The sequence below is a fragment of the Engystomops pustulosus genome, chromosome 7 (genome assembly GCF_040894005.1).
Source record: "Engystomops pustulosus chromosome 7, aEngPut4.maternal, whole genome shotgun sequence".
Taxonomy (NCBI): domain Eukaryota; kingdom Metazoa; phylum Chordata; class Amphibia; order Anura; family Leptodactylidae; genus Engystomops; species Engystomops pustulosus.
In genome coordinates, this window is record NC_092417.1 from 11,209,489 (window position 1) to 11,264,729 (window position 55,241).

At 44.2% G+C, this 55,241-nt stretch overlaps 3 protein-coding genes, 1 long non-coding RNA gene and 1 pseudogene across 8 annotated transcripts in view; 3 read left to right on the top strand and 2 right to left on the bottom strand.

Annotated features, from left to right (window-relative positions):
* Positions 1-4,439, top strand: part of LOC140069247 (low affinity immunoglobulin gamma Fc region receptor III-A-like) — a 10,584-nt gene extending 6,145 nt beyond the window's left edge. Inside the window, exon 6 of the mRNA XM_072114712.1 lies at positions 3,387-4,439. Within this exon, the coding sequence (XP_071970813.1) occupies positions 3,387-3,479 (93 nt within the window). The 3' untranslated portion in view covers positions 3,480-4,439. The remainder of the gene's footprint in view (positions 1-3,386) is intronic.
* Positions 4,440-9,613: 5,174 nt separating this feature from the next.
* Positions 9,614-14,307, bottom strand: LOC140069236 (SLAM family member 8-like). Its single transcript, XM_072114696.1, has 5 exons — positions 13,691-14,307; positions 12,571-12,897; positions 12,202-12,495; positions 10,890-11,000; positions 9,614-9,916 (listed from the first exon to the last, which is right to left on the bottom strand). The coding sequence occupies exons 1-5, from the start codon at positions 13,899-13,901 to the stop codon at positions 9,777-9,779; spliced, it is 1,083 nt and encodes a 360-aa protein (XP_071970797.1). The 5' UTR covers positions 13,902-14,307; the 3' UTR covers positions 9,614-9,776.
* LOC140069211 (NACHT, LRR and PYD domains-containing protein 3-like) lies at positions 14,063-28,128 on the top strand. 5 transcript variants are annotated; one of them, XM_072114651.1, is made up of 12 exons: positions 14,170-14,213; positions 14,300-14,457; positions 15,420-15,547; positions 16,883-16,968; positions 17,296-17,456; positions 18,324-18,501; positions 19,022-19,084; positions 20,681-22,373; positions 24,489-24,575; positions 24,722-24,892; positions 27,195-27,359; positions 27,834-28,128. In XM_072114651.1, exons 4-12 carry the CDS (start codon positions 16,935-16,937, stop codon positions 27,919-27,921), a joined length of 2,640 nt encoding a protein of 879 aa, XP_071970752.1. In that variant the 5' UTR covers positions 14,170-14,213; positions 14,300-14,457; positions 15,420-15,547; positions 16,883-16,934; the 3' UTR covers positions 27,922-28,128. The 5 variants fall into 5 exon arrangements, with proteins under 5 accessions (XP_071970751.1, XP_071970753.1, XP_071970752.1 ...); XM_072114650.1 differs by having other exon boundaries at positions 14,063-14,457; XM_072114652.1 differs by lacking the exon at positions 15,420-15,547 and having other exon boundaries at positions 14,063-14,457.
* Positions 27,158-46,439, bottom strand: LOC140069261 (uncharacterized). Its single transcript, XR_011848766.1, has 3 exons — positions 46,246-46,439; positions 27,424-27,853; positions 27,158-27,345 (listed from the first exon to the last, which is right to left on the bottom strand). It is a non-coding gene; the product is annotated as an uncharacterized lncRNA (long non-coding RNA).
* Positions 31,256-46,033, top strand: LOC140068808 (NACHT, LRR and PYD domains-containing protein 12-like; annotated as a pseudogene).
* Positions 46,440-55,241: the final 8,802 nt, after the last annotated feature.

The following is a 55,241-nucleotide window of genomic DNA, read 5'->3' on the forward strand; positions in this document are numbered from 1 at the left end:
GATCCTGGCACTTTCCGTCGCTAGTCTTGACACCGCGGGATCACATAGAAAAGAAATGTATAATTGCAGCACGAAGTGCAGGGACAAGATGTCCGGTGCTCCAGGCTGCTAATTATGCACGCCCCGGCACCTTCCCTTCCCATGCTGGGAGTATGAAAGATGACGTCATGTGAGAGGCAGGGGAAAGGAAGGTGCCGGGGCGTGCATAATTAGCAGCCTGGAGCACCGGACATCTTGTCCCTGCACTTCGTGCTGCAATTATAAGTTTCTTTTCGAGGTGATCCCGCCGTGGCAAGACTAGAGACGGACAGCGCCGGGATCAAGATGAAGAGGAGCAGAGGTGAGTATTTGTAGGCTATTTTTTGGTTTTCGAGTGGTTTAATTTCCTTTAAAATTCTAATTAGGCTCCTTACAGGTGGTTGGTGCAGAGCTTACAAATATTCACTTTCCTGGATCTGCGAATCAGGGGATCCCTCGGGCAGTAAAAGAAAGAAGCAGACACGGGGGCGCAGACCCTCGTGTAATAACATAGGTGAAATTCTTATATCCAAAATGATAGTTAGACTCTCACCTTTTCCACATATGTATCAGGCATCAAACATTGCAGCAGTCCATTGCTGCCACTGTCCCCGTTCCAAGGTCCGGAGAAGTTACAATAGCAAATCCCAAATGTTGATGGAGATGGCGGCGCTCGCAATAAGGATCTTCAGTCCTCAGTCATAATGTCCATCTGACGGGGTCCAAAGTCCATCTGACGGGGATGTAATGGATTGTATATGCAAAAGGACATGATGGGTGAGGACTGAAGATCCTTATCGCGAGCGCCACCATCTCCATCAACATTTGGGATTTGCTATGGTCCAGAGCTTAGGTAGACACCCTTGTACCAGCACATGACAGTTGAAGGCCTAGTTGGCATATTGGGGCTTATTTACTTAGGGTCCGCGGATCGCCGGGTTTTCCAAGGTTTTTGGGATTTGTGCTGCTTTCACAGGTATTTAACCGGTTTTCATGCGACAGAAATCGGCGGTTGTGCCGTCAGACGATCTGGCTGATTCGGACTGAGCGCGGGATTTAAGATTCAAATTGTCTCGCAGTCCAATGCACTTACATGCACCAGGAAGAAGAAGGTGAACTTTGTCGGACCTGAGCGGGGAAGTGACACATGCACGATATCGGGCGCACGATCTTAGTGACTCCCCGCACAGCGCATTATACACGGACAATGCACTTACATGCACCAGGAAGAAGAAGGTGAACTCCAGGGACCTGAGCGGGGAAGTGACACATGCACGATATCGGGCGCACGATCTTAGTGACTCCCCGCACAGCGCATTATACACGGACAATGCACTTACATGCACCAGGAAGAAGAAGGTGAACTCCGGGGACCTGAGCGGGGAAGTGACACATGCAGGATATCGGGCGCAGGATCTTAGTGACTCCCCGCACAGCGCATTATACACGGACAATGCACTTACATGCACCAGGGAGAAGAAGGTGAACTCCGGGGACCTGAGCGGGGAGCGACACATGCAGGATATCGGGCGCAGGATCTTAGTGACTCCCCGCACAGCGCATTATACACGGACAATGCACTTACACCAGGGAGAAGAAGGTGAACTCCGGGGACCTGAACGGGGAAGCGACACATGCAGGATATCGGGCGCGCGATCTTAGTGACTCCCCGCACAGCGCATTATACACGGACAATGCACTTACATGCACCAGGAAGAAGAAGGTGAACTCCGGGGACCTGAGCGGGGAAGTGACACATGCAGGATATCGGGCGCAGGATCTTAGTGACTCCCCGCACAGCGCATTATACACGGACAATGCACTTACATGCACCAGGGAGAAGAAGGTGAACTCCGGGGACCTGAACGGGGAAGCGACACATGCAGGATATCGGGCGCGCGATCTTAGTGACTCCCCGCACAGCGCATTATACACGGACAATGCACTTACATGCACCAGGAAGAAGAAGGTGAACTCCGGGGACCTGAGCGGGGAAGCGACACATGCAGGATATCAGGAGCAGGATCTTAGTGACTACCCGCACAGCGCATTATACACGGACAATGCACTTACATGCACCAGGAAGAAGAAGGTGAACTCCGGGGACCTGAGCGGGGAAGTGACACATGCAGGATATCGGGCGCAGGATCTTAGTGACTACCCGCACAGCGCATTATACACGGACAATGCACTTACATGCACCAGGAAGAAGAAGGTGAACTCCGGGGACCTGAACGGGGAAGCGACACATGCAGGATATCGGGCGCGCGATCTTAGTGACTCCCCGCACAGCGCATTATACACAGACAATGCACTTACATGCACCAGGAAGAAGAAGGTGAACTCCGGGGACCTGAGCGGGGAAGCGACACATGCAGGATATCAGGAGCACGATCTTAGTGACTCCCCACACAGCGCATTATACACGGACAATGCACTTACATGCACCAGGAAGAAGGAGAACTCTGGGGACCTGAGCGGGGAAGCGACACATGCAGGATAGGGGCGCACGATCTTAGTGAATCGTCGGACAATGCACATGGGGGAACGCGCCAGGGACAGGTAAGTAAATGTGCCCCATTGGGTGCTAAAATAGTGAAAATCATTGCTCAGGATGGTGGGAGCTAGACAGGGTCGGCTCCAGGTTTCAGTGGGCCCCTTGGGCGACAGAGCATCAGTGGGCCCCTTTGCAGTGAACTCATGTGGCAGCATTAAAAATTCAGGAACTAAAACCGTCTCCTGTTCCCTAAAATATTCCTCAGTTTAACATAACAAACAGCAGCCTTAAGTTTATTTTATAGAAACCCCCCCCTCACCTCCGATGGAAGGGAAGAAGAAACAACTAGGATGAGACTTTCTTAGAAGATGAGACCTTTCAGCAAAACTTAATGGGCCACATTTATCAGAACTAGATGTACTAGGTGCAGTTACCTGTGGAGTGTGCAGGGGGCGCCAGATTCATCAAAACTGGTGTACGGTCTACATGTATCTGGTGCCCCCCGCACTGCTCGGGAAGTGGGCACCATTATTCTTTGGTGCACTTTGTTAAAGATGCAGAATTGTGGCTTAGACACTTGATAAATACATGTACAAGAAGTGCAACGTCAGACAGAAAACTGGAGCATTTCCTCACGAGACAAGGCTTCAGCAGAAGTAGAGACTTTTCAGAAGAGGAGAAGACGCCTTGTGAAGAAACAAATTGTCGAAAGTGAAGGCTCCATCAGAAGAAAAAAAACTCTTAGAAGACTATGCTGCTTAGATGCCCCTTAGGATGAAGAATTTCCTTTGTTGTACCTTGTGAATATGAGACATGTTGTGTATGGGGGGGGGGGGGCAATCGATTTAACATCATCTGTTCTGATTTCCAGCATGACTACTCCATTATATATTCCCTGGTGACCGAAGCTCCATCAGCAGTCAGCGAGGTGGAAGGAAGACGCATCACATTCACCACTCTATAGAGATGTTCTTCAACGAGCTTCACCGTTCTTCAACGAACTTCATCGTTCTTCACAGAGCTTCACCGTTTTTCAACGAGCTTCACCGTTCTTCACGGAGCTTCACCGTGTTTCAACGAGCTTCACCGTTCTTCACGGAGCTTCACCATTCTTCAACGAGCTTCATCGTTCTTCACAGAGCTTCACCGTTCTTCACAGAGCTTCACCGTTCTTCACAGAGCTTCACCGTTCTTCAACAAGCTTCATCGTTCTTCACAGAGCTTCACCGTTCTTCAACGAGCTTCACCATTCTTCACGGAGCTTCACCATTCTTCAACGAGCTTCATCGTTCTTCACGGAGCTTCACCGTTCTTCAACGAGCTTCATCGTTCTTCACGGAGCTTCACCATTCTTCAACGAGCTTCACCGTTCTTCATGGAGCTTCACCATTCTTCAACGAGCTTCATCGTTCTTCACGGAGCTTCACCATTCTTCAATGAGCTTCACCGTTCTTCATGGAGTTTCATTGTTCTTCACGGAGCTTCACCGTTCTTCACGGAGCTTCCAACCTGATGGAGTTGGATGAGTAGATGACACCAAACATGGCTAGAACATCTACTACAGCTGGTTTCAATTGCTTCTTGACTGTGGAGGACATGAGGACAATGTTCTACGGTCCAGAGGTGGCCTCTTTGTTAAGATTGTTGTGTTGTAAAAGGTTTCTATGGAATTTAGGATTTAGAAGTTTGTAGAGCATCACTTTGGAGAATCAGGTGTGTAGAAACACTACATTTAGGTGATTGTGCCCCTTATGCTGCCCCATATATTGCTGTAGGTGGTGCTGCCTGAGGCAAGAGGCTCAACTCGCCATTCTCCTAGATATATTCAGCCATGCTACAGACCTATGAAGTGGATTGATCTGTCAATGACGAGTTCATTCACCAAAGATCTCCTACGATGAGACAATCAGGATTAGACCCTAAGGTCTCGAGGTCTTAGGAATCTATAGGATATGCTCTCCGGACCTCACCACCAAATGTTTTCTTTTAATGTCATTTTCTTTTCCTGTAAATATAAAATTTTCTAAATAAAAATTCCAGTTTTTGAACATAGTTCACATTTCTCCACCAGAGGGCACCTTGTCCTCAGATGACATGAGGCGCAGTGTGGATTTTGGCCACTCCCTTTAAATTCCCCTCCTTGACAGTGTCGTAACCCTAAGGATTTTACTGGTGACATTAGAAGAACCGTTCTGTAGATTTATAATCAGAAGAAAATAACAATAGAAGTAGAAAAATAAAGATTTACTTAATAATATAAAAAACACAAACAAGAACATCATCATCTAAACTGCAATATAGAAGGAGGATTGTACTGATGTGTAGTTCCCTGGATTAGATACACAGCTCAGCAGACAGTATCACACAGGATAGGATTAGATACACGGCTCAGCAGACAGTATCACACAGGATAGGATTAGATACACAGCTCTGCAGTCAGTATCACACTGGATAGGATTAGATACACAGCTCAGCAGACAGTATCACACATGTTAGGATTAGATACACAGCTCAGCAGGCAGTATCACACAGGATAGGATTAGATACACAGCTCAGCAGACAGTACCACACAGGATAGGATTAGATACACAGCTCAGCAGACAGTATCACACAGGATAGGATTAGATACACAGCTCAGCAGACAGTATCACACAGGATAGGATTAGATACACAGCTCAGCAGACAGTATCACACAGGATAGGATTAGATACACAGCTCAGCAGACAGTATCACACAGGATAGGATTAGATACACAGCTCAGCACATAGTATCACACATAATAAGATTAGATACACAGCTCAGCAGGCAGTATCACACAGGATAGGATTAGATACACAGCTCAGCAGACAGTATCACACAGGGTAGGATTAGATACACAGCCCAGCAGGCAGTATCACACAGGATAGGATTAGATACACAGCTCAGCAGACAGTATCACACATGATGGGATTAGATACACAGCTCAGCAGACTGTATCACACAGGATGGGATTAGATACACAGCTCAGCAGGCAGTATCACACAGGATAGGATTAGATACACAGCTCAGCAGACAGTATCACACATGTTAGGATTAGATACACAGCTCAGCAGTCAGTATCACACAGGATAGGATTAGATACACAGCTCAGCAGACAGTATCACACATGTTAGGATTAGATACACTGGCTCAGTGGGCAGTATCACACAGGATAGGATTAGATACACTGGCTCAGTGGGCAGTATCACACATGATAGGATTAGATACACAGCTCAGCAGACAGTATCACACATGTTAGGATTAGATACACTGGCTCAGTGGGCAGTATCACACATGAGTGCATTAGAATCAGAATCTAAGTAGACAAAATCCCGCACAACAGACCCGTGGATAGGCCTAAGGAGTCCGCATCACATATCGTAGCAGTGTAGGCCGGGGCAGATACGACCTCCAGGGATCCTGCGCTGTAGGAATATAATGGCTCCTACAAGCCATGTGTCCCTTCTGCTGCTCTCAATCTGTGGTTTCAGGACCTAAGGAGGACCTTCAAAGGTCCTGAAATGGGCTTCTGTCCAAACCGCCTCTGTTATAATCCACTATAGAGTGTAGGACTGAGGTTTCTTGGGTCCACTAGATAAAATAATTCTGGGCTCCCCCCTTCATCATCCCCCAGGAAATAGATCCCATCATCCTCCATATTGGTTTATCTTCTTCTGAATCTCTGGTGTCCGGTACCAGGATAAAGCCCGAGAGCAGGGGGGCATCTATTCACACTCCGGTGGTCCGGTCTGTACAGTAGGGTCTGTATCACACATAAGTCGCTTAGATACACCGGCTGAAGAACCTGTATCACACATAGGTCGCTTAGATACACCGGCTGAAGAACCTGTATCACACATAGGTCGCTTAGATACACCTGCTGAAGAACCTGTATCACACATAGGTCACTTAGATACACCGGCTGAAGAACCTGTATCACACATAGGTCGCTTAGATACACCTGCTGAAGAACCTGTATCACACATAGGTCGCTTAGATACACCTGCTGAAGAACCTGTATCACACATAGGTCACTTAGATACACCGGCTGAAGAACCTGTATCACACATAGGTCGCTTAGATACACCTGCTGAAGAACCTGTATCACACATAGGTCACTTAGATACACCGGCTGAAGAACCTGTATCACACATAGGTCGCTTAGATACATCTGGTGTAGAGTCTGTATCACACATAGGTCGCATAGATACATTTGGTGAAGAGCCTGTATCACACATAGGTCGCTTAGATACATCTGGTGAAGAGCCTGTATCACACATAGGTCACTTAGATACACCGGCTGAAGAACCTGTATCACACATAGGTCACTTAGATACACCGGCTGAAGAACCTGTATCACACATAGGTCACTTAGATACACCGGCTGAAGAACCTGTATCACACATAGGTCACTTAGATACACCAGCTCAAGAGTCTATCACACATGGTAGGCTTGTAAACAACATGGAGAGTCTGTATCACATATTAGAGACTTGGATACTCATACTCAGTGGTCTGTATCACACATGGTAGGCTTGTAAACACCAGATGGAGAGTCTGTATCACATATGAGAGACTCGGATACACATGCTTAGGAGACTGTATCACACACGGTAGGCTTGGATACACATGCTTAGGAGACTGTATCACACACGGTAGGCTTGGATACACATGCTTAGGAGTCTGTATCACACACGGTAGGCTTGGATACACATGCTTAGGAGTCTGTATCACACACGGCTGGCTTGGATACACGGGCTCAGGGGTCTGTATCACACACGGTAGGCTTGGATACACATGCTTAGGAGTCTGTATCACACACGGCTGGCTTGGATACACGGGCTCAGGGGTCTGTATCACACACGGTAGGCTTGGATACACGGGCTCCGGGGTATGTATCACACACGGCTGGCTTGGATACACATGCTCCGGGGTCTGTATCACACATGGCTGGCTTGGATACACGGGCTTAGGAGTCTGTATCACACACGGTAGGCTTGGATACACATGCTTAGGAGTCTGTATCACACACGGCTGGCTTGGATACACATGCTCAGGGGTCTGTATCACACACGGCTGGCTTGGATACACATGCTTAGGAGTCTGTATCACACACGGCTGGCTTGGATACACATGCTCAGGGGTCTGTATCACACGCGGCTGGCTTGGATACACATGCTCAGGGGTCTGTATCACACACGGCTGGCTTGGATACACATGCTCAGGGGTGTGTATCACACGCGGCTGGCTTGGATACACATGCTCAGGGGTCTGTATCACACACGGCTGGCTTGGATACACATGCTTAGGAGTCTGTATCACACACGGCTGGCTTGGATACACATGCTCAGGGGTCTGTATCACACGCGGCTGGCTTGGATACACGGGCTCAGGGGTCTGTATCACACGCGGCTGGCTTGGATACACATGCTCAGGGGTCTGTATCACACACGGCTGGCTTGGATACACATGCTCAGGGGTCTGTATCACACGCGGCTGGCTTGGATACACATGCTCAGGGGTCTGTATCACACACGGCTGGCTTGGATACACGGGCTCAGGGGTCTGTATCACACACGGCTGGCTTGGATACACATGCTCAGGGGTCTGTATCACACACGGCTGGCTTGGATACACATGCTCAGGGGTCTGTATCACACACGGCTGGCTTGGATACACATGCTCAGGGGTCTGTATCACACACGGCTGGCTTGGATACACGGGCTCAGGGGTCTGTATCACACACGGCTGGCTTGGATACACGGGCTCAGGGGTCTGTATCACACGCGGCTGGCTTGGATACACATGCTCAGGGGTCTGTATCACACACGGCTGGCTTGGATACACATGCTCAGGGGTCTGTATCACACACGGCTGGCTTGGATACACATGCTCAGGGGTCTGTATCACACATGGCTGGCTTGGATACACGGGCTCAGGGGTCTGTATCACACACGGTAGGCTTGGATACACGGGCTCAGGGGTCTGTATCACACGCGGCTGGCTTGGATACACGGGCTCAGGGGTCTGTATCACACACGGCTGGCTTGGATACACATGCTCAGGAGTCTGTATCACACACGGCTGGCTTAGATACACATGCTCAGGAGTCTGTATCACACACGGCTGGCTTGGATACACGGGCTCAGGGGTCTGTATCACACACGACTGGCTTGGATACACGGGCTCAGGGGTCTGTATCACACGCGGCTGGCTTGGATACACGGGCTCAGGGGTCTGTATCACACGCGGCTGGCTTGGATACACGGGCTCAGGGGTCTGTATCACACACGGCTGGCTTGGATACACATGCTCAGGGGTCTGTATCACACGCGGCTGGCTTGGATACACGGGCTCAGGGGTCTGTATCACACACGGCTGGCTTGGATACACATGCTCAGGGGTCTGGATCACACGCGGCTGGCTTGGATACACGGGCTCAGGGGTCTGTATCACACACGGCTGGCTTGGATACACCAGATGGAGAGTCTGTATCACATATTAGAGACTTGGATACACATGCTCAGGGGTCTGTATCACACACGGCTGGCTTGGATACACATGCTCAGGGGTCTGGATCACACGCGGCTGGCTTGGATACACCAGATGGAGAGTCTGTATCACATATTAGAGACTTGGATACACATGCTCAGGGGTCTGTATCACACACGGCTGGCTTGGATACACATGCTCAGGGGTCTGTATCACACACGGCTGGCTTGGATACACGGGCTCAGGGGTCTGTATCACACACGGCTGGCTTGGATACACGGGCTCAGGGGTCTGTATCACACACGGCTGGCTTGGATACACATGCTTAGGAGTCTGTATCACACACGGCTGGCTTGGATACACGGGCTCCGGGGTCTGTATCACACACGGCTGGCTTGGATACACATGCTCAGGGGTCTGTATCACACACGGCTGGCTTGGATACACATGCTCAGTGGTCTATCACACACGGCTGGCTTGGATACATATGCTCAGGGGTCTGTATTACACACGGCTGGCTTGGATACACATGCTCAGGGGTCTGTATCACACACTGCTGGCTTGGATACACATGCTCAGGGGTCTGTATCACACACGGCTGGCTTGGATACACGGGCTCAGGGGTCTGTATCACACGCGGCTGGCTTGGATACACATGCTCAGGGGTCTGTATCACACGCGGCTGGCTTGGATACACGGGTAGGATGATATGATGACTTGTATAATGGTCTTGTCCCTTGTCTCCTCCATGCTACACGGTCGTCTCTCTCTGTAGTAGGGCCTCCATATTATCCTGCGCTCTCTCACGTTCCTCCGCTCCTGCGGTCTCATCGTTGTCTCGTGCAGTCTCTTTATCCGTCTTTTCTCTCCTGTTTTTAACATTATTTTTCCCTGAGAGCAAAGAAAGAAGAGTTTTATGTCACCATTGAAAGAAAACTATTGTGTTCCTAAAGTAGACGTCCAGTGGTAGCGAGACTCCTCCCCGCTCCCCCACCGGACTGTACAGCGCCCCCTGCCCCTCATTACTACACACATCACTTACACTTTCACATTGTTTCCCCATAATTGGACAATTTTTGGTTGTTGAGGTTGAGTTTCTTGAGCCAAAACCAGGAGTGGATGTTGTGTGATACTTCTCCTCTATGTTCTTCTCTTAGTTTCAGCTTCTCAAAACTGGAACCTTATCATCCTTGACACTTTGATACGTGGAGTAGCTCAACCCCAACTCTGCTTTACCTTCTGGTTATGGACACAGATATAAAAAGTCTGCCACAAAATAGTGAGAAGGTAGCTCCTTGCCACCTGTGATTGGGTTACCAGGAATCTTCAAGAATTTCCATTGTGTCGAGAGGAAAGTCCTAACCAGCAGGAAAGTGATGGACCTGGAGTGGTGGGGTATGGTTAGACTTACATTTTCATTATCTTTGGACTCCTTGGTTTTTTTTTTTAAATCTTTGTGTTTTCCTATGTAGCAGAGGAACTTTTAAGGCTGCTCAGGATTCCGGGTATAACAACTAACTCTCCATACCTATAGCTTTACCACTATAAGAACCAAACAATCATATAAACATAACAACAGGGAGTAGGGACGGTGTTGAAATGCCGGGTTCCTCAGCCTTGATCCAATGACCTTGGGTTGCCTTTAATAGTGGAAAGTTAAATGGTGCATCCATTTAACTTTCCATGAAGCCACCAAATGGTCACCCAACTAAAGCCTGAGGGTTAACAAAATCCACCATTGACTCATCGGACACTTCTACGCGGAGAAGTAACATTAATTGTCACATTTTTGAGGACACTAAGGCTGAAAGTTCCAAGTACCGTCTTATCTGAAGATAGAATCGCCACTGATTGGTTTTCTTACCTGAGTTTCTGCTCAACAAGAAGACTAAGAACATCATGACAGTAAATGCTACCGCAAGGAAGATCCCAATAACCAAGAAGATTTTACCACTGGAGAAACAAGTGTCCTTCCCTGTAAGAAGAAAGTGCTCCACATGAGTCAATTACACAAAAATAAACTTCTGCTCGGAAATGGTTTTTTGAGGTCTTTGTAATGGAGATGGTATAATGAATGGTAACTTCTAAAGATTGCCACTTACTCCAAAGCTAGAAAGACAATCAGGAAGACAATTTTGGCAGATTATTGGAGTTCCCATCTACTGTATTCAAGGGTCTCAGTTATGAGCAAACCCAATGGTCGGGTTCGGGTGCAGATGCCTGACCCAGACATATTGTAACATTTTTGGATGAACTCCTTTTGGCCAGTCAAAGCCATGGTTATTTGGGCTATAGGGGTCTCAATTTGCCAGATTGATTGTTCGACTAATGTCCAATTAGGCAGCCAAATCCGAATGCCGTATTCAAACCTGACCATCGGGGAACTCTGGCTGTGGTCATTGACATGGGGCCAAAAATGAAAGCAAAATGGACTGATCTCCGTTAAAGCAAATCCAACATGTTCAGTTCTGACCCCTTACTCCTTGTAATATATCACTTTACCCCAAAATATATCACTCTTACTCCAAAGCTAGAAAGACAATCAAGAAGTCATCTTGGAAGGTTTTTGGAGTTCCCATCTACTGTATTCAAGGGTCTCAGTGATGAGCAAACGTGATGGTCGGGTTCGGGTGCGGACGCCTCACCCTGACCCAGACATATTGTTGCATTTTTGGTTTAACTCCTTTTGGCCAGTCAAAACCATGGTTATTTGGGCTATAGGGGTCTCAATTTGCTGGATTGGCAGTTCGACTAATGTCCAATCAGGCTGCCAAACCTGAATGCTGAACACGAACCCGACCATCGGGTCTGCACATCTCTAGTCTCAGGTTATATGGTTATTGCTATACATATTAACATAAAGCTTTCCTTGTAAGTCACCCTTTGACCTCATCTCGTGAATATGAGTAGCATGGTGCCACCTTGGGTTAACACATAAATAATTTTAGACAAGAAATGTATAAATGCCACAGTATGTTGGATTTGATAACCCTCTAATCCCATTATTGGACCCTGTATGTTCTTTCCACCAATCCCTGTCTATGACCACCATCTTGGCTTATTGGCCACATAAACTACCGTGAGATCCTTGTGCTCATGGAATTAGAGGAAAGAGTAATATTTAAGCACCAATGTTTGTACGTAATGACTCATGGTTCATCTCAAAGACTACTTACCCAGTTTATCAAAGCAATGGGACCATGGTACAATGGTTGTGTTCTCTTGGCTGACCAGGTTCGTGACTGAACATGTGAAGGAAACCTTCTTATCATTTGGGGTGAGAAGAGCCTTCAGATGGTGACTGTCATTGTGTAATACGTAGGTTCTATTTAGAGGACCGCCTTGTCCAGTGTCTGTCGTCCAGCTGTAGGACACGTTGCTTCCTGTGGAAGTATTGCAGGCCAAAAACACAGAACAAACCGCGTTTCCTCCGGACGTGTACACCTGGACCTCCGGCTTCACCACCAATTCTACGACAAAATAAATGGATTTTAAAGCGGATATCAATATACAAAAACGTAAGTTCTTCTAACTTGACCACTTACCATATACTGTGAGGTGAAACTGATGAAGCCTCATGTGACCATTGGTGTCCACCATCTGACAGGTGAATATTCCATTGTCCTTCAGGGTTACATTTAGGATAACCAAAGTAAAGTTCTTAAGAATCTGGACTCTACCATAAAAACATGAGTGATACACGGTGTCGAATGAGCCCCGGGAAAAGGAGGCCACTAAGTGATCTGTCGGGGACAAGTGTCTCCAAAACACATCCCTGGTTCTAAATTCAGGTGGTACAAGGACCGGAAGATGTACAGAGGCTCCTTTTCTTCCTACAATCTTGGTAACTTTTTCCATGGAACAAATGGCACCTGTACAAAGGAGCAAGACAACAAATTTATAGTCATCTCATTTACATCACAAATGAGAGAAGAACATAATAGAAGATAACATCTCTGCAGATGACACCATCATGACATCACTACGGACACCTCCTGTACAATGATCTCCAATAACGATAGACCTCTGGTCCCTCCGTAGGCACTGGGGCTAATTTACTAAGGGTCGTTGGACGCATTTTCGTTGGGTTTCCCGACGATTTCCATTTTGCACTGAATTTCCCCCTGGATTTTGGTGCACCCGATCAGATTTTGGCGCATCTGCGCCGGCTTTCATGCGACAGAAATAGGGGGGGCGTGGCTGTCAGATAACCCGACGGATTCGGACAAACCACAGAACCGCAAGATCAGCACTTACATGCACCGGGAAGAAGAAGGTGAACTCCGGGGACCTCGGCACAGAAGTGACGGATGCAGGAACTCGGGCACACGGACCTTAGTGAATCGTGCCGGACCCGAATCCTCATCGGGCAACGCACCGCGGGATCGTGACGGGACCGGATAAGTAAATCTGCCCCATAGAGTTTACTCCAGTCTATAGTAGAGTGTTATTTCTCTACATCAAGATTTGGTCAGAGGAGGTACTACAAGGCATAACTAACCCATAGTAGTAGTCACAGATGTCCTACACAGAAGACAAGAGGTTTCCAATCCGGTGACCATACATTACTAGAAGTAGAGGTTTCCGACCTCATGAAATTCTGTTGTTCCCTGTTTTCAGCCATCTGAGCTTACACATAGAGTATGAGGACCCCATATGACTCACCTGTTTGCAGTATGAATATCAGTATCATCAATGTCCGGTCCAGACTCATGGTCAAAGATCTTCTCCTTGTGACCAGGAGAACACATCTGAAGTGTCTTGGTTCTTGGACTTTCTGTCTTGATCTTCCAAAACTTCCACAGAAATTCCCACAGAAATCCCCTGAGATTACACAGCAGCAGGAGAAATGTGATGAAGGAAACGTCAGTCTCATGACCGTATCATAGGTCACCACTCAATAGGGGAACTCCGGCTGTGGTCATTGACATGGGGCCAAAAATGAAAGCAAAATGGACTGATCTTCGTTAAAGCAAATCCAACACATTCAGTACTGACCCCTTACTCCTTGTAATATATCACTTCACCCCACACTCATTACGCTGCATTACCAGACACAGCCACACAGACAAGAGAGGCGCTATGTCTGGCACATTATACCTCTGTAGTAGGCTGCTGCTTCTTCAGATTTTTCGGCATTCACCCATTTCCAGCATATGTACAGGAGGTTACTACCTGCACATAACAGGTTTGGCCGGCTCGGTGTGTGCAATGGTCTGACAAAGGTAATGTGAGAGGAGCCAGAAATCATTAACCCGCACATCATTTGTACAGTAGGAAGAAGGTAATGTCACCTGTTATATAAACCTAAAAAGGCCATGGAGACAGTCACCACGAAACATACGTCTGAATACAGCTCCAACACTTCCCAGGGTGACACCTACATGATGGTTCTCCTGCCGGGTGCCCTCACAGACTGTATACATAGAAAGGTAAGTAGCCGGTGTGTACATAAGAGTTTGTATGAGCTTTATGTGAGTGTAATGCTGTGTGTGCTCTTCAAAATGATGTACATATATGTAAGGATGATTGTATGTAATGTTTGTGTGTGTGTATGTAAGAGCATGTGTATTCATGTAATGTTTGTGTATGTAGTGTGTATATGTAAGAGCATGTGTATTCATGTAATGTGTGTGTATGTAGTGTGTATATGTAAGAGCATGTGTATTCATGTAATGTGTGTGTATGTAGTGTGTATATGTAAGAGCATGTGTATTCATGTAATGTGTTTGTATGTAGTGTGTATATGTAAGAGCATGTGTATTCATGTAATGTGTGTATATGAAAGGGTGTATGCTATGTCTATATGTCAGAGTGCATGTGTGTATGTAAGGTCATGTGTGTATTCAGGCTGTGTACCTCAAGTATGTAAGGGGCTATTGGTGATTATGTAGGGTAATTGTATGCCTGACTTGTGTGTGTATAGTATGTACTGCTATGTGTGTGTATGTAAGGTCATGTGTGTATTCAGACTGTACTGTGTAGACCGGTCGGAACTGACGGAGTATTTTGCTCTAGTCATAGAGACCTGAAAACTGGCTGGGACGGGGCGATTTATATGGTTTCTCCACCAGTTTCCAATATAAATCTCGACCCATGTCTCAGCTTGCATCTATACAGTATGTACAAGCCGGTTTGTTTGTCTTTATGCTATGTTTTATGTATAAGCGCCTATTTCCATCACCTATATGAGTGTACGAGTGCCTCACACAGAATCCAGACTGTAAGTAGTTAAGCAGAAGTAGTTATGTCTTCTCCGCATTGTTTCTGGGAGGGACTGGAAAAAAATTACTTTCACTTTCAAGACAGGAAGTCCCGACACAGCAAAAATCTATCATTGTATATAAAGTAACACAAGACTGAAACTATTCTAATGTCATTGGATATTTCCCAGTACAAAGCACGAATGAAGAACCACACGGCAGCCCAGGCGTGAGAAGACGCAATCTGGATGGGCTCCAATACAAAGAGGACAGTGTTACCGGGAAAAGGCATAGATACAAAGAAATCGGGATATTCCTGGCAGGATCAAGGTTCTTATAGGGATTTCCAGGGAGCATTTGACTCCTGACACCAGCACACAACATCTATGTCAATAAGGTCTAGGTCCTCTCACAGGTTCTTGGCTCTGAAGGTCTCAGCATCTGAGAGGATACAACCCTTTGTAGGGTCTCATGAGCCAGGACAATTTGGAAAAGGTCACATTTCCCATAAATGGTCCTTGGCATGGGCTGCCTCTATGGTGGGCACTCCCATGGTGGTCAGGGACATTCTTCTAGGTGTTGAGGTAATGACTAGGACAGTGAGTAGTTTTGGCATGAGCCAGTTCAATACCACCAGCGCTTGGGGCTCTAAATGGGTTTTTCGGTTAACGAAGCTTAACAGATCATAAATAAAGGGGAGTCGTTGGTTGATGGCCTACCCCTAGATATAGGTCTGACATTTGGAAACCTTGGAAGCCTCCAGGTGCTTGGATAACAACAGAATATGGATCTGGAAGTAACAGGAGATCAGTAAAGGTTCTCAGCTCCGGACCTTACTGTTACTGTTATTATTCCAGCACCTAGAGCTGAATAATGGGCGGCCCAAGTATCAGACTCCACCCATACATGAATATCCTGGAAAACCCCTTGAAGTATTTAATGCCCTCAATTTCTTCTTCTTTTGACCCTTATTTATCTTTCTGAATTTCCTTTGTCCTTCTCCACGTCTTCGGTCACACTGCTTTCTTCTCGAATCCTTACCTGCACGTTCCCGACCATGTCTTGGTAACTGTGATATATCATCGATGAATATTTTAACAAATGTTGTGGGACCTGTTTTCCTGTTGTTCTGCTGTGATGTCTAAAACGTAATAAGAAATTTTGGGGTATTTCACAACACTATGAGCAGGGGCGTAACTAGGAGATGAAGGGCCCTTTAGCAGACTTAAGAACTTAAAAATGTACAAATTACACTCATATATACACACACATTCATATTCCCATATACATAAACATACAGTTCTTCACTCATACACACACATTTACACACATCACATATACACACATATAGAGTGCCATATACAGGCATAGAGGCATATACATACATACAGAATATACACATCACATACACACACACACACATCATATACACATCACATATATGTTATATTATATATATATATATATTATTCTGTACAATGTGCAGTATAATATATATATATATATATACTGGCATACATCTACCATTCTTTAGCGTCAGGTCGATAGACGAGGCCCCCTTACACTACGGGCCCCATAGTGGCTGCGATGGCTGCTACCACTGACGTTAGGCTTCTGACAATGAGACCATCAAAATCTACCACTTTTTTCTTAGGTATTTTGGATTGAAGTCTGAAGACCCCTTTAGGCCGTGGAGATCTTGAGCTATGAAGAGGCACTGTGCCAGAGTCATCAATGATGGTGAGTTAATAATAATAAAAGATGAGTAGGGCACAGAATCCGCGCTGCAATCAGCGTTCGGCAGGCCACACGCACCCATCCCTATTCCCGGCGCTGTATAACGCGGGACCGGTGGGGGTGTGGCCGGCAGGAAGCTAAACGCAGTGCGGTTTTACTGCCCCTGTTTGTTTCCATGGGGCACAGACTGTAGAGATCTCAGCGCTGGAGCCCGGGAGGGACCGCGGAGGTAAGTACTTTTTTTTTTTTACCCGCCCCATCCCCGCCACCCAAGGGTTGTTTTATACACTCGGATAACCCCTTTAATTTAATGTAACATTTCTACTGCAGATGACATTCAGCGGTTCCAGGATAAGCTGTCTCAGTATGACATGTGCACCTTGAGGATCCTGTATGGTTACTTCCGTAATGACCTTAAACACATAGTGGAGACTGTAGACACTCATCACCTTCTGAGTGAACTCAAGTCCCGAAATTTCCCCATGGAGCAGGTGAGTTAAAGGTCTTAACTTTAAAGAAGTTAATAAAATTTTGGCTAAATATTTTACAGAATTGTCGAATAATTTGACAATTTGACATACATGAGTCTAAGTTTCCCAATCAGTATCAAACCCAAGGGCTCTCCCCAAAACCTTTAATGAAATCCTCTATGACATGACCCTCCAGTGGTTGGGATTCTCCATGAAGGTGGTTAGTTTGCCTTCAGATGAGTCTAGATAAAAGGGTAGCATTTGGGTAAGGTTGACCTTAATGGGGGTTCTCACCAGAGGATCCTATGGTAGGTCCAGGCTCTAACCCAATACTGGACCTCATAGTTTCAGCAGAAGACAACCCAATATGTAGACTACTAGGAACTACGTACTTGGGATTTATGGCAGGTGGGCCCCACAGATAATTTTTACCTGGTGAATGAAAGGAACCCTCTGTCCAGCATTGTCTCAAATTGTTAAAAAAAAAGTGGTTTGGGGCTGTAAATGGCTTATATTTAAAAAAAATAGATGATGCCATTGTGCCTAGAGGCGCAACTTGACGCCTTGAGTCTTAGGGCGTCTTTAAGGTGTCTCTTCCCTGTGAGATGAGAAATGACCACATCCCAAACTCTCTAACAGATCGTTCATCACTGAACCAGTAGAGGTTTTAGAGGTGAACATCTTCTGCTATAATTGGTGGCCTACAGTCTACTGACCAATGCCAAAGTTCAATTTATAAGCAAAAATTAGGTGAGGTAAGCTTCCAATCTCTGGGTCGCTAGTGGTGGAGAACGTCATCTCAACTGTCTAGTTCTTGTACCTATTGACATTTTTGGAGAGGGAATGTGATGTTATGAAATTTACAATTCCATATTGTTTATTTTTCAGGATTACCTCTTATTAAAGAAAAAATTGGGAGTTTCTGTATTTTCCGAATGTCTACTAGAAGACATCTTGGGCATGAGACGAGACGCTATGCTGGCACTGTGGGAGAGCCTTTATATCCTGCAGAATAATTATCAACATCCTAATCTCATTGGAGTATTGGCAGAATTTATCCAAAAAGGTACCAATAAGAGACTTATCGAGCACATGGTATTCATTGACCAGAATATCATATCGTATACTAAGGGTTGCGCATGCACTTTTGTCGGACTGTGCACCTTTTTGGGGCTAAAACAGCTTGTACAAGTATTTAACAATAAGTGTCTGTGCTGGGATTGTGGCGCATGTGACAATTTTTGTAGTGCAGCTGCCCTGGCTTCCGTGGAGCACAAATTAGGGGGTGTGCCGTCGGGAACTCTGGTGACCCTGTAAGTGTCCACAGCTCTAATACAGATCTATGTGTGTCTATGCTTATTGCCTATAAGCAAACCTTTGTGTAGTCTGAGCCCTAGATACAGTAAATGTAGGGAGCATCACAACCTGAGGTTATGGTTGTAGTCTGTAACCATGGAGACACATAGGTCTGTTCTGGAGTGATAGATATGGGGAGCCATTTGCTTAGCTATTTTTGGATTAAGATTGGAATGTCTCGTTCTAATAGTGTCAGATGACCGGTTAGTTGTATGTTTCCTGTATTGTAGGGGCAACATTATTGCCACTGATCACCTTGGATAAAGATGGACACCAGCTACACCAATTGGAAGGTGAGTAATAACTACAATTTATGAACTTTGGTAATAGTCTTAAAAAAAAGTCCTATCCCCACCTCTACCACCAACAACTCTCCATAGATGTCTCCCCACTGATTTGGCGCAAACTGGATTTTTTCCTATAGCCGCAACATTCCTATGCAATCAATGCCATGAAGTTTGGCAAATTTACTAAGGGCTTTGTGCCCTGTCGGACTTTGCATGCTGTTTTAGGTGGAAACGTCTTGCACCACAAATGGTTAGCACGCGACCCTTTTGTAGCGCAACTGCGCTGGCATCCATGAGACACAGATTGGGGGGTGGTCCGGTGCTCGGTCGGACCGAACGCTGTATTTCACTTGCAAAGTCTGTCGCATGCCCTATGTTAATGGTGCACCACAGAAAAGTTGGTGAACTCTGTCAGGCCAGTGGGGGGGAGCGAAAGATTTATGATTTATGGCGCACGTTCTTAATTAATTTGTTGCACCTAACATTATACACGGGCAGAGAACTGTTAGTGCAGTTTCCGAGGTAAAGTATGGTAAAGTTATTAAAGTTAGTAAATCTAGATGGGCAGGTCTTAAACAAGAGCAGATAGCTTAGGACCACCCATCTAACAATTTAGAATCTAATTAGGGTCTGGTGCTGAAACTGCAATGAAACCTGGAGATTAACGGAAGCTACAGAAAAAAAGTTTTGACTGTGCCACCATCTTATGGGAAGAGTTGGGGTTGGTGGAGTTGCTACACTGTAGATCACATAATTGTCAAGCCCCATCGACATGGTTGACTTTGCTTGTTGCTTTGTTGTATTTTTTGATTTCTTGATTTACATTCATGAAGCTCGATAATACAAGACTTCTGGCGGATGGTGTTTGACACATACAGCAGAGTGTCTGGTAAGACTATACAATTTAGCCCACAGGTTGCCCTCCTTTCCATGCTACCGGGCACCATCTCCTCCATCAAAAAAGGACTCCGCCTCTTTCTCACGGCGGCAAGGACAGTGATCCCTCGACACTGGAAGAGCCCTCATCCACCCACGGTTGTGGAGTGGATACAGGATCTTCGCTACATACGGAGGATGGAGGAGTTGGTGGCCGAGGACATGCCCGACCCGAGTAAGACAGCCACTGTGTGGACCCCCTGGGAGGAATTCCAGCTAACCCCAGCCTTTTTGCTTAATTAATTAGGCCCCTACTTGAATTTGTAACCTTTCAGGACCCTTGCATTGCAAACAGGCGATACGCCTGTAGTGTACAACCATAACATGACACAGAAGCCATCCCCAACCCCAGTCCCCTCCCCCTCTTCCCGCCCAGTTATTCCCTGCTCGTCTATGTCTTCTCTACCCCCTGTTCGTTCTTTTGTCTCGTTTTATAATTGGAAAGGATGGGCGGACCCCCGCAGCCAGTACTTTACGATCTCTACCTTAATATAATTTCACAGCCTGCTGCCACGTTACTGTGTAACATGATGTAATATGTATCTTAATGCTGGGGTCCTGCGAGACCACCCTTCTTGTCTTGGAAATACTGTTCGCAATTGTTACTCTATTTCATCAATAAATGTTGATTGAACATAATTACATTCATGAACCATTTTTTTACAGAAATCCACAATCGTCACAAGAAACATCTAATGGAAATTACCAAAAATTTGCAGGAACACAATGCTCCGGGATTTGTGCATCCAGGGGGAAGCTGTAGCATTTCTTCTTGCTACCTGGATCTAGTCGTTGTCTCTACTCAGGACTTCAGGAATCGTTCACAACATGAGATAATAGAAATGGGAGGGATACATGAGTATTATTTGAGAAAGGCCCATATCGGTCTGGAACATATCTCCCCCGACAGGTTGTTTCGCTGGAATCACAGATCGGATCGTATGCCACTTGCAGTGATGGTGAGCGGTGTACCCGGAGTTGGGAAGACCACCTTAATGCAAAAGTTTGTCTACGACTGGGTGACTAGGAAACATTATCAGAGATTTTCCTTTATCTTCTTCTTTAAATTTAGGGAACTAAATAAATATAATGAGGTCAGTTTGGATGAGATGATCCTCGATCAATATGATTATCTACACAGTCAACTTGACATCATCTTCAAAGATCCCGAAAAACTGCTGTTTGTCTTTGATGGTCTAGATGAAAGTGTACACAACATTGATTTTGGTTCACAAAATAAAGGGATTAAGACTAAAGAGAGAGTCAGACTTGGTGTCATCGTGGCCAGCTTGGTTGGACAAAGTCTTCTCAAAGGGTCTTCAATACTGTTGACCAGTCGACCAACCAGATTGGCTTCTGTTGATGTAAGTGTTTTTCAGAGGGTTTGCGAGATCATGGGATTCTTTCCCAAAGAAAGAGAGAGATACTTTGAACAGTTTTTCAATGACCAGAAATTGTCCGAAAAGGCATTTCAATACGTGAGAGAGAACGACGTGTTGTACACGTTCTGCTACATCCCATCGTACTGCTGGATCATCTGTAAAGTATTATGCACGTGTTTCAAGCCCCTGCCTATAAATGATGCCGGACAAATTTTATTTCTACCAAAAACAGTGACGCAACTCTTTGTGTCTTACGTGGCCCACATGCTCATGAATCATTGCAAAAACTGTCCCAAGGAGCTTCTGACTTCCATTGGGAAAATGGCCCAACATGGAGTCATGAATCACATCCTTACATTTGATAGCAAAGATATGGAAACATTTCACGTGGACAGCAGATCCCAGTTTCTATCCAGTTTTATAATGGACAGCTATCAAAGTCAAACTACGACCTACTCTTTCCTCCATCTCACCGTTCAGGAGTTCTTCTCGGCTTTACATCACTACTTGAACTTTTCCGAGATGGAATTGAAGACCTCACTAGAAAGAGCCAGATCACTTGAAGATGGTCGTGGTGAGATGTTCATACGCTTCTTGTGTGGTCTGTCTGATGGTACAACTATATCTCTTCTGAAGCGATACCTACGTGATGACAATTCCCCTGCCAAGATGGTCATTAAGTGGCTCCGTCAGGAAATCAGAGCCAAATGGAGGCCTGAAACAGATACTAAAGAGAAAATGAACCTACTGACGTATCTGTTTGAGTCCCGCAATAAAGCCCTTGTCTTTGATACGATAGGACCTAATGAAAATTTGGACTTTTCAGATTTCCATCGGACACCTGTGGACTGTACCATCTTGGCTTTTATTCTTAAATCCTGCTCAGAAACAAGTTGCCTTAACCTAGATAGATGTTTCATTCAAGGTGAAGGCTTGGAAAGATTGAGTGGAACTCTACACTCAGTTCAAGATCTCAGGTAGTTAAAAACTTTTCTTATTTTAATTTCTAATTTTAGTTTTAATTTTCTCATTTGAATTTCTAAGTGGATTTAATTTCATATACACTAAGAAATGTTATGATAAATGTCAGGTATAATGTTTCTTTACAAAATTATCTAACATTAATAAAGAGTGATTCATAGCAGGGGCACAACTACAGGGGTAGCAGCCATTGCAGCTGCTATGAGGTCCACAGTGTCAGGGGGCCCGGCCATCCAACTTGCCACACTAACAAATGGAGACAAATGATACAAATATGTATATATATGTTTTATGGGAAGGAGGGTCCCATGCAGAAGTTATAAGGGGAAAGGGGGTCCCACGCAGAGCCCTGCACAGCCTCTCACAGTTACGCCCTTTATTTGTAGGTTCATTATGAATCTTTTATGTTCACGCAACGTATCCAATTGGAATCTTTTATGATTTTTTATGGACTAATCTTTCAAAATGGTGGCTTTTAATCATCCCTTAGCTGAGTAAGGGGGATGAGTGAGGGGAAATAAAAAAAGAAATTGTGATAAAAAAAATAATTAAAATAAATTAATTTTTAATACTGCCATGTGAAACCCTACTGAAACCCTTTTTAGGCCTGTATCAAATCTATTGATAAATGTGTCAAGGCTTGAGCAATCTTGCAAGCAAGGCGCATATACGTCGCATATACTTCCCCCATAGGCCGGCATTGGGCGCGCGGTGCCGTACGGGAGCAGTACGATGCCGCACTTGTGCGCCACTGCACCGTTCCTTAGCCATGAAAAGATAGGACATGTCCTATCTTTTCTCGGTATATGGCACCGTGCGCCATTTATCCCTATGGGGAGGGGCAGGGGTGAGTAGCGTTCACCTCCTCTCCCCAGCGCCACTGTGTGCCCGTCGTGCTATGGTACGGTGGGCAACGGCAGTGTGAATGTGCCCTGAGAAAAAATGTTATGAATCTCACCGTTGCATGACATATCCATAGGTCCTTCTTACCTAGTAGGGACTAGGTGATCATATTCATGTTTCTTGGTCAGGACGTTTTTTTTTCTTCCAACTTTATTTAATCAGGGTTCATGGCTATATTCCAGTAACCAAATAGACACGTATCACATGATATGCATGGTGTTTCCAACTACTGTATATACACGAGTATGAGCCGAGACAGCCTGCCAGCCCCCTGTAGTTTATAGCCAGCCCCCTGTAGTATATAGCCTGCCAGCCCCCTGTAGTATATAGCCTGCCAGCCCCCTGTAGTATATAGCCTGCCAGCCCCCTGTAGTATATAGCCTGCCAGCCCCCTGTAGTATATAGCCAGCCCCCTGTAGTATATAGCCTGCCAGCCCCCTGTAGTATATAGCCTGCCACCCCCTGTAGTATATAGCCAGCCCCCTGTAGTATATAGCCTGCCAGCCCCCTGTAGTATATAGCCTGCCAGCCCCCTGTAGTATATAGCCTGCCACCCCCTGTAGTATATAGCCTGCCAGCCCTCTAGGTTATAGCCTGCAGCCCCTGTCCCCCAGTTTATAGCCTGCATCCCTTGCCCCCAATATAATGCCTTTAGGAAAAAAACAAACCGTGTACTCACCTTCCGATGCCCCTCTGGCAGGTCCTCTTCTATCGATCAATGCTCCGGCATCGGCTCCGTGTCATAAGGACCTGCCAGGGGGGCATCGGAAGGTGAGTACACTGTTTGTTTGTTTTCTTGACTCGGGGTAAAAGCCGAGGTGGGGTTTTCAGCACATTTTATTGTGCTGAAAAACATGGCTTATACTCGAGTATATATGGCTTGAAATGTGTTCTCAAATATAGCAAAACCTTGGGGCTGGAGTTAGTTTACTCACACACTTGTCCTCTGCGACTTCTTCCAGTGTCTGGACATGGTCTTCCTTTGACTACGCTCTGCCTGATGCTTTGCACTGTTGTCCTTGACCAATCCATGCCATCTGTCCCCCAGAGGTTTTGTGAACTTGTCACAGTGGAGTCCAGATTCAATTGGGTGTTAAGGGGTGAAAAAAATTTTTTTCCCTTTTTTAGTTTATACTGCTGGAATATATTACATTTACCACAAGCTACATTTGCCAATTTGTCATTGATTTTGTATTTTGTTACTTTAGGCTTTCTAACAATGACCTGAAAGACATCGATATGGAGTTATTATTCAGGATCCTAACTCACGACGACTCCAGGATTCAAAAACTTAGGTAAGGATCCTACATTTTCCATAAAATTCTTTACAGGTAGATACTACTGAGCTATTGTACAGATGTCCCTCAAGTCTACGACCTTGTTGTCTTCACATGGATCGTCTTGATGCAACACTTGATTTGTTTTTATATTCATTTCACAGTTTGAGAAATAACTCCTTGACATCGACATCATGTTCGTCATTGGCTTGTTCACTGAGCATAAACCAGAGCCTCACAGAACTGGATCTGTCCAAAAACAATCTCGCTGGTCCAGATTTCCATAACTTGATGAAGAGTCTTACCCTTCCAACCTGCAGGATATCACGTTTGTCGTGAGTAGTCTTTTCCCAATGACTTTTGGGAGTCACATATGTCTTGAAACCCCCAACTGTGTGGCTTTCTATTGGATCCCCCAGTTGTGATCATAGACACTGGTTATAATATGACATCTAGAGATGGGCGAATCGATTCGAACAAAGTGGAATTCGGTCCGAATTTCAGGGAAAATTTGATTAGTCACAAATACGGCGATTCCGCCGATTTGTGGGATCAAAGTCCCCCCCCTTTCTTTAGTTAAATTGGTGCGAGCACACCGTGTTACATGGGGCAACTCTGGGAAGGAGAAAGGAACACCCTCGATGACATGTGCAGACCTCTAAGCCTATCAGCAACCGGTAGGCTTATGTGATGTGACACAGACTATAAAAAGAGGCAGCCATTTTCTAATCTCACCACTTCACACTGCATGTGCTGCCCGTAGCGTCCAGCTGCTTCTACTGTACTGTGATGTAGCGATTTCTGCTTCAATCCCAGGGTGTGCGTTTTGGGGGATCTGTATACCCCAAATTGCAGTTCTGTTTTCTTGCTGAAGTGAATAGGAAGAAATCTGTATAAAATCCACATAGTTTCTGTAGTAATTTCTACTCCAATCCCAGGATGTCCGTTTTGGGATTTCAATATTTTTTGTTGCTGAAGTTGATAGCAAGAGATACATGTCAAATCCACATAGTTTCTGGAGTGATTTTTGCTCCAATTACAGGGTGTCTATTTTGGGGGATCTGTATATTCCAATTTTTTTTTGGCAAAGACATAATATTTTCAGGGAGATTATCATGAATGATGCATGTGGCGTCTCTAATTTTCAAATTTAAATTAAAACTTTCAAACTTCAAATTCATTTCAGACTTCAAACTCTGTCATTGTGCCACACTGTGGCCTACCGTGTTTCTGCCACCTCCAGAATTTGTCATTGTGCCACTCTCTGACCTCGTGCTGCTGTCCACCTCCGCACTCTATCATTGTGCCACACTGTGGCCTACTAAGTTGCTGCCACATCCAGAACTTCTCATTGTATCACTCTCTGACCTCCTGCTGCTGCCACCTCTACGCTCTATCATTGTGCCACACTGTTGCTTACCATGTTGCTGCTGCCTCCACCTCCATGTGATTGTGCCATTCTGTGGCCTATCATGTGGTTGCCACCTAAAGAATTTGTCATTGTGCCACCTTCTGACCTCATGCTGCTGCTGTCATCTCCACACTTTGTCATTGTGACACTCTGTGGGCTCCTGCTGCTGCCGCCACCTCCACGCTCTATCATTGTGCCATTCTGTGGCCTAATATGTTGCTGCCACCTAAACAATTTGTCATCATGCCACTTTCTGACCTCATGCTGCTGCTGCCATCTCCAGACTTTGTCATTGTGCCACTCTGCGGCCTACTCATGCTGCTGCCAACTGACCCCTGTCTCCCTGGAACACCCTGTGATTTCCATAATGCTGTTTTCACCCTCCACCACTCTATGATGTTGCCACTATGTTTAGTTTTCCCCTTCATTTCATGGGTCAAAAGGAATGAAAAGCTTCAAGAGCTGGAGTGGATACAGATCAGAACACAGGGGACATGCAAGTATACAATTTACTGGTCATCTCTGTTCTGGATCAATTCCTGTTTTGTTTTGGCTTTAGCAATACTGATGATGGATTATTAACCGATTGAAAGAGGACACTGACAGGTGAAAAGAGGAGCAAAATGATCAGTGACGTCAATACAGAATTACTGCCGACACCCTCTCCACTCTTTAGGGGGGTTTCTACATGTATCCGCGTTTAACAGAACAGGTTCTGTCGTAATCTATGGAATCATCTGATATCAGTGTAAAAAGAGTGCACTCTGTGATGTTATAGTGGGATCTTGGCCCTCAGCTCAGTCCTTTCGAGCTGGATCAGACATTACCTTGTCAGGCTGCGTTCCTGCTTCGCTTATTTGGGGAAGTTGCCCTATGTAAGTGCACATGGAAGCGAAGAGTGTTTCCATCTCTTTTTTTTGATGGCCTTACCCTTAGGATACTATTGGCCAGTGCATCGATTCACGGTTTACTACAACCACAGGTCGATTGCTACATTGTGGATGGGACCAGAAGTCAATATCTCCCTCCAATGTCACTGCAGTCTCAGGTCCCATTGAGATAGTGAAGGCTACAAAGTCAATTTGACATCCCCCTCTAATTCTATGCACACTATTGTGTTAACCCTACCATTTACTGTCAAGGTCTACAGATTGTCTTTTGTCTCATCCGGGCAAATAGTTTATGCTTCTTTTGGACAATCCTGACATTTTACATGTTTTTAATAGTCTCCAACAGATAAAACTGACGGACGACCACGCTCCACATCTGATCTCACTGAGCCACACCCCAATCCTCACACATCTTGATTTGAGCAGGAATTTTCTCAGCGATGGCAGCGCCAGATATATTCAGGATCTAATATTGGGTTCACCAAACCTGGAAGAGATTAGGTAAGTCCATCATAGGGAGTCAGGAGAGTTCAGAGGCTACTGTAGATTTCAGACAGTTTCTTACCGCAGGTTACAGTACATCTCCATCCGGCCATGTCTTGTTCCTTGCTCCACCATGGCCACTTTTCGTGGAAGTTGGACCCTTGGCACAAAAGGGCAAACATTTTAGACTTTCTCACGTTGAATGCTATGAAAGTGGCCTTAGAGGCAGGATAGAACTGGTCCAGTGTGTTTCTTCAGTTCAGTTGATCGAAAATTAGGACGGTCAATTTGACTAAGACTTGGACCAGGTTTCATTCTACCCTTCCAGTCATGCCGACCCCTCCAAGTAGCCCAGAATTCATATTTCTAAGTCTATAAAAGTCAAAAGCAGGGTCCAGCCTCAGCTTCTAGTCTGGTGTGAAGAAGTCCACCAGATCTTACATCTTGAGCTTTATCTCAAATTACTTATCTCTTCCTTTCCCTTTGTCGTAGTCTCGGACAAAACGATTTTTCTAAGGAGAAAGAAGAATTTTTTAAACAACTGGAAGCCCTTAAACCTGGATTATCTGTTGTCTTATAATGCCGACCATACAAAGAAGAAGCCGATGTCGCCCAACAATACGGAGGACCATACCAAAGGACAATGTTAAAGGGGTTGTCCGGAATTAATAATAATATATGTTATATAGGCATAAGAATGTCAGGTGTAATACCACATGTGACCTGTGAAAAGGTGAGGCACTGTCAGACACAAGTCAGTGTATAGCTTCAATAAAGACTTTTATGAAACCAGAAGAAATTATGTATTCATTAAACATAAAAAAGTGTTTCTGCCCCAAAACAAAAACCCTCCAGAAGGTTCTACGGGGATGCGTCGCAGACTACTACATGCCCTATAGACACTGTACCTACACTGGAGTCACAGATCATTGGCTCCTTGTTGTATGTCTATACATTGATACTTTGTGCCTATAGTAGTTATATAAGATGTGTATAAATAATGGAATAACAGAAATAATGAAGATATGAACAGGGCCTCAATTTCAAGGGGACAAGTATTTCAAGGGGACATGACCAGAATCAAGATTACTACATAGATACATTACTGACATGTGATTAGGGCTGCATCTGCCATGAGACCAGATGAGAATCTTGCCTCAGGCGACAGATGTCTGAGACATGATAGAGGCAGCAAAATATGAGACAGTAATATGGATGAATCGGGTGGCCATTACCATCGGAATTGCCCATACGGAAAATAAATTGCTCCTATTTCTTCAAGATATAGATGCAAATGATGTACAGAGCGGCACAGATCCTGTCTATGTCGCTCTGTTGCTCCGAAGGACCCAAGCATCGTGGGATGACGTCACCCTGATGAAAGATGAAGAGAGTGCATGGTGGCGGGCAAGTGTGACTGGAGTGGAGGTGAGTAACTGCTTTATTATTTTTAAAAATAGGCAAATTACTGCATCACAAGGGGCTACATATTATATAATAAGGGGGGGGGGTGCATATTATATAAGGGGGGCTGCATATTATATAAAAAGGGAAACTGCATTTTATTTAAGGGGCTGTATATTATATAATAAGGGAGCTGTACATTATATAATAAGGGAAGCTATATATTATATAATAAGGGAGGCTGCATATTATATAAGGGGGGCTGTATATTATATAATAAGGGAAGCTATATATTATATAATAAGGGGGCTGTATATTATATAATAAGGGGGCTGTATATTATATAAGGGGAGGTTGTATGTTATGTAATAAGGGAGGCTGCATATAATATAATATGGGAGGTGAGCTGGACATGATATAGCGGGGGTTGCTTTATATAATTTAACTATGGGAAGGGCTACTTATTAAATAATCAGGATGGGCTGTATATAATATAACTTGAAGGTGAAGCATTACATCAATATATGGGGGGCTGTGTATTATTTAAATATAGGAGGAGGCTATATTTAAATGGGAGAGGGTGATTTAAATAAAATTTGGGGGTAAATCTGTATATAATTAAACATGTGGGAGAATTTGTATATAGGGGTGGGATTTTTAATTAAACTATAGGAGCTGTATATAATATAATAATGGGGGATGTATATATAATTTAATTGGGAGAGAGGAGCTTTTTATGTATTAAAAATTAGGGGAAGGTGTATATGCAGCACCTCAAGGTTCAGGTAAAAACATGGTGTCTGCAGTGGACGTGCGGTAATAGAAGGACATGGATGATGCTTTCCTTGTCTGGGTTCTGCACCCAAGTCATTTCTGCCTTATATATATATATATATGAAATTTTTTCTCTTATGTGTGTGTGTATGCATGTATGTATGTGTGTATGTATGCATGTATGTGTGTATACATGTATGTGTGTATGTATGTATTCATGTATGTGTGTATACATGTATGTGTGTATTTATGTATGCATGTATGTGTGTATGTATGTGTGTATACATGTATGTGTGTATGTATGTATGCATGTATGTGTGTATACATGTATGTGTGTATGTATGTATGTGTATGTATGTGTGAATGTATGTGTGTATGCATGTATTTGTGTGTATGTATGTATGCATGTATGTGTGTATACATGTATGTATGTGAGTATGTATGTGTGTATGCATGTATGTGTGTATGCATGTATGTGTGTATATGTGTATGTATGTGTGTATGTATGTATGTGCGTATGTATGTGTGTATGTATGCATGCATGTGTATATACATGTATGTATGTATGTGTGTATGTATGTGTGTATGCATGTATGTGTGCATGTATGTATGCATGTATGTGTGTATGCATGTATGTATGTGTGTATGCATGTGTGTATGCATGTATGTGTGTATGTATGTATGTATGTACACATACACAGAAGCCATTGTCTGCTGCTGCACAGTCATTAATATGCGCTCTGAGCTGTGATTGGTTAGTGTTCTGCCACAGGTCAGTAATATGAGCTCTGAGCTGTGATTGGTTACCATAAGCAATGAGTATAAGATGTCACATGTGATGTGTGTGTCCTAGAGTGTGTGGTGTCAGTCCCAGGGGACCAGTTTTAAGTAATGTTGTCAGCATTTTTTTTATCAGGTTTTAGATGCTTTTTAAAAATGTGTCTGTAAATTCAGTGGGCAGAACGTAAGTGGTCCGGTTTTGGGGGGGGGGGGGCAGCAAACTCTGGACCCCTGAGGAGGCCACAATCCATTTACAGTAAATTATGGATTAGTCCTACAATTATACAACTACTACACCACATCACAAACATGAGATAGGAACTCAAGGGGGAGGGGGGGTTCTGTTTGTCTGGATTCCACCGGCTATTCCACCATTAGATACAAGTTATAAGGCCCCGATAACCTTTGATTCTCTTGTATCAGGCAAAGTCCAACAACACTGAGATGCCATAAAGATTGTTCTACTTTCCAGGAACGAGGAGTCACCTGCACTGAACGAGTTGATGAAGAAGTAATAGTAACAGAGTATCAGCATGATCCAGACGTGGGCCGCCGCCTACCATGGACCCTACTCTGGGGGATCTGATCCTCGGCTGTCATCTTATCAATTCCATTATATAGAAGCCGGACAACATGTGGATGAGATGATACTATGAGTATAAGGAAAGCTTAAAACAAGACTATGATCTTTGTCTTTCCCGATACACGTGGAAGACTTGGATAGAGACGTAGATTATTAGGGCTCCTACAGTGATGGGGGGGTGTATTACTGGGGCTCAGCATCTGCACAGTGTCACATAGATGCAGTACAGCCCCAGCCAATACATGTGATATAAGAAAATACCGCCCCAAGTGCTGTTACTTATTGTAGAAGGCAATGTATAGCATAAACTTTATGACTGATATAATCTAGTGATAACCACGATCATTCTACTACTAGTCATGAAGGAGTAAAGATGGATCCCGGATCGGAGCGCGTGATACAAGACGGTCAGTGTGTGATCTATGTGTATGTACAGAGTGTCCCCATATCATCTAACGATTGTCATACTGACACCTCCATTCCACAGGGGACGTCCAGAATGTCCTACAAAAACTTTCCAACTATGAAGACTACAAGGTGAGGAGGATATACAAATATTTCAGAAAGGATTTAACCCTCATTGTGGAGTCCATGGGCCCTCATAATCTTCTCTCCAGACTGCAGGAGACTATAGATGCAAAGGTAAGAAACATTCATAGTTATTCACTGACTGCACCATATCCTGATTATTAGTAAAAAGCAAAGTACAATACTGTATGGAATAGAACGACTGTAATACTGCCCCCTATGTACAAGTATATAACTACTATAATACTGCCTCCTATGTACAGGAATATAACTACTATAATACTGCCCCCTATGTACAAGAATATAAATACTATAATACTGCCCCCTATGTACAGGAATATAACTACTATAATACTGCCCCCTATGTACAAGAATATAACTACTATAATACTGCCCCCTATGTACAGGAATATAACTACTATAATACTGCCCCCTATGTACAAGAATATAACTACTATAATACTGCCCCTATGTACAGGAATATAACTACTATAATACTGCCCACTATGTACAAGGATATAACTACTATAATACTGCCCCCTATGTACAGGAATATAACTACTATAATACTGCCCCCTATGTACAGGAATATAACTACTATAATACTGCCCCTATGTACAAGAATATAACTACTATACTACTGCCCCCTATGTACAAGAATATAACTGCTATAATACTGCCCCCTATGTACAAGAATATAACTACTATAATACTGCCCCCTATGTACAGGAATATAACTACTATAATACTGCCCCCTATGTACAAGAATATAACTACTATAATACTGCCCCCCATGTACAAGAATATAACTACTATAATACTGCCCCTATGTACAAGAATATAACTACTATAATAGTGACCCCTATGTACAGGAATATAACTACTATAATACTGCCCCTATGTACAAGAATATAACTACTATAATACTGCCCCCTATGTACAGGAATATAACTACTATAATACTGCGCCCTATGTACAAGAATATAACTACTATAATACTGCCCCCTATGTACAAGAATATAACTACTATAATACTGCCCCTATGTACAAGAATATAACTACTATAATACTGCCCCCTATGTACAAGAATATAACTACTATAATACTGCCCCCTATGTACAAGAATATAACTACTATAATACTGCCCCCTGTGTACAAGAATATAACTACTATAATACTGCCCCCTATGTACAAGAATATAACTACTATAATACTGCCCCCTATGTACAGGAATATAACTACTATAATACTGTCCCCTATGTACAGGAATATAACTTCTATAATACTGCCCCCTATGTACAAGTATATAACTACTATAATACTGCCCCCTATGTACAAGAATATAACTACTATAATACTGCCCCCTATGTACAAGAATATAACTACTATAATACTGCCCCCTATGTACAAGAATATAACTACTATAATACTGCCCCCTATGTACAAGAATATAACTACTATAATACTGCCCCCTATGTACAAGAATATAACTACTATAATACTGCCCCCTATGTACAAGAATATAACTACTATAATACTGCCCCCTATGTACAAGAATATAACTACTATAATACTTCCCCCTATGTACAGGAATATAATTACTATAATACTGCCCCCTATGTACAAGAATATAACTACTATAATACTGCCCCCTATGTACAAGAACATAACTACTATAATACTGCCCCCTATGTACAAGAATATAACTACTATAATACTGCCTCCTATGTACAAGAATATAACTACTATAATACTGCCCCCTATGTACAAGAATATAACTACTATAATACTGCCCCCTATGTACAATAATATAACTACTATAATACTGCCTCCTATGTACAAGAATATAACTACTATAATACTGCCTCCTATGTACAAGAATATAACTACTATAATACTGCCTCCTATGTACAAGAATATAACTACTATAATACTGCCTCCTATGTACAAGAATATAACTACTATAATACTGCCCCCTATGTACAAGAATATAACTACTATAATACTGCTCCCTATGTACAAGAATATAACTACTATAATACTGCCCCCTATGTACAAGAATATAACTACTATAATACTGCCCCCTATGTACAAGACTATAACTACTATAATACTGTCCCCTATGTACAAGAATATAACTACTATAATACTGCCCCTATGTACAAGAATATAACTACTATAATACTGCCCCCTATGTACAAGAATATACCTACTATAATACTGCTCCCTATGTACAAGAATATAACTACTATAATACTGCCCCCTATGTACAAGAATATAACTACTATAATACTGCCCCCTATGTACAAGAATATAACTACTATAATACTGCCCCCTATGTACAAGAATATAACTACTATAATACTGCCCCCTATGTACAAGAATATAACTACTATAATACTGCCCCCTATGTACAAGACTATAACTACTATAATACTGTCCCCTATGTACAAGAATATAACTACTATAATACTGCCCCTATGTACAAGAATATAACTACTATAATACTGCCCCCTATGTACAAGAATATAACTACTATAATACTGCTCCCTATGTACAAGAATATAACTACTATAATACTGCCCCCTATGTAAAAGAATATAACTACTATAATACTGCCCCCTATGTACAGGAATATAACTACTATAATACTGCCCTCTATGTACAAGAATATAACTACTATAATACTGCCCCTATGTACAAGAATACACCTACTATAATACTGCGCCCTATGTACAAGAATATAACTACTATAATACTGCCCCCTATGTACAGGAATATAACTACTATAATACTGCCCCCTATGTACAGGAATATAACTACTATAATACTGCCCTCTATGTACAAGAATATAACTACTATAATACTGCCCCCTATGTACAAGAATATAACTACTATAATACTGCCCCCTATGTACAAGAATATAACTACTATAATACTGCCCCCTATGTACAGGAATATAACTACTATAATACTGCCCCCTATGTACAAGTATATAACTACTATAATACTGCCCCTATGTACAAGAATATAACTACTATAATACTGCCCCCTATGTACAGGAATATAACTATATAATACTGCCCTCTATGTACAAGAATATAACTACTATAATACTGCCCCCTATGTACAAGAATATAACTACTATAATACCGCCCCCTATGTACAAGAATATAACTATTATAATACTGCTCCCTATGTACAAGAATATAACTACTATAATACTGCCCCCTATGTACAGGAATATAACTACTATAATACTGCCCCCTATGTACAAGAATATAACTACTATAATACTGTCCCCTATGTACAGGAATATAACTACTATAATACTGCCTCTATGTACAAGAATATAACTACTATAATACTGCCCCCTATGTACAAGTATAAATCTGATAGTATTTTATGTATTTTCATTATTTTAGTCTTATTTAGAACTGAAGGAGAATGTTGGCTCCTCCTCATATGCTGAGAAGTTGGTAGAGGACATTCTGCGTGCGGGGAGGAGTGCTGTGATGACATTCTGAGAAAGCCTCTTCTCTGTAGAGACCGGGCGCTCAAATCCCAATATAATAACAATACTGGAAGAAATCGTTCATGCCGGTAATTATGATGTTTTATTACGTATTGTACTTTTAATGGAAGAATTTCAGCTTTTCTGGCCAATATTGGTATCAGAACAGAACATGTTTACTAATGGCAATAATATGTCTACACCCCTGAACTTACCTCCTTGTGTAGGTGACACCCTCACAGAACAGATCCTACTGGACAAAGAAGGTCCATGTTTGACCACTGAGGTGAAAGGTAAATACTACAGTTTACAACTGAAACGTTTGTTATAAGTGTCATTCCACTAATTGTGACACAGAGAAACGGACGCTCTGGGAAAAGACAAGGAAAGTAGACAGTGAACCCCAATTCTTAGGCCACTACTTGATTGCCTTGCATATCCTAATGGTAAGGAACAACTGGTTGACAATCCCTTCCTATGCCAAAGTGTAAAACATGGAGATGAAGATTAGACAAGTGCAAACAGAATAGTCACCAGGGACATGTCACAACAAAAAGGCAAATGATGTACAAAATCACAAGACAGAAAAATAGTCTGAACATGAGGTTGTGGTCAGGTTACCAGGAGACAGAGATCAGAGTCACCAGAGTAGTATGGAGAACATGAGGTTGTGGTCAGGTTACCAGGAGACAGAGATCAGAGTCACCAGAGTAGTATGGAGAACATGAGGTTGTGGTCAGGTTACCAGGAGACAGAGATCAGAGTCACCAGAGTAGTATGGAGAACATGAGGTTGTGGTCAGGTTACCAGGAGACAGAGATCAGAGTCACCAGAGTAGTATGGAGAACATGAGGTTGTGGTCAGGTTACCAGGAGACAGAGATCAGAGTCACCAGAGTAGTACGGAGAACATGAGGTTGTGGTCTGGTTACCAGGAGACAGAGATCAGAGTCACCAGAGTAGTACGGAGAACATGAGGTTGTGGTCAGGTTACCAGGAGACAGAGATCAGAGTCACCAGAGTAGTATGGAGAACATGAGGTTGTGGTCAGGTTACCAGGAGACAGAGATCAGAGTCACCAGAGTAGTATGGAGAACATGAGGTTGTGGTCAGGTTACCAGGAGACAGAGATCAGAGTCACCAGAGTAGTATGGAGAACATGAGGTTGTGGTCAGGTTACCAGGAGACAGAGATCAGAGTCACCAGAGTAGTATGGAGAACATGAGGTTGTGGTCAGGTTACCAGGAGACAGAGATCAGAGTCACCAGAGTAGTACGGAGAACATGAGGTTGTGGTCTGGTTACCAGGAGACAGAGATCAGAGTCACCAGAGTAGTACGGAGAACATGAGGTTGTGGTCAGGTTACCAGGAGACAGAGATCAGAGTCACCAGAGTAGTATGGAGAACATGAGGTTGTGGTCAGGTTACCAGGAGACAGAGATCAGAGTCACCAGAGTAGTATGGAGAACATGAGGTTGTGGTCAGGTTACCAGGAGACAGAGATCAGAGTCACCAGAGTAGTATGGAGAACATGAGGTTGTGGTCAGGTTACCAGGAGACAGAGATCAGAGTCACCAGAGTAGTATGGAGAACATGAGGTTGTGGTCAGGTTACCAGGAGACAGAGATCAGAGTCACCAGAGTAGTATGGAGAACATGAGGTTGTGGTCAGGTTACCAGGAGACAGAGATCAGAGTCACCAGAGTAGTATGGAGAACATGAGGTTGTGGTCAGGTTACCAGGAGACAGAGATCAGAGTCACCAGAGTAGTATGGAGAACATGAGGTTGTGGTCAGGTTACCAGGAGACAGAGATCAGAGTCACCAGAGTAGTATGGAGAACATGAGGTTGTGGTCAGGTTACCAGGAGACAGAGATCAGAGTCACCAGAGTAGTATGGAGAACATGAGGTTGTGGTCAGGTTACCAGGAGACAGAGATCAGAGTCACCAGAGTAGTATGGAGAACATGAGGTTGTGGTCAGGTTACCAGGAGACAGAGATCAGAGTCACCAGAGTAGTATGGAGAACATGAGGTTGTGGTCAGGTTACCAGGAGACAGAGATCAGAGTCACCAGAGTAGTATGGAGAACATGAGGTTGTGGTCAGGTTACCAGGAGACAGAGATCAGAGTCACCAGAGTAGTATGGAGAACATGAGGTTGTGGTCAGGTTACCAGGAGACAGAGATCAGAGTCACCAGAGTAGTATGGAGAACATGAGGTTGTGGTCAGGTTACCAGGAGACAGAGATCAGAGTCACCAGAGTAGTATGGAGAACATGAGGTTGTGGTCAGGTTACCAGGAGACAGAGATCAGAGTCACCAGAGTAGTATGGAGAACATGAGGTTGTGGTCAGGTTACCAGGAGACAGAGATCAGAGTCACCAGAGTAGTATGGAGAACATGAGGTTGTGGTCAGGTTACCAGGAGACAGAGATCAGAGTCACCAGAGTAGTATGGAGAACATGAGGTTGTGGTCAGGTTACCAGGAGACAGAGATCAGAGTCACCAGAGTAGTATGGAGAACATGAGGTTGTGGTCAGGTTACCAGGAGACAGAGATCAGAGTCACCAGAGTAGTATGGAGAACATGAGGTTGTGGTCAGGTTACCAGGAGACAGAGATCAGAGTCACCAGAGTAGTATGGAGAACATGAGGTTGTGGTCAGGTTACCAGGAGACAGAGATCAGAGTCACCAGAGTAGTATGGAGAACTGAGGTTGTGGTCAGGTTACCAGGAGACAGAGATCAGAGTCACCAGAGTAGTATGGAGAACATGAGGTTGTGGTCAGGTTACCAGGAGACAGAGATCAGAGTCACCAGAGTAGTATGGAGAACATGAGGTTGTGGTCAGGTTACCAGGAGACAGAGATCAGAGTCACCAGAGTAGTATGGAGAACATGAGGTTGTGGTCAGGTTACCAGGAGACAGAGATCAGAGTCACCAGAGTAGTATGGAGAACATGAGGTTGTGGTCAGGTTACCAGGAGACAGAGATCAGAGTCACCAGAGTAGTATGGAGAACATGAGGTTGTGGTCAGGTTACCAGGAGACAGAGATCAGAGTCACCAGAGTAGTATGGAGAACATGAGGTTGTGGTCAGGTTACCAGGAGACAGAGATCAGAGTCACCAGAGTAGTACGGAGAACATGAGGTTGTGGTCTGGTTACCAGGAGACAGAGATCAGAGTCACCAGAGTAGTACGGAGAACATGAGGTTGTGGTCAGGTTACCAGGAGACAGAGATCAGAGTCACCAGAGTAGTATGGAGAACATGAGGTTGTGGTCAGGTTACCAGGAGACAGAGATCAGAGTCACCAGAGTAGTATGGAGAACATGAGGTTGTGGTCAGGTTACCAGGAGACAGAGATCAGAGTCACCAGAGTAGTATGGAGAACATGAGGTTGTGGTCAGGTTACCAGGAGACAGAGATCAGAGTCACCAGAGTAGTATGGAGAACATGAGGTTGTGGTCAGGTTACCAGGAGACAGAGATCAGAGTCACCAGAGTAGTATGGAGAACATGAGGTTGTGGTCAGGTTACCAGGAGACAGAGATCAGAGTCACCAGAGTAGTATGGAGAACATGAGGTTGTGGTCAGGTTACCAGGAGACAGAGATCAGAGTCACCAGAGTAGTATGGAGAACATGAGGTTGTGGTCAGGTTACCAGGAGACAGAGATCAGAGTCACCAGAGTAGTATGGAGAACATGAGGTTGTGGTCAGGTTACCAGGAGACAGAGATCAGAGTCACCAGAGTAGTATGGAGAACATGAGGTTGTGGTCAGGTTACCAGGAGACAGAGATCAGAGTCACCAGAGTAGTACGGAGAACATGAGGTTGTGGTCTGGTTACCAGGAGACAGAGATCAGAGTCACCAGAGTAGTACGGAGAACATGAGGTTGTGGTCAGGTTACCAGGAGACAGAGATCAGAGTCACCAGAGTAGTATGGAGAACATGAGGTTGTGGTCAGGTTACCAGGAGACAGAGATCAGAGTCACCAGAGTAGTATGGAGCTAACTAAGAATTTCTATACCCAACATCCTAACAAGGGTGGGCAGGTGATACCAGAGCCCTGGCCTCATTAGTGATTGGGAAATCTAGAAAATCGAGAGAGCAAGGAAGGGATCTGAGTAGAGGGTTAGTCTGCAGGGAAGAGACAGACGAAGTGCTAGTCAATCCAAACTGTTTAGCAAACCTAAATCAATGTTCACACTACAGTGTAGGCACAAGGACACAATCAGCGCCTCCTGAGACGCGTTCCACAGAGAGGATGACTCCATCATACATGTTGGAATTGGAATTTTTCTTCAGCGCACACTCATCTCACGAAATCCATGTTGTTAGTTTCGATATGACCCTTAGGGCTCTCCTTTATCCTTGCACCCCCCCCCCTCCACTACACAGCAAAAAGCCTAATTATTGCTCGGGAAGCTAGAGAAAAATTTCTAACTATGAAGGTGAATGTTTGTTGTTGAGATATCTATGGGAGGACTTGTTTTTTATGTGACGAGTTGTATTTTTTCGATGGTAGTATTTGGGGACATATAAAGGCAGTTAAGATTTGTTAACTCTTTCTAGTCCAGATAGAAAAATGTTGACAATCTATCACATTTTCATTCAGTATGCCTACAGCCGTGGTCAACATAAACTCTCTGCTACTGGGCTATAGTAGGGGGCCCTCTTTCTCCCATCAAGTACTATTGTGTTAGATTTAGTTTTTATTAAGTGGGTTCTCCATGCAGTGTCTCACACCTAGAGACACCATTTCTGAGTGGCAGCTCCTGCTTTGTAGCAGATGCCTCTGATGCTGCCCCCCCTCATCTTGTTGCAAGTGGTTGCCGCCTGAGGCAAGATGCTCAACGCACCTTATGGCTGATGCCCCCCGGCCTACAGCTAGAATACATTATATAGTTTTTACTATTTTGGCGCAATAAAAATTGTATTTTTAGCTGGGATTAAACATGAGAAGTACATGTACAAGAAAAGAACTGATGTGGAACGTGTTCTCCCCAACAAGTTGTTCAGATGGTGTCACCAAATAGGGAGCGTACCCCACACAGTTTATGTTATTCCCAATGTAGGACCATCGTTTTTTTAAATTTTTCTATTGAGAAAGTTTAGTGCAGGCTGATTTTTTTGGACGGCCAATTGTACTTTCTATTGGTATCAATTAATTAATTATTACTTTATGTTATGTTATTTAAGTTATTTCTTTTTATTTTTTAGAATATTTTTTTTCATAGAATAAATTACTCAAATGTGTCGATAAAAAATTCTTACATTTTTTCTGCACTTCTTACAAATATCAAATATTGTACTTTTGATTTTCTGACCGTTTTTCTTTTGTCACGTTGTTGGAAGTGAACAGTAGTAGGTGTGATCCCTTACATACCTCTTACATGCTGCGGTCACTATTGATTGTGGTATTAAGAGGTTACACACCTGCAGCCAGGTATCAGGCGTCCCTCCCATGGTTCCTAGTGGCCGCCCTTACGTGATGTCACATGGAGGGGGGGGGGGTTCAGTGTGTGGGCACTGCTAAAGAAGGTGGAGCAGACAAGCCCCCAGGACTTCAGGGGGACCTTGAAGCAGGAAGAAAAATAAAGATAAATGACCCCCATCATTAGTCATTTATCATTTATAAGCATCCCGAACATCCCGAATATTCAGGGAGTTTTTCCCTGAATTGCCCCGGGTTTTTGGCGCACACGATCGGATTGTGGCGCATCGGCACCGGCATGCATGCGATGGAAACCCGACGGATTCGGAAAAACCACGGTATTTAAAAAAAAAAATGTGTCGCTTGACACGCGCTTACCTGCACCCAGGATAAGATGGTGAACTCCGGCAGACCTCAGTGCAGCAGCAACACCTGGTGGACATCGGGCACAGTACCTTATGAATCGCCGGAACAACCAAATCCTCGACAGAGAACGCACCACTGGATTGAGAATGGACCGGGTAAGTAAATCTGCCCCAATATATTTTATTGGGTAGAGAAAACTAGTATTTATTGGGTTAACACTACACATTTTTTACCACCAGGTGTCCTTGAAGTTATCCTAGTTGATCTCCTTATATACGATGGTTAATAATAATAATTCCTTTATTTATATTTATTATTGTTATTATGGTTAGGCATAACCATTTCATTTCTTCTACCTCTTTGCGGTGAGAGTATCCTATAGACCAGTGGTGACGAACCTATGGCACGGGTGGCACTTAGAGCCAACTCATAACCTCTTCATGCACCTGTATCGCTGGTGTCAGCCATACGCAAGAAGAAGCCTTCAATAGCAAGTCCTGGCCAAACCTGTTATCCACCACCTGGGACTAGTGTAATAGTGTAACCACCTGGCAGGAAACTGATATTATATCATGATATCATTCTATTGCCTGACACGTAAATGCTTTTCTCCATCGTTTCAGACACCCAGAAGCTCCATAAAACCCATCTATGGAAAAAAAATCGGCATTTGGTAGAAAACCAGCCACCAGGATCCATCCTCGAAAAACAAACCTTCGACATTGCTGAGCGCTTTGTAAACATCATGGTGGTCTCTAAAAACAAAAAAAAGTTACAAACCGAAAATGAGCTGATAAAAGCTGGGATTAAACATGAGAAGTACATGTACGAGAAAAGAACCGATGTGGAACGTGTTCTCCCCAACAAGTTGTTCCGATGGTGTCACCAAATAGGGAGTGTACCCCACACAGTGATGGTGAGAGGAGTCCCGGGTGTGGGGAAGACCACCCTCATGCAAAAGTTTGTCTACGACTGGGTGAATGGGAAACTTTATCAGAGATTTGCTTTTATTTTCTTCTTCAAGTTCCGGATTCTTAATCAACTGGAGAAGGTCAGTTTGGAGATGATGATTCTTCAGGAATACCCATATCTAAGGAAGCTTCTTGGCACCATCTTACAAAATCCAGAGCAATTACTTTTTATATTTGACGGCTTAGATGAGGCTGTTCACGAAATGGATTTCTGGCCGAGTAAACTCTTGAGTAACACGAAGCAGGTGGACAGTGTTGGCGTGGTTGTGGTCAGTTTGGTTAAGCAGTCACTTCTCCCGGGCTGCTATGTGCTAATGACCAGTCGTCCAACCCAACTGGCCTCCATAGGCACAGGGGTTTTCCAAAGAGTATTCGAAATCATGGGCTTCTTTTCAAGAGAAAGGAAAGAATATTTCGACAATTTTTTCAAAAATAAGGACATTTCTGATGAAGTTTTTAACTATGTAAAGCAGAATGACACATTGTACACGTTCTGTTACCTCCCGTCCTACTGCTGGATCATCTGTACAGTATTATCCAGGAGCTTCCAGACAACAAGTAGTGACCAGCAGGTCTCATTATTACCCAGAACCGTGACCCAGCTCTTTGCCATATTTATCGCCAACATCCTGTCCAATCACAGCCTGGAGAAAAGTGGCACCCAGAAGCTCCTGCAGTCCATCGGATGGATGGCAGAACATGGGGTCATGAATCACAGGATTATATTTGATGATCGTGATCTAGGATCTTTCAATGTGGATGCTTCTTCTCAACTACTATCAAGTTTTTTAAACGAAATCGAGGAACCCCCAAGTGTGACTTTTTCTTTCCTTCATCTCACTGTCCAGGAGTTCTTTGCTGCCTTGGTTCACTACCTGGACTTCAACAAAGAGAAACTTGAGAAGTCTCTTAAGGATTGCCAATGCTATGACGACAATCGTGGTGAAATATTTCTTCGGTTTCTATGCGGCCTATCGGATATATCCACTGGATCCATCTTCAAGAAATATTTAGGACCAATGTCTACTAAAACCTCAAAGATGGTCATTGAGTGGTTGTTGAAGACCATCCATGAAACATGGAAGGGGGATGAGTATAAAGATGATGACAGGAAGCTCCTGAGTGCATTTGTCTGTCTTTTTGAGACCCGAAATAAGGATCTTGTGTTGCAATCTTTGGGATCATCCAAATGTTTTGATTTTTCTTATGTCCCATTGACACCTTTAGACTGTAGCATTTTTCCATTTATTCTGGACTCCTGCATAGAGACGGAAAAGCTTAACCTAGAATCATGTCATATTCATAGCGAGGGATTAGAAAAACTTTCCCAAGTCCTACATACTGTAAAAGACCTCAGGTAAAAAGATTCTCTCCAATCATCTCTATCCATGTTATCATTAGAAGACTTTTAGCTTGGGTAAGGATGAGAAGTAAATCAGTGCTCATGATCAAGTCTAGACTGCAGTGATCTTAGTGCTCTACACCTGACCTTAAAGTTATTCTGTCACCTTGGATATTCCACCAAAACCCTAAAGAGTTTCTTGTTTATTACATTCAAAGTGTCCAAACTGTGTTTTTAGATCTTCTAACGTAAAGGGCTGAGAGTACTGGGAAGACAGTGACGTCGCCTTTGGAGGGCAGGGATGGAGGTCCAAGTGGCTATGAGGAGGCTGAAGGATCAGTTCCCCGACCTCCTTGACTTTATGTTAGGGATGAGAGAGCATGAATAAAAGTGATTTGCTGAAACGGTTTATGATACAAGAAGACTGTTTGAAGGTCCTGTTTGGCATTTTTGGTGTAATATCAGAAGTGACAGATTCCTCTTAAAGAGGTTGTGTTATGGAGGTAATTTGTATATCCTGTAGGACAATTACTCAGGGCCTGTCCACTGGGAATTTCAGTCTCAGATTCTTCTAGTTCCCACCCAGCTATCCAAGCATGACCCTCCGTTTCCTTCGATGGGCCTACTGGATGGTGATCTTCTATATCCTTATTGATATTCCGATGTAGGTTCTTCTTTCCCCAAATGCTTTTTGCTTACACCATTCTCCCTATCAATGGGTGTCCCAAAGGTCGGACCCCCATCAATCTGTTGCTTATCCTGTAGATTGGGAATAAGTTACTTTCCTGGAAAACCCTGTACAGCTTTGTATCATTATATAAATGTATATTGTGAAAGCATAAAGTGTATTTGCTCTTCCTCCTTACCCAAGTCATAGAAATGTCTTGCACTAAAGTCGCTTCACCGGCTGCTGTACTGTGATGTGTTTCCATAGGTTTTTTCTCAATCTTTTTAACAAGAAACCCATCCATAGATGACTTTATTCACACTTTCCTCTACTTTTTTGTAGCCTCCGTAACAACGGTCTTAAGGACGGAGATGTAAAATGCATATATTCGGCATTGAATAAACCAAACTGTAAGATTCAGAAACTGTGGTAAGTTGTTACTCACCTCCTGTAAGATAACTTTCTGAAGAGAATAATGGCCATAATGGAAATAGTCATGTGGGGATGGAGATGGTGGGACGGATGATAAGATAATGGGGCAAATTTACTTACCTGGTCCTGTCGCGATCCCCGATCCGGACTGTCCGACGAGGAAGAAGTCCGGCACGATTCACGTAGCTCGTGCACCAGAGTTCCTGCATCCGTCGCTTCCACGACGCGGTCCACCAGAATTCACCTTCTTCTTCCCGTTGCATGTAAGTGCACTTGCGACACAATTCTAAATTTTAAATCCCACGTGTAGTCCAAATCCGTCAGGTTGTCCGACGCCCCGGCCCCCAATTTGTGTTGCGTGCAAGCCGGCGCCGATGCACCAAAATCCCATCACGTGCACCAAAATCCTGGGGCAATTCCGGGAAAATTGCCCGGATTTGGAAAATCCGATGGAAAATTTGGAAAACCCGATGGAAATGCGTCCGACGCACCCTTAGTAAATGAGCCCCATTGTTGTCATAAGGTCATTTCTGAACTGGTATTGGGTGTTGTACTGTGCCTCTCACAGTAGTTATAGAGGGTATATATATATATATTTATACTGTATATATACATTGGGTTAATACTTATGTTTTGTCTACTTTATCACAGTTTGAGCAGTAACAGTCTGACCCACGTCTGCTGTCCCCAGCTGGCGTCTGCCATAGCTCGAAACCAGTCATTGAAGAAGCTTGACCTGTCCTACAACAACCTGTCAGGACCTCAGTTCAATGACTTGATGGAAGCTCTATCCAGTCCGACTTGTAGGATCGAGGAATTACTGTGAGTGTAGAAGGTCTCCATGTATCCTAGGGGGTTGCATCTAATTCATGAGGTAATAAGTCAACATAGGTTATGGTAAAATATTACGTAAATACAGATACCGCTCTACAACAGTCGTCCCCTAACTTTTTGTAACCAGGGACCGGCTGCATGACCCTTTTTGTTTCATCGAATAACCAGAGGGGGATACCCAACGGTTATTAAAAAATAATAGTAAACTACCTCACCCAACCCCTTTCCATCAACCTCCATCTTATATTGCCCCCATTTCTGCTGCTGCTTCCTTTCAATGCCCACTTTCGGGCGGCCCCACTATTACAATGTCCCGTTTCCTCCAGCCCTCTCTTTTGATACCCCCGTTCCATCAGCCCCCCCTCCATAATACCCTGTTTCCATCAGCCCTCTCTCTTATATTGCCCCTTTTAGTGCAGCCCCTCTATCATAATGTCCCATTTTCTCCAGCCCCTTCTTTTAATTGCCTTTTCCCATCAGCCCCGTCTCTTATAATGCCCCTTCTCTGTCAGCCCCTCTCTTATGTTGCCCTCTTTTTTGCCTTGCCGGCAGCCCTCCTATTGTCCTGTTTCCCCCAGCCCCCTGTTATGATACCCCTGTCTCAATAATGATTTACCTGAGGTACAGCATCCCCCATATCTTTATAATGAGCGGTGTGTGGGATATGTATAGCTCCTCCTTTTTACTTCTAGTACGTCCCAAATGTCAATTAAAGTTCCCCAATTAGGAATATGAACACGGCTTTATTTATAGGATAACACAAAACAATAGAAAGTAACTGTACAGCACAGAGCTATACTCCATTCCTGAACAGCACACCAGGTGGTCAGGAGGGGTATAACATGTAACATTAGCCTTGTGAAGGCATCTTGCATTTTTTTTTTCCTAGTTTGATTCATTGTGACCTGACAGACAGCTCCTGCGCCCAGTTGGCCTCTCCTATAAGAAAAAGCCCCTCCCTGAGGACCCTCGATCTCTCTGACAATCGGCTAGAGGGGTCCCGGTTTAGAGACTTGCTGGAAGCTTTGTCTAGTCCAACATGCAAGTTAGAAGAGTTGATGTGAGTATATTGTCTCACTTGTTATGTGGGGAGGTGACGCTTATGTTGGGCCACTGGTTCTGGGCTCCCATTGGATGACCAGGTCCTAGCACCGGTCTCCCGTTTCATGGCCACACCCCCTGACTTTCTTTGCGAGAGTTAGTTTTTCCCAGTTAAAGGGATACAGAAAGTTCATCTTGGCCATATACACATAGCCCCCGGATGGATCACACTTACCTGTAGGTATCTGGGGTGACTTTGTGTTCGTCTTCAATGCAGATTGAGCTGCGACGGTAGAAAGATCGATCAGTCGAGTATCCAACTAGGATCTACTATATCTAATAATCAATCACTACGGAAACTGAACTTGTGTGGAAGTAAACTGGTCGGACCTCTCTTCACTGAGTTACTGGATGCTCTTTCCAGGCCGTCCTTCAGGATAGAGGATTTGATGTGAGTATTATGTTTCTTAAACATTTATTAAAGAAATATACAGCACAGAGCACAGCAGTGATAGGACATGCCCCCCAGGGCACTTGGAGAAGCTACAATCCTGGAATATAAATCCATATTTCACAGTCCTGCTGCTACTAACAACATACACATCTCTCCAGGGACTTTTCATAACACTGAATACAGAGAGCACAGCAGTGTTAGGACATGTGCAACATCCCCCACTGGGGCCTAGCCTTTTCTTGGGGCCTGGAGGCAGCCAGGGCCCAGAATACAGGAGTGGCTGGCGGTTGCGGCCTAGGCACGCTAGTGTCATGGTGCTTGGTATGGGGACCGGAGGGCTGTTCTACAGCCTGGCAGGTCTCCAGTAGGGTGGTGTGTGCAAGAAATAAGGAGGGAGAGGCTGATGTACTGGTTCTCCCTGGGGCAGCCCTTAGAGACTGTAGTATGTGTCCCTGGTAGATGGATGGGAAGCCCTTGGTGGTGATACTGCGGTAGCAGAGACCAGACTGAGGCGATGTTGTGCATAAGAGTAACTTACAGTTCTTTATTCGAACCAACGGTAAAAACACGCCAAACGATTCTGTACAAGTGCAGTACTGGAGTGATCTTGGAGAGGATCCTCAGGAGTTGGGTCACCAGCCTGGATGCAGGGGGAGGCTGGGATGTAGCTGTGTCCAATGCTGGAAGCTGCAGCTTTGTCCTGTTTGTCCTGTGTCACTCTGTGTGTAGTTGATGAAGCCTAGGAGCTTCTCATGGGGTGAGAGCTGGGCCTGAGAGATCTGCTCACTAGCAGAGCTGGGTCCAAAGAGAGCTAACTCCTCCCCGACTAAGGGTTTAGGAGTTGGTCTCCTCCTCCAATCCCACTCCAGTTACAATAGTGGAACATCATTGGATGATAACATTAACATGCTTAACCCTTACCTATCCAGGCAGAATCTACCGCTGCTCAATTACCTCTATATGTACTGGGTAGTAAATGGGCTTATTTGCAACTACTCCTCTGCCATGCGCATTGGCACGTTGCATACCCCCAGGGCAATTGAAAGAGCCCCCCACGGCTCGACTATCGACTGGATGGGAGTAAAGAGAACCAACGCTGTCCAGAAGCAGATGGCCTCCGGAGAGTCCAGGTGTGTAACAGCCAGTAGGGGTAAAGATGGAATAGGTTGCACTTTCGAGGAAGTGCTGGCTATGTGCAGTGTAGGGGACAAACCGGCCATGGTCCTGGAGACAGGCACCTGGGTTGGTGTTGGACTAAGTACATAAATACAAACATATGTGACAGTTGGTAGCTCACGCCCTTAAACCAACCATATGTGGGAAAGGTGTGGTGTCATATCCTGTAATCTACTCCTTGCACCAAGGCCTGACTATTTGTTTGAAAACTCTTCTTCCTTATCAACAAATAGTAATACAATTACGTGCGTGCTATACATACAGTACACTTTACCTGCCGTCTGACAGTCTTACCCTGTGTGTATGACATCTAGGTGATTCTGAGTGAACACCTCCGGTCCCCTAAGGACCCGCAGTTTACAGAAGCCACACAATGACTGAGCTCAGATTCTAGGCGTAAGCCAACTGTCAGGATTTTACATATAAAAGACGGTCCGAAACACAGTCATACTATCACCTGCAAAGCCTAGGAAAATGTTAAGTGCAAACTTACTGACAATAATTGACAGTTGTGCAAACATTATAGTCAGGTGATCTCCTCCTCCAATCACACTCCAGTTACAATAGTGGAACCTCATTGGATGATAACATTAACATGCTTAACCCTTGCCTATCCAGGCAGAATCTACCGCTGCTCAATTACCTAGGTAGTAAAAGGGCTTATTCGCAACTACTCCTCTGCCACGCACATTGGCAGGAACGTTGCACATGTCCCCCAGGGCACTTGGAGAAGCTACAATCCTGGAATATTAATCCATATTTCACAGTCCTGCTGCTACTTTAACATTCATAAAATGGTATGATTATACATCTCTCCAGGTAAAATGTCTAACAATGGCTGCAGGGAGCACATCAGTGTGAGGATACCTCCACCTGTGTATTTGGAGAAGCTACAATCCTGGAATATAAATCTATATTTTACAGTCCTTCAGTTACTAACAACATACACAAAGATATGATTGCACAGATCTCCAGGGACAATGCCTAACACTAACTGCAGAGAGCAAAGAGCACAGCAGTGTAAGGACACACTTCCCCCGTGCACCTAGAGAAACTTCAATCCTGTAATATAAAACTATATATCGCAGTCCTGCTACTATCACATGCATATAATTACACATCTCTCCAGGGACCATATGTAACAATGACTGCAGTCTATATGGTCACGCCTTCTGACAGGTTCCCTTTAAGCATTAAAGCAATCTTAAGATATACCGTATATACCCGAGTATAAGCCGACCCAAGTATAAGCTGAGGCCCCTAATTTTACCACAAAAAACTGGTAAAACCTATATATTTTTACTCGAGTATAAGCCGAGTTTGGGTTTTCAGCACATTTTTTTGTGTTGAAAAACTAGGCTTATACTCGAGTATATATGGTATGTATATATTTGTGTTTCCTGCAGTCTGCGAGATACAGGCCTGACAGACATCACTAGCCCTCAACTGGCAATGGCGATAGGGAAGAATCGGTCCCTGCGGAAGCTTGACCTGTCGTATAACACACTAGGGGGTCCTCATTTTGGGGAACTGATGGAAGCGCTGTCCAGTCCCTCCTGCAGGATAGAGGAATTACTGTGAGTATAAGTTTCCCTGGCAGGACACCAAAATTGGTTGGTCACTGCCCAGTGGTGCTCAGGGGGTCGGCAAAAGACAAAAATCTACATAAGAAAGTAAATTGCGGCACACGAAATCTCGTCAGCTGGATTTATTCTTTAGTGATAATGACACAGCAAAATGATGAAGCAGACGCGTTTCGGCTCATCCTCAACTACTGACAAAGGGTTGAGGATGAACCGAAACGCGTCTGCTATATCATTTTGCTGTGAGAAGCAAGCTGACGAGATTTCGTGTTCCGGCGTTTACTTCCGTAAATAATGGAAATGGACTCGCGGTCTATAGCGATTGATGGAACAATGGAAACCATCTGTGAATCGCGTACATATCTTGACTTAAGAACCTTTAACCACCTTCGCTTTAGCTCTTTGCATCATTTATTAGACTTTGTTCCATTGTTTCTGTTGTAGCTGCAATTATTAGTCTAGTCCTTACTGATCCCCAAGCAATACATTTCACATTTTTCTGGGATTAACTGTCAAATGGGCAGGGTCGAAAACATCTGGGACCACCCATTTTCCTGGGATAAACTGTCCAATGGGCAGGGTCGAAAACATCTGGGACCACCCATTTGAGAGGCTCATGGCAAAATTTCAGGGTAGTTTCAGTACCCAGCATGCTAATAAGGCTCTCTACTGACAGATGGGTGGTCCAGGGCTAGAGAAGTTGTCTTGGCTCCACCCATTTGACAGTTGAAAATTATGACATTGATGGGCACTAGAGAAAGTACAACTACATCAGAATCGATGGAAAATACATATTAAAGGACAAAAGAGTTGGAGTTTATGGATTTGGGGTTAGGTCCTCTCTCAATAGACTTATTTTATTTTGTGTGGAGGACTCCAGCAAGGAGAGGCACACAGTATGATAGACAACCATTTCCCTGTAGTGCAGTTTTTAATGTTGGATTGTGATAATTCAAGGCTGTCTGCTATAATTCCCACAATGCCTCAGGAGAGCCTTGATTTTACCTTCAGCCTGCTGGGAGGACAGTGTGATTATAAATACAATATTATTACTATTCAGTCAGGAGGGCCGCACCATCATTTTCTCCATCTTCTACAAGTTTGTGGACCAGTAAACTGAACTATTAGATGTTGATTTTTATGTGGTTTTCAGCTTTTTTTATTACCACTTCAAGTTAAGTAAAACATAAAAACCTTCCCCACCTCTCTCCCCTCCTCCGGTCTCAGTCTCATCTGTTGATATCTCCTAGAAGTTATCTGGTCTATTCTATGTCACGTACAGGCTGGAGAACATCAAGGTGATAACTGAACACGTCTCATCCCTGGTATTGCTGAAGAAAAACAAGAACCTGAGATACCTGGACCTGAACCGTAACAGTATTGATGAGAGTAAATTTACACATATTATGGAACAAATGAAGACCTCACCAAGCATGAAGGAGCTCAGGTACACGACTAAGCTGAAGCAGCACATGTAGGGCACTATGTTGCATTATTACGCTGATGTACTGGTTCTCCCTGGGGCAACCCCTGAGTATCTGTAGTATATGTCCCTGGGTAATGGATGAGGAAGCCCGTGGTGGTAGACAGCAGCATCCAGGGATCAGACGGAGGCAATGTTGTGCATAACAATTAAACGGTCAAACGGCAGATTCGGATTCTGGTACTGGAGTGGTCATGGAGAGGGGTCCTCATGATAAGGCACCAGCCTGGTAGTAGATGCTGGGATAATGGAGATGGAGCTGTGTCCAAACTGTGGAAGCTGCAGCTCTGGGTTAGAGTCTCCGGACTCTGGTCCTGGGATTGGTTTCTGTGGCAGCACTGAAGGTGTTCTCCACACTGACTCTCTCTTCACTCAGACCATGAGGTCTGGACTGCTAGGAAGACTACAGACTGAGACATTGCAGACTGGAACATTTGCTCCGCCTGCACAAGGGTTTTATACTCCCCCTGGTCAGGTGGTAGCTCCTCTCCAATCACACTCCAGCTTACAATACAGCTACATCATTGGATAACATCTTACATCCATTTAACTATTGCCTTACCAGGCAGAGACTAAAGCTGCTATTCCATAATGACCCAGTGCTAGAAACTTACAAGAGGGTTCATGGCTACCTCCAACAGCTCCTAACCCGGAGAGGGCGCTATTTGCAACTACCAGCCTGCCTATACGTTGACAGGGGTGTTGCACATACAATCTCTACACAGATCCAGGAGCATTTGAATTTTCTTTCTAACCCCAATGGTTGCAGTTCCAGTATGTGACCATTATAATTCTCTCCGTTGTCAGAGAGTGGGAGCTGGGAGGGTGTGTGTGTAATGCTGATATTCTCTGACAAGTTTATCATAACACACATCCTCCTCTGCTCCAACTCCTCCTCTCTGACACTGGAGAGGATTACAATGGTCAGATACCGGGATTGATATCTCAACAACCGTGGGAGCTAGAAAGAAAATTTAAAGTGCCCTGGATTTATGTAGTAGCCCCTAGAACATGTTATGTCCATCTCCACATGTGTGAGGTGGTGACAGGTCCTGATCTTAGTTGTCTACAGTCAGAAAGTCGCCAGGTGCATTGTTCAGGTATACCACTAGTAATCTCCAGGACGTTCATGTTTTCCCGAGTTACAAACTCTTCATTAATCAGGAAAAACAGGAGCGTCCTGGAAAGTTTTTGTCTACAGCCTGAATTCGTTTTAGTTCTGTGCTGAGCCTTGAAATCTTGCATGTTTTGGTGAATTTTTACCATGATTTTGGGGGGGGGGGGTCATTGGAAGTTCAGCATTGGCCCCCACAGTAATGACATCTCTGTTGATCAGACACAATCATTGACTTCCACCAAATTCCTACCTGAAATAGTCCATAGTTGTTGTCCATAGTCGGCTTCGAGTCAGTAATCCATATGAAATTGTTATCGTAGCTGTGTATCCAGAAGATAAAACCCAACTCTAATCCCAAGATATTTTTCTCATTGTAGAATGAACTTCAAGATGGTATCACTGAAACCTTGATAGAGAATCTGACTCCTTCATATGATGAGTCTCCTCACATTTCTGTGTTACATTGTGGTTGATCTTCTGAGCTTTGTGTAGATGCATGACGGGACCCAAGTAATTCAACCTATACTGTACATACCTACACATATATTTATGGATATACTGTAAATAAACTGTGTTCCTCACATGGATGGCAGGCCAAAGTCTATTTTAAGGAAGACCCTTAACTGTGTCCAGTCATATTTTCCGGTAGTGTTTAGTTTTGTTCTCTCTCGTCCACAAAATAGTTTTTAAGGGTGTTGATCCAGAGTGCTGGATCTGAAAGTTCAAAGCTGAAGACATCTACCATCAATGTGACATCAGGAATCTTCACGGATGACAGAGTTGATACTATGCAATTGGCTGGAGGAACATTCTGTAACACCACAAAGAAAACTCTACCACCACCAACTGGGCTCGTTCTCCTCTTCTAAGTTTGCAATAACTGAGAACGTTGCAGCTCGGCAGAGAAGACCACACCACAAGCTGTTGGCCAAGTACGGAATGAAGCCACCATGATACACTGGGGTCATTTACTAAGGGCCCGATTCGCGTTTTCCCGACGTGTTACCCGAATATTTCCGATTTCCCCTGAATTGCCCCGGGATTCTGGCGCATGCGCTCGGATTGTGGCGCATCGGCGCCGGCATGCACGCGACGGAAATCGGGGGGGGTGGCCAAACGAAAACCCGGCGGTTTCAGAAAAACCGACCCATTTTTTTTTTAAAAATGTGTCGCGAAAATTGCACTTACCTTCACTCAGCCCGGCTCCGTGTATTCCAGTGCGTTCCGATGCTCTTCAGCACAGCAGCGACACCTGGTGGACGTCGGAGGAACTACCTTAGTGAATCCTGGCCGGACCCGAATCCAGCACAGAGAACACGTCGCTGGATCGCGAATGGGCCGGGTAAGTAAATCTGCCCCACTGTACATCATGTCTGATGAAGAGAACTAGTCTTCTCGAAAGCTCACCATCAAATATACTCAGTTAGCCTCAAAAAGGTATCGCCTGATTTCTTCACTCTTCTTCTGCTCTCCATGGCTAACACGGTACAAATCTACACTACTAGCCACTGTATCCATTTCACGTGATGTCTCCTCACCTGGCCTGTGCCCACTCTAGACACTCGGCTTCATCCACTGGACCATGTTCTGCACTCCATAACTCCATATGCAGGTGACACCAGAGAAATTCTCAATAAAAAAGTCTTTTAGTATACCCTAAACCTTTCTAGTACAAAATTTCAGTGCTGGGAACCATCGTAGTCCTATTTTGAAGACCTATCTTCTCTATTGGATGGTGGTGGTGGTTCTCCTGGGTGAACGGACTTGTTTGCTGTTTTATAAGCATTGAATGTATTCAAAATGTACTCAAACCAGTGTTCAAGTGAATTTTACCAAACTGCGGGCTCTTGTATCTAATGTATCTACCTTCAAAGTTTGTCTAGTTTTACGCAGTGTTTCCTTAGGTTTTGCCCGATTCCTGATGTGAAAGCTGCGTCTTATTAGTTGTAAGAAAGTCATCAAATTTTGGCGCCAATCCATGGCTGCCGCCTACCAGGAGCAGGAAAGAACGTAGAGCTGTTTGTGACTTTTTGCTAATTTTTTTGTATTAAAAAGTCACATATTCACTAAAGGGGTTGGCCACTTTACCTCATATATTTTGTAATGTGTGTGTAAGTGTGTGGGGGGCAGGATATGAGGTAACTTATTGTCAGTAACCTCGTATTATCAGTAACTTGTCCAGCAACCACAACCAGGCTTGGCGCTAGCTGTCAGACTAGGTAGGTGGTGGCGAACCCACCCTGCGACATCCCTGTGGGCTAAGGCCCTGCCTAAAGCAGATGAACCGCCCTGACAAGGGAGAACCCACTATCAGGAACCTAACTGAGGGTCCCTGAGTGACCCTACAAGATGACAGGGAAGACTTACTTCATCTGGCAGCTGCTGGATGTTGGAGCGGATAGGTAACAGGAATACTGAGATAGACCAGTGTTCACACTGGGGAACAGAATACTAACACAGGACTGAGACCAGGAAAGCAGGATAACAACGGGAGAGACAACACTGAGGTACAAACAATAGATACAGACAGACAAGTGGAGTCGAAAGGAACCGGGTCAAAACCAAGATGCCGGCACAGGTACAGAATCGTATAGCAAAGAATGGTCAGTAGACAAGGCAGAGGTCAAAACACAGAATAACAAGCAGCAAGCAAAGTACTAGATACAGAGATCAGACTGAATAACCAGCAAGGTATGATGAGAGTGGACAAGTATATAAGGCAGTTCCCGGATGCCTCCAGCAGGACTTGTGAGGACTTGCCAAACACTGACTACTGGTGATTTGCCATCCCCAACAGGGGTCCTCAATCTGCCGCCTGAGGTGGGAATTTCATGCTTTTAGATGAGGAGCATTGTCTTCTTCTCTATCTCACCCTCCCGCAAAGGTCAGATATACTTGCACTGTTCTTCCTGTTTGGACGATATGAAAGAAGAAAATTGCAAGTAAAATTTTCCTTTTTTTAAATGTGTGTTCCTCTTTCACCATCCTGAAATAACCGCATACACTTACCTACGTGATAGTCACTTACCTACATAATAGTCACTTACCTACATAATAGTCACTTACCTACGTGATAGTCACTTACCTATGTGATAGTCATCTCAGGTGGCAGATTGCAAGAACAACCTTGCAGGGGACCACAACCTCAGTTATCATTAGAGATGAGTGGACTCGGAGTTCAAGTTTGGGTGTACGGGGTGCTCTACATTGGTTGGTACAAAAAGAGGGGCATTATTAGCTGGTTGGGCACATTAAGGGGCATTGTAAGTGCAGACCACAGGTAGGTAGTATTCACTTTGTAAGGGCCACAGAATGGGAGGCATTATACAGTAGAAGCCAGTGGCGTAAAGCTATAATGTATGGTTTAAAGCACTAGTCTTCTCATATGGGAAATTGAGACCTTATGGGTCCCCTAATC

What these genes read in the sequence shown, in the direction of transcription:
- LOC140069236 (XM_072114696.1), bottom strand. Translation starts at nt 13,901, where the DNA reads ATGAGACTGACGTTTCCTTCATCACATTTCTCCTGCTGCTGTGTAATC. An exon ending in GTTTCACCTCACAGTATATG is followed by an intron (nt 12,496 to 12,570) that starts GTAAGTGGTCAA and finishes ATTTTGTCGTAG; the next exon opens with AATTGGTGGTGAAGCCGGAG. An exon ending in CTTGTTGAGCAGAAACTCAG is followed by an intron (nt 9,917 to 10,889) that starts GTAAGAAAACCA and finishes CTTTGCTCTCAG; the next exon opens with GGAAAAATAATGTTAAAAAC.
- LOC140069211 (XM_072114650.1), top strand. Translation starts at nt 16,935, where the DNA reads ATGAAGAGGCACTGTGCCAGAGTCATCAATGATG. An exon ending in TCCAGGATTCAAAAACTTAG is followed by an intron (nt 24,576 to 24,721) that starts GTAAGGATCCTA and finishes TTCATTTCACAG; the next exon opens with TTTGAGAAATAACTCCTTGA. An exon ending in CCAAACCTGGAAGAGATTAG is followed by an intron (nt 27,360 to 27,833) that starts GTAAGTCCATCA and finishes CCTTTGTCGTAG; the next exon opens with TCTCGGACAAAACGATTTTT.